The sequence below is a fragment of the Panthera pardus genome, unplaced genomic scaffold (genome assembly GCF_024362965.1).
Source record: "Panthera pardus isolate Hobbes unplaced genomic scaffold, ASM2436296v1 HiC_scaffold_6, whole genome shotgun sequence".
Classification (NCBI taxonomy): Eukaryota; Metazoa; Chordata; class Mammalia; order Carnivora; family Felidae; genus Panthera; species Panthera pardus.
This window is the reverse complement of record NW_026526991.1, coordinates 28,867,708-28,939,796: the sequence shown is the minus strand read 5'-3', so window position 1 is coordinate 28,939,796 and position 72,089 is coordinate 28,867,708. Positions and strand designations below refer to the sequence as shown.

The window sequence follows — 72,089 nt, the reverse complement described above, 5'->3', positions numbered from 1 at the left end:
TTCAGGAATATTCTTTTTGGTCAGGCATGGATCAGGCAAGTGTGGAAGCAACCTAGTCTCAGACCATTTGTTCATTTTATGTTGGTTAAAAATTAACAGACTTTATTCAGTTGTACAAAGAAAATTGGGATATTTATTTTTTCATTTGTTATTTAATCTTCCTTTAATCAACACTGGGTGACAGGAAATTTGAATTTACTAATTGACATTTTATTAATTTCTATCTTTCTATCTATTTAAATGGTCTCTCTCAATTTAGATTTTCCCTTTAGCCTTCCAGAGATGAACTCCTTCACCGTTATCTTCCACAGGATGGAATCTGGGTATGCGTGGGGGGTAGTTAATATATCTCCCTGGGGTCAGGGGATGGAGATAAAGAAGGAGTGGCTGCTGGGATGTATATTATGGTTCTTTTGCTCTTGTTGGAATCTTCGTTGATTTACCTTTGCACCTGGACATCATGGCTCCTGAGTCTGTGACCTCTTATCTCTGAGGTCAGTCATGTACCCATCAATCCTCCATGATAATTGATCTCACACCGCCTCTGACTGACATCCCTGGAGTTTGGCTCTCACTCTCTAACAAATCTGTGCTTGGATGTTTGACTCTGTAGTAACAGAATCAAGGTCAGAATGACTGGAATACAGTGAGAGAGGGGGAGAAGGGATCTAGATAAATTCCATTATTAGTTTCCTATTGCAGCTATAAAAAATTACCACAAATTTAGTAGCTTAACACAGCACAAGTTCATTATCTTTCTGCTCTCGAGTTCAGAAACCCAAAGTGAGTTTCACTGGGTTAAAGTCGTGGTGTCAGCAGTGTTGAATCCCTTTAGGAAGCTCTCAGGGAGAATTCATTTCCTTGCCTTTTCTGGCTTCTGGAGACTCCCACATCCCTTGTCTCTTAATCTATCCATCTTCAAAGCCAACAATGACCACTTGGGTCTTTCTCAAATCACATCACCATATCACTGACTCTTCTGCCTGCTTCTTCCACTCTTAGGACCCTGTGATCACATAAGGCTCATCAAGATATTCCAGGATAATCTCCCTGTTTTAAAGTCAGCTGAGTAGTGTCCTTAATTCCACCAGCTACCTTAACTCTTCATTCCCACATAATGTAACATATTCACAACTTTCGGGATTAGAATGCAGATACCTTTGAGAAGCCATTAGCCAGCCTATAGCAGTTTCCCAAACATCATGGGGAACTATAGGTTCATTTAAATAAAATCCCCAAAGATGTTTGATTGGAAGAAACTCTGCTTTTTAGATCTATGACTTCTAAAATGTTTGGTGTTAATTTTTCAAAAATCAATTAGAGCCACTCCACATAGTATCTCCTAATTTATACTCTAACATTAAAGGATTAAAATTTTTATTTTTAAGCTTTTATTATCCAGTCAGGAAGATGAGTCAAGATGTGATCTTTAGTAGAGTAATTTAGCTGTGGTGTTGCCAAATTGTGAATTTAATTTTCCTCTGGAAGCCAGGAAAACCAAAATAATAACGAATTTATTCTGGGTCTGGTTAATGTCCTTTCTGGGAATAGACTTTGGAGAACTTAAAAAGTGCACTGAGAAATTTGCTTGTGGGTCTGCGGGTTGTCTTCCCAGAAGTGATGCTGCACACTGGACTGGGCAACCAGAAGAGGGAGGGAGGGAGGCAGGGCTCGCAAGTCTGCGTTTATTTTGGTGATCGTCATGGTCATGACTCACAGTGGAAGCCCTAAATGAATCATGATCTCATTTGCCACTTTGGAGAAAAAGAAGAAGATGAGCATCTAAACAGAAAAACAGTTGTACAGTTGTGTTTGATCATGGATCCCAACCATTGAACATTTCCTCAGATTTCTAATACCATTTTTTGTCCATGAACTTTATCAGGATTCTTATTAATGCCAACTCCCCTCTTCACCTCCCTTTCCTGACTAATTTCCCAATTATATTTCCCTCTACTCTTTCTCCACTTTGCAATAAATGCAAATCATTGCCGTTGTTCTATGAATCTGTCTACACAGAGACTAAAAAGAACAAGGAAGTAAAGAGAGAACGGGAGTGTACCATTACATTTAGATTTGTGACTTTGATTTTATTAACATTTATATAAGGTTCTTACTTCAATCCACTATGGCCTATAGAACACTGTTATGGTGTATATATATATGGGTGACAATTTTTAGAAAAAGGAAAAAAAGAGACAAAGTAAGCATTCCTTAAATGCAGTTAACATGTGGTTTAATTTGAGCCCTATGACTCCCTTCCTCAATTCCAAATATTATTTTCTTCCTAAAAATATTTCAAAAGATGGAAAGGAAAAAGTAACATTAGGAAACTAGTAAGAGTTTGAACACAAATGAGCTTCCATGGTGTCCCTCTCCCACCAATACACAAATCTCCCCACTGAAGTGGTGAAAAATGTCCAAGACGTCCTAATGTGAAGTCTGGGACTCTAAACCACCAGGTCTAGTCGAGTCTCTCTACACATGTTGTACATTGTCTCCCATGTCTTATTTATTTTATAACTGGAAGCTTGTACCTCTTAATCCTATTCTGTTTCATCCTTCCCCCCAACCCTCTCCCCTCTGACAACCAGCAGATCACTCTCTGTATCTGTTTCACGTTTTTGTTTGTTTGTTCATTTGTTCTGTTTTTTAGATTTCGCCTATAAGCGAAATCATATGGTATTTGTCTTTCTCTGTCTGCCTTATCTCACTTAGCGTCATACCCTCGAGTTTCGTTCACATTGCCACAAATGGCAATGTTTCTTTCCTTCTTGTGGCTGATTAATATTTCATTGTGTGTATATACCACCTCTTGTTTATCCATTCATCTACTGATGGACACTCTGAGTGCTTCCATATCTTAACTATTGTAAATAATGCTGGAATAAATATAGGGTGCATTCATCTTTCCGAATTAGCGTGTTTGTTTTCTTTAGATAAATAGCCAGAAGTGGAATATCTGGATTGTATTTTCAATTTTTGGAGGAATCTCCATACTTTGTCCATACTGGTTGCACCATGTTGCATAACTGCTAACAGTGCACATGGGTTCCCTTTTCTCCACATCCTCGTCAACACTTGCTGTTTCTTGTCTTTTTGATAATAGCCATACTGATGAGTGAGAGGTGATAGCTCACTGTGGTTTTAATTTGCATTTCCCTAAGGATAAGAGATGTTGGGCATTTTTTCATGTGTCTGTTGACCATTCCTAGGCCTTCTTTGGTGAAATGTCTATTCAGGTCCGCTGCCCATTTTTTAATTGGATTGTTTGGGTTTTTTATATATTAAATTGACGGTTTTCGTCACGGTAGTGATAGCCAGAAAAGAATACCAGTTTACCATTCTTGACAAAGACAGTAAGGATCATTAAATTAACATTTTAGTGATTTACCATGTAGAAAATTCATTTGTGTATGTTATTTGAACTGATGCTTATTAAAACCCAGTAAAATACAAATGATTAAACCTGTATTAAAGATAAAAAAAAAATCAGGCCCCAGAAACAAAATGCCTGCCTCCAAATTTCCCTGGAATAGGTAATATTGAGTCTCATGTTTCCATATTCCTTTGGGTACTAGTTTTCTCACAAACCCTCTCCACCACACGGAACTCAGCTCAATCTTTCCCACACCTGGTACATATGAACTCTCTGGCCTTGTTCTCAGCATGCTGTCTGTCAGCCTCCTGTTGCTCTTTCACTGCTATCAAACCCCTACTACAAGTTCCTTTTGTTTATTTTTCTATTGCGTGTGTGTGTGTCTGTGTCCGCGTGTGCGCGCGCATGCGTGGACAAGCGCATTGCTCAACAAAATGAGATCATACTTGCCTTTTATGTTGTTGTTTTCACTATAGCATCTCCAGCATCTATGGCAATGTTCTGCACATAGAGTTTAAATAATTGTGTTTTTAAAAAAAAATGTCTGTTTGTTTGTTTGTTTGTTTGTTTTGAGAGATAGCATAAGAGGCGTGCCTAGAAGTCTGTGCTGTCAGCACAGAGCCGATACCGGGCTCCATCCCACTATCTGGGAGATCATGACCTGAGCTGAAATCAAGAATCTGCCTCTTAACCAACTAAGCCACCCGGGAGCCCCTCAAATAATAGTCGAATGAGTGAACACACACATGAAAATCATGGATTAATCTACTCATAGTAAAAATATTGTAATATATATCAAAGGATTCTGAACTGTATTACAAGTCTGTTGACTATGTTTTTTTTTTTAATGTTTGTTTATTTTTGAGAGAGAGAGATAGGCAGAGAGACAGAGAGAGAGAGAGAGAGAATGAGCAGGGAAGGGGCAGAGAGAGAGAGGGAGACACAGAATCCAAAGCAGGCTCCAGGCTCTGAACTGTCACCACACAGCCCGATGTGGGGCTTGAACTCACAAACTGTGAGATCATGACCTGAGCCAAAGTCAGATGCTTAACCGACTGACCCACCCAGGTGCCCCGCATCCTCTATTTTAATACATCAGTAACTATTAAGTAATCCAAAACACTTTCTGCTCCTTGTGTATATGATCTAAATTTGCTAATCACATGTAGAAAATGTTTCATCTCTCTGAAGGCAATCTTTCTACTTCTCAACCCGGATAGTGTTTCCAGTCTATATTCCCACTAACCAACAGCTTTGTCTCTATTCCCACTAAACCATACGTTTCAAGAATTAAACTATAATGTAGATAGTCCAAGGATTTTGTGAGGTCTTCCAAATGGCTGGGAGATACCAGAATTTGTCCACACTTCCCAGGTCGTGTCATGAAAGCATTTAGGGTCTGGTTCTTTTGCATTGTAGTAGTCTCTTAAAACTTCTGCTTTTCAAACAATTTGCGTTTTAAAAATATTAATACTCTGAAGCTCACAAATTTAGCAGGCTCTCATTGCCAATTTAACACATACTGTTAACACTAATGTTGCATGTAAATGATAGAAAGCATTTAGAACTTGAGGACAGTGTTGTGTTAGCTCTTTCACTAAATTGCTGATTTACCGTTCTTTTGTTTTTTTTATTTTTCCTGGGAGTCATTTAAATTTCTTTGGGCGTTCTAATCTTTATCATTCTAATGAGTTAGTGAAGTAGAATTAGGTAAGCAACAACAACAAAAGTAATAGTAACCAGAGAAAATAAGTTGTCACTTTGAGATTCTGACGTGCTACTAATTTAAGAAACATTTTTAATTGGCAAAATGTACTGAAATGTTCATAGTTTTTGATCTAGTAATCCCTACATTAAGTGATTTATAATCAGAACAATATGTTTTCAGCACTACATAATAATAGAAAGTTGGAAGAAATTCCAAATTAGAGAGGTAAAACATGGATAAGTGACTCTATGGTAAATTCACATAATGCAATATTATGAAGTATTAGTGAAATATGCCCACACTATGTAAAGAAGTTGAAACATTTCTATTTAAATATCAGTAAAAGCAGCAAAAGTGCACTACATAACTTCGTCATTTCTATTTGCAGTGCTAGAGCAGTATCCCCATACATACCAACGATAAAGCAAATTAAAGCGACATCTTCAAAACAATTATCTCCTTGACCTAAGATTCCTTCTAGCTTTAGTATCATAATTTTGCACAAGTTAATATCAAAATAATTGTTTCACTAAGAAGCAATTTCTAATTCCTAATGCTGAATAACTCCTAAATGCAGATGCGGGATTCATTATTTTGTTGATTATTTTGTAACCGTAATCTAATTCTCCATTTTATTTTTGTATTAGTTTCCCAATAGGAAATAAAGTGGGGAACTTGCCTGTTAAACTCATGTGGATATTTTGGATAAAATCTTGAAAACATTTTTTTTTTTTAATTTGAGAGAGAGAGAGGGGAGGAGGGAGAGGGGCGGAGGAGTGGAGAGGGGCAGAATCTTATGCAGACCCCAAGCTCAGTGCAAAGCCCAGCACAGGGTTCAATTGCACAACCTGGGGATCATGACCTGAGTTGAAATCAAGAGTCAGATGCTCAACGGACTGAGCCACCCAGGTGCCCCAAACCTCGAAAACTTTTAATTTAATTTTTACATTTTGGCAATCATAGCAATTTTATAAAATGAACTTACAACCAGGACAGTGTATTTTTCTGATTTAAATTTGGGAAAAGATAAAATAAAAAAATTAAAATTACATATTTTACAAATTTCATCATGTTTTCAAACAAGGTGAAAAATATTGTGATGTATTTCATCAAATATATCTCTCTTCACTTTTATGCTTATATTTATTTTGAAAACAAAATACTCTGGGTACTCAGAAATCTTTGCCTCACCTCCAAAAAAAAAAAATGTTTGCTTTAAATAGATGTACATTCTGATGACAAAAGAACACTTTTCATACATTATGCCTAATGTAAACAGAGGCAAACCTCAAATAAATTCCGACTCAGTTTGCAAAAAGGCACATTTTTGGTGACTGTTTTAAACTTCATTAACTCTAATTTTCCATTTCACCAGTAACGATAGTTTACAGGTTCTGGGGATTACCCCCTGAGATATCTAACTCACCAACATTTACAGAAGCCACTACTACAGATGTGATTTTCTTACATTTTCCTTGCTGAAAATAAGTGGTGCTTTGCCACGACTGCAGCTTTCTGGGTTCAGGACTCAACTCAGAGAATTTCATTTGGCTTTCTTAATTTGATCCAGCTGTTGAAATGAAATCGGTTTGCCTGCCTTCCTTCCTTCCTTCCCTCCTTCCTTCCTTCCTTCCTTCCTTCCTTCCTTCCTTCCTTCCTTCTTTCTTTCCTTCCCCCCCTCCCCCCTTTCTCTCTCTCTTTCTCCACTCAGTCATTTTCTGGATACTCATGACAGAATGGAAGTAATCTTGTTGAAAAGTGAATTTTCCATCTCAAACTTGCCAGTAGCACGCACCTATTTCATAATGCACGTATCTGCATGTATTTACAGAGTGTGCTCTGTCATCTTGAACTTATTTTTTTTTCCCTTCCACTGCCCAGGTTACTCCCTCAGATTCCTCTGGCAGAACCCCTCTCACAAAACATCTCTATTAACTGGCCTTTCCCCCGAGCACTCCAAATTGAAGAAAAGGAGATAAATAAAAGCAGCTAGTTTGCAGTTTTGAACAGTAACTTCAAAACTACTCAGTAGTTAGCTGTGAGAGTGAGTATGGAGACTAACTAGTCTCCTTTGTTCGGGCATTCATTCATTCATTTATCTAATCATTCATTCATTCATTCATTCACTCAAGATATATGGAAGACCCAGCTATGTGTCTACAATTATTTTATGTTCTTGGCATATTAGAAATAAACAAGACAGACAAGGTCCCTGCTCTTAAGGAGCTTATCTATTGGGGAAAAAGACAGTAAGTAAACAAGATATTCTCAAAAAATAGTCTAAATACTATGAAAACTAAAACAAGATTAAAGGATAGAAAATTAGGATATATGTTGTTTTATAACAGGTGATCATGGAAATGGCATTTGAGTACATTTCAAAGTGTCTCAGACAGAGGGATGAACAAGTATAAATGTCCTGAGGTAGGCCAAGCTTGGCATGTTAGTATGAGAGTTAAATGCAAAGGGTTGGACAGGGAAGTGTTCATATACAGCCATATAGATTGTGTTGCTATAGAAATGGGGTTTTATAAAAGTAGAGTAGAAAAGTGGGGAGTGGAAGCAGGAAAACCACAATATGTCACATTCCATGGGAGACATTTGTTGGTAGCAATGGAGTTGATGAAAAGGGGACAGACTGAGGCTATGCCTCCAATGTTATCCTAGTAGTACCTACTGATAGATTATGAAAAAAGCTTCCCAGATTCTGGATGAGCAAGTCAATGACTCTATAGTGTATTAACAATAAACGATTTTTGTTCATTTCAATAACATGAAGGCAATGAAATTATATTATATTTTCTTGGATAACAAAAGGATAAGAATATTAATAGCGATTAGCAACAGAGTTGAAAAATAGGTACGGTAATCATAATTTAATGAGTAATACGCACACTCATTTAAAATTCAGTGAGTTTATTGCCAGTACATTATTTGGTTCCCTAGTGATTTTTAAACGCTTGCCCACGTTGGTATCTATTCTTTCTTAATTCAATGAACAAATACTTAAGTGCCTACTATAACTCAGGTCTTAGGGAAACCTGTAAAAAGGACACATAGACATAGTCACAAAATTTTGTATAAAAATTCTGACAAATTTGCTCCATTTTCTTCTGGTTTAGTATTGCCGAGAAATCCAAGGCAGGTATAACTGTTTTATCTCTGTAGATAGACTCTTATTTCTTGTTGCTTGCCTCACCTTATGCCTGCGTGACTTTTTCTGAAATCCAAGTACCTTTTGTATGGAACCACAAAAGACCCCAAATAGCCAAAGTAATTTTGTTTTTTTTTTCAATATATGAAATTTATTGTCAAATTGGTTTCCATACAACACCCAGTGCTCATCCCAAAAGGTGCCCTCCTCAATACCCATCACCCACCCTCCCCTCTCTCCTACCCCCCATTAACCCTCAATTTGTTCTCACTTTTTAAGAGTCTCTTATGCTTTGGCTCTCTCCCACTCTAACCTCTTTTTTTTTTTCCTTCCCCTCCTCTATGGGTTTCTGTTAAGTTTCTCAGGATCCACACAAGAGTGAAAACATATGGTATCTGTCTTTCTCTGTATGACCTATTTCACTTAGCATCACACTCTCCAGTTCCATCCACGTTGCTACAAAGGGCCAGATTTCGTTCTTTCTCATTGCCATGTAGTACTCCATTGTGTATATAAACCACAATTTTTTTATCCATTCATCAGTTGATGGACATTTAGGCTCTTTCCATAATTTGGCTATTGTTGGAAGTGCTGTTATAAACATTGGGGTACAAGTGCCCCTATGCATCAGTACTCCTGTATCCCTTGGGTAAATTCCTAGCAGTGCTATTGCTGGGTCATGGGATAGGTCTATTTTTAATTTTCTGAAGAACCTCCACACTGCTTTCCAGAGTGGCTGCACCAATTTGCATTCCCACCAACAGTGCAAGGGGGTTCCCATTTCTCCACATCCTCGCCAGCATCTATAGTCTCCTGATTTGTTCATTTTGGCCACTCTGGCATGAGGTGATATCTGAGTGTGGTTTTGATTTGTATTTCCCTGATGAGGAGCCACGTTGAGCATCTTTTCATGTGCCTGTTGGCCATCCGGACGTCTTCTTTAGAGAAGTGTCTATTCATGTTTTCTGCCCATTTCTTCACTGGGTTATTTGTTTTTTGGGTGTGGAGTTTGGTGAGCTCTTTATAGATTTTGGATACTAGCCCTTTGTCCGATATGTCATTTGCAAATATCTTTTCCCATTCCGTTGGTTGCCTTTTAGTTTTGTTGGTTGTTTCCTTTGCTGTGCAGAAGCTTTTTATCTTCATAAGGTCCCAGTAATTCATTTTTGCTTTTAATTCCCTTGCCTTTGGGGATGTGTCGAGTAAGAGATTGCTGCGGCTGAAGTCAGAGAGGTCTTTTCCTGCTTTCTCCTCTAGGGTTTTGATGGTTTCCTGTCTCACATTCAGGTCCTTTATCCATTTTGAGTTTATTTTTGTGAATGGTGTGAGAAAGTGGTCTAGTTTCAACCTTCTGCATGTTGCTGTCCAGTTCTCCCAGCACCATTTATTAAAGAGACTGTCTTTTTTCCATTGGATGTTCTTACCTGCTTTGTCAAAGATTAGTTTAGCCAAAGTAATTTTGAAGAAGACCAAAGTGGGGGGCATCACAATCCCAGACTTTAGCCTCTACTACAAAGCTGTAATCATCAAGACAGCATGGTATTGGCACAAAAACAGACACATAGACCAATGGAATAGAACAGAGACTCCAGAATTGGACCCACAAAAGTATGGCCAACTAATCTCTGACAAAGCAGGAAAGAATATCCAATGGAAAAAAGACAGTCTCTTTAACAAATGGTGCTGAGAGAACTGGAGAGCAACATGCAGAAGAATGAAACTAGACCACTTCCTTACACCATTCACAAAAATAAACTCAAAATGGATAAAGAACCTGAATGTGAGACAAAAAACTATCAAAACCTTAGAGGAGAAAGCAGGAAAAAAACCTCTCTGACTTCAGCCGCAGCAATCTCTTACTTGACACATTTCCAAAGGCAAGGTAATTAAAAGCAAAAATGAACTATTGGGACCTCATGAAGATAAAAAGCTTCTGCACTGCAAAGGAAACAATCAACAAAACTAAAAGGCAACCAACAGAATGGGAAAAGATATTTGCAAATGACACATCGGACAAAGGGCTAGTATCCAAAATCTATAAAGAACTCACCAAACTCCACACCCGAAAAACAAATAATCCAGTGAAGAAATGGGCAGAAAACATGAATAGACACTTCTCTAAAGAAGATATCCAGATGGCCAACAGGCACATGAGAAGATGCTCAACGTTACTCCTCATCAGGGAAATACAAATCAAAACCACACTGAAATATCACCTCATGCCAGTCAGAGTGGCTAAAATGAACAAATCAGGAGACTATAGATGCTGGCGAGGATGTGGAGAAACGAGAACCCCCTTGCACTGTTGGTGGGAATGCAAACTGGTGTAGCTGCTCTGGAAAAACAGTGTGGAGGTTCCTCAAAAAATTAAAAATAGACCTACCCTATGACCCAGCAGTAGCACTGCTAGGAATTTACCCAAGGGATACAGGAGTACTGATGCATAGGGGCACTTGTACCCCAATGTTTATAACAGCACTTCCAACAATAGCCAAATTATGGAAAGAGCCTAAATGGCCATCAACTGATGAATGGATAAAGAAATTGTGGTTTATATACACAATGAAATACTACTTGGCAATGAGAAGGAATGAAATATGGCCTTTTGTAGCAACGTGAATGGAACTGGAGAGTGTTATGCTAAGTGAAATAGGTCATACAGAGAAAGACAGATACCATATGTTTTCACTCTTATGTGGATCCTGAGAAACTTAAGACCATGGGGGAGGAGAAGGAAAAAAAAAGTTAGAGAGGGAGGGAGCCAAACAAACCATAAGAGACTCCTAAAAACTGAGAATAAACTGAGGGTTGATGGGGGGCGGAAAGGAGGGGAAGATGGGTGATGGGCATTGAGGAAGGCACTTGTTGGGAGGAGCACTGGGTGTTGTATGGAAACCAATTTGACAATAAATTTCATATTAAAAAAAAAGAGAAAAGAAATCCAAGTATCTTGCCAGGTTTCGTTATGATTGGGTTTTTTTCTTTTTCTTTTTTTTTAATTTTTCCACGGACCTCCTTTTAGGCTGAGGATTCAAATCTTCCACTCAGAGAATGTTTCTCCTAGTTTGCCTTTGATTTTCCTTCTGTGCTTTTTGAACCTGCTTGTTTTTAAAGACCAGCAATTATCCACAGGATGATTTATTCTTTCTGCTCTTATGTGTCATCAATTGGATCATTCATCCCTCTGTCTTTTTCTTTTGCCTTCTTCCTGCAGTGTTAATTTACCTCTTTGCTGTTTCTGAAACTACTATTTTTGTCATAACTTATTTTTATTTCCTCACTCTCTCTACCACCCTGCTCTTTATTTCCCTGTGTCTCGGCATCTCTTGTTTCGAGCCTACTACTTTTTAATATTTACTAGGAATAGAAGGTAGAGGGTTCCAAAATGTCTGTTTTCAACATAAATGGTCTTTAAAGCAGTGCTTTGCCCCTCACCCCAACTGAAGTCCCTCCTTTTATTTTATACTACGGGATCTTTTCATGAGGCTCTAGCTATTTTTACAGTGTTTTCTCATCCTTGAATGATTTCTATCCAGGCTGTCATTTAGCCAATCAACAAACTTTGTAGATTCTTCTTGTCATTTTTTTTTCCCTTTTGGCTTTTAAAGAATAATCCTTTCATATACGAAGCAGGAAAGTTAAGTGGCATGTAGCATTCTGGTCTTTTAAATGTTTTCTCGAATGTGAATTTGCAGACCTAAGGAGGAAATACCTGCTTCAATCACCTTTTTTAGATTCAACAAAAAGAGGTAAATTTAAAAAACACCTTAAGAGCCAACATCCTTGGCTCTTCAGGAAGCATAAAAACAAAATGCCTAGGGGCAGCTGGGTAGCTCAGTCAGTTAAGCGGCCGACTTGTGCTCAAGTCACGACTTCACAGTTCATGAGTTCAAGCCCCGTGTCAGGATCTGTGCTGACAGCTCAGAGCCTGGAGCCTTCTTCAGATTCTGTCTCTCTCTCTCTCTCTCTCTCTCTGCCCCTCCCTGGCTTGTGCTCGGTCTCTCTCTCTCTCTTAATAATAAATATTAAAGAAAAACTTTTAAATGTCTGTATACGATGGTATACAAATGAATTGCCTCTGCATTTCCAAATTTCCATGGTTGGATACAAAATCGTATTTTCTATCCAGTGTTACATGTAACTTCTTCAAACTCCAATCCAAAATTAGTGCAAAAAATGTATTAATTAATACATGCCAATATACTATTAATGCATGCCTTATGCCTAATTAGGGCATAAGGATAGAAATTTAAAAAGTTTATGGTTTCCCAGAAATTGACTCTAGATAAATAGTGCTGATTTCCTCACTGTGACCAACAAAGAACCTATACGTTGGTGGTAAGGTCTTCACACCTTATCACCAACAATTTGAGAGAGTTGTAGTTGTTCCACATCATTGTCATGGGCGGATATCAAGAGTCTTTCCAATGTTAGCCATTGCCATAGGTACATAGTAGGAGTATCTTGTGTTTTGTTTGTGTTTGTTTTTTAAGTTGTCTGTTTTTATTTTTTTTTTTAATTTTTTTTTTAACATTTATTCATTTCAGAGAGACAGAGAGAGACAGAGCATGAGCGGGGGAGGAGCAGAGAGAGAGGGAGACACAGAATCCGAAGCAGTCTCCTGGCTCTGAGCTGTCAGCAGACACCCACGCGGGGCCAGAACTCCCGGGCGGCAAGATCATGACCTGAGCAGAAGTCAGCCACTTAACCCACTGAGCCACCCAGGGGCCCCTGGTTTTCTGTTTTTAAAATAAAATTTGTATATATTAAAGATGTATAATGTGATGACTTACTATACACTTACATACTGAAATGATTACTATAGTCAAGTTAATTAGCATATCTGTTCACATAGTTACCATTTTCTTTTTTCTTTGTGATAAGAATGCCTGGAATCTACTCTCTTAGCAAATGTCTAGTATTTGGTACAATATTATTAACTGTAGTCATCAGGTGGTTTTCACTGGCATTTCCTTTATGACTGTAGGGGTAGATCTTATCACACTTTTTTGTTTGTTATATCCATTTTTTTCTCTTTTGAAGTACTTGTCAAAAGTTTTTAGTTTTTTAAGGCTGTATGGTCTTACTGCATTTCTAAGGTTTGTCTCTATATCTATCTATCTATCTATCTATCTATCGTAGAAAAGCACATTGTTAAATATATATATTGTAAACATTTTCTCTTGGTCTGTAGCTTCTATTTTCCTTAAGATGTCTTTTGAGGAGTAAATATTTTAATTTTGACAAAGCCCAGTTGATCAATTTTTTTTCTAGTATGGTTCACAGTTTTTGCATGTAAGGAATCTTTGCTTACCTCAAGCTCAAGGAAGCATACTCCTATGTTACCTTCTAGGAATTTTATAGTTTTAACTTTTATGCTATGTTTATGATCCCTTTTGATTAGTTTTCATGTAGAGCATTACCAATACCCAGTCGTGCCAGCACCATTTGTTAAAGTGATTTTCTTTCCCAATTAAGTTGCTTTTTTTTTTTTACTTTTGCTGAAAATATGTATATGTGTGGACTCATTTCTGAACTCTCTCTTGTTCAGTTGATTCTTATGTCTGTCTTTTTGTCTATCTTTTTACCACACTGTAGTTTCATGGACAATTTTAAAAACAGAAATCCTCAATTTTTATTTTCTGTGAAAAAAAAAAAAGCTTTGGATCTATTAGGTTTGCATTTCTATGTGAACTTTAGAATCAGCTCATCAATGTCTAGATAAAGCCTTTTTAAAATTACAGTTGGGATTGTGACGAATCTGTAGGCAATTATCTTCACAATATTGAATCTTCAAGTGATGAACTTACTTTTGTGCCTCCACTGTTAAGGTTTTTAATTTCTATTAAAAATATATTATTTTAATGTATATGTCTTATATGTCTCCTGATAAATTGATTCACAAGTTTTCAAACATATTATGTGATTCTAAGATAAACAAAATTTTTTAAAAATTTATTTTACACGTATTTGTTCTGCTAGTAAATAAAAACAAACCTAATTCCTGTATATTAACCTTTCATTCTGTGATCTTGCTAAATTCACTTCTTAATTCTTGTAGGTACCTTTTTATTGGTGTCTTAGGACTTCCTAAGGACATGGTCACATCATTTTCAAATGAAGATAGTTTTATGTCTTCTTTGTAATCTTCCTCCTTTTCATTTATTTTTCTTATCTACTGCACTATCTAGGATTTTCTGTATGGTGTTTCATAGGAGTGGAAAGAATAGTCATTCTTGCTTTTTTTCCTGATCTTGGGGGGAAAGTGTGCTCTCTTATTATTTACATACAGAATCTCAATTACTTGTCCTAAGTAACTTATGTGGTAGGCACCTTTATTAGTCATCCCCATTTTAAGCATAAAGCAATAATCTGATATGCTGAGTGTCAAACAGCTTGTAAACACCAAAACAAAGACTGTCCCAGTCAATTTGCCCACAAGTATTTACTCTTTTTAAATTTTATTTTAAATTCCAGTTAGCTAACATACAGTGTGATATTAGTTTCAGGTGTACAATGTAGTGATTCAACACATCTATACAACACCCAGGGCTCATCACAAGTGCCCTCCTTAAGCCTCATCATCTATTTAACCCATCCCCGGCCCACCTCCCTCCTGGTGACCATCAGTTGGTGTTCTACGGTTAAGAGTCTGTTTCTTGGTTTGCTTCTCTCTTTGTTTCCCTTTTGCTTGTTCGTTTTGTTTCTTAAATTCTGCATGTGAGTGACATAATAATGGTATTTGTCTCTGACTTATTTCACTTAGCATAATGTACTCTAGCTCCATCCACCTCATTGCAGATGGTAAGATCTCATTCTCTTCTATGGCTGAGTAATATTCCATTGTATATATATATATGTATATATATATATATATATACACATATATATATACATATATATATGTATATATATATACATATATATATATATCCAGTCTGCACAGGCTGCTTGTACCACCAACCACATCCCCTTCAGCTCTGAAACCTAAATCTCACTAGCTTCACAACTCCTTGGGCATCTCCCAAGGATGAGCTAGAATTGCCCTGTTCTGAGCCATTGGTGTAGCACAGCGGAGAACCTCCATGTATGGCGGGAATAATTGTAGTCAGCTCAGGCTGCTGTAACAAAACCGCATGGACTGGCTTATAAAAAACAGATGTTTATTTCTCACCGTTCTGGAGGCAGGAAGTACCTGATCAGGGTGCCAGTACAGTCAGGTTCTACTGCGGGCACTCTTCCGGGAGGCTGATGGCCAACTTCTAGTTGTATTCTCACAGGGCAGAGAGCAGAGGGAAGTAAAGTCTTCAGAGACTCTTCTCAGGGCACTAACACCTTTCACAAGGGCCCCACCCTCATGCACTTCACTAATGCTAATTACCTTCCCAAAGCCCCACCTCCTAAAACCATCACCCTGTCGAGGTGGGGGCAGCTTTCAACCTATGAATTCTAGGGATCACAAACTTTCAGTCCTTAACAGGGATCGAATGGAGAAACAGGAGAATGAGGAAGTAAAGGAGAAAAGTAGAGGCAATACCAGTAAGACTATGGAGCTGCAAAAGAAAACTTTCTTCCCCAACTCTGTTAGCTCAGCTTCTTATCCCCTAGCTAGTAGATCAGGCCTATGTTTATGTCATCTATCAAAGCCCTTTCAAGTTACTTATCCCTTGTCTCTTTTTCTTATAAGATAAATCAGTTGCAACCTTTGGTTGGGAAACAACGAGATTATACCAGTGAATGTCCTTGTCAACCAAAAGCTGCCAGATTGTTATAAAGTAGCATTGTTATTATTATTGTTATTATTATTATTATTACTACAAAGCAAAACCCAGAGAATGTCTCTAAACTGTTGGAGATTAACCAAACTCATGGAGGTAATCTGTTTGGGATATATATATATATATATATTTTGTCAACACCAAATCATTATGTTGTACATCTTCAATGTATATAAGGTTATATGTCAATTATATCTGATTAAAATTAGAAAAAAGTAAAAGTAACACGTGCCCACAAGAAAACCAAAACCAAAAACCCAAACCGAAAACACTCTGAATCAGTGTGCAATTTGCAAGAGTCAGAGAGAACCAATATCAAGAAGTTCTAGCGAAAATGACTGTTTACATTATTACCTGATTTCCAACTTTTGCCAGCTAGGGCCTGGAGCGTTCTTTCTGAGAAAGAAGCTTAAAAGTGGATACTGGTTATCTGGAAAAAATGTAGGCTTTGTGAATGTGACAGCAACTTTCAAACTGGGAATAAACTGGACCTCCTATTCATGAGTCTTTGGAGTTTTTTGCACTGACATGGCCTCCAGAAATCTAGGTCTATTGCCACTTGTCTTAGGTAAATAGATCTCAAATATATCTATCAATGAGAGTTGCTGAAGCTAGAAAGAAATACGCCCCCCCCCCAAAAAAAAATCCATCCATCAATCCAGATGGTATGAGAAGGATCTTAATCAAAATACAGCATCCAGAAACATCTGGTCTCATAAGCTTTGTTTATCATTGCCTAGACCTCAGTAACAGCTTTGTGATTTGTAGGTGGCCTGGTATTTCTTACAGTGTTCCAGATGTTTTTTTCTGAAGTCAACGACAGCCACAGGAAATTTGTTTAACATTATAATTTTTAATCATGAAGGAATACACAATACTCTTGGTTTTCATTTCCTCCCAGAAACTTCTCAGACCTTACCTTTGAATTCATTTTTAAAGTTTATTGAAAGAATTTCTCACTTTCACATGCCTCAGTTATTTATTACAGGGGAAAATATATATATTTTTTTGTTTTTATTATCTCCGGACCTATCATAGTTCCTGTCATATTCTAAGTCCTTGGTAAATGTGTGAATTAAAGGAATAAATGAATGATCAATTTAATTAAAATGTTTTTTTCCTTAGGATCATAATAGCATTGCAAGGGGGCTTGCCCGCATCCCCCCCACACATGCAGATAACTGGTTTTGTGAAAAGAGGGGAAAAGCTCAATTATTTCCAGAGAATTATCTTCTATTTATCATATGTCGGTTCCAGATCAAATGACCGTGTGGAATTTTGATAAACTAGTGATCAATATAAGTTATTACAGGATTGTCTATGCTAGGATTCCATAATAAAATCACTTTGGCTGTGGAATTTGCACAAGGTTCTCTAGTTAAATGTTCTGGTACAGTGTCTGAGGCCCGCTGAGACCTTCTGCAGTTTCAGGAATATGTTTGCCTTATGGTACAGAACTGTTTATTCATAACTGTCAAATCATCAGCAAGTTATCAGCCCACATTCAAGACAGGCACCAAGCTGCACTTTTGGTAATAGGAGTTCTTGAGGGAAACAGAAACTAAACCGTTTTTATACAATTCTAAACTCATAAGAGAAAATACAGGGACCTTTTCAAAAACAATAAAATCCTTTCTCCTCAAGAGGTTTTACTTTCTCAGTGTTGTTTAGGCAAGGACTGTTTTGGAAATATTGACATGATCTTAGCAAAGGCATCCAGAGGGAAACATATAATATGTTTATTTATCTTAGAAACCACGAGAACATTGCAAAAGGCCAGAATTGGCCCTGTAAAATGTGCTGCTAGCATGTATGGTGGGATTGCTTAGTTTGGATAAAGTCAAGTCATTTCTGCACTGATAAAGAAGGACAGTCTATATTCTGGCACCTCCCAAATTTGTGTCTGTAGCTCAACCCTCTCCCCGGAGCCAGACTCCTAAATCCAAAGCCTCCTCGATACCTCTATGTGGAAATTGAATCGGAATCTCAAAATGAACCAATCCAAAAGCAAACTTTGCTTTTCTGCCCCTCTTTCTCCCCCTCCGCCTCTTCAGTCTTTCCCATCTTGGGCAATGGTGATTTCATCTTCTCCGTGGCTCAGGCCAAAATTCTTGGAGTCATTCCTGTCTCTATTCTCTCTCTCTATTTGGTTTCTCAGCCATCCTTGTCCTCTGTATCTTTAAAACACTTCCACGGTGTGACCCTTCTCAGCAAATTCTCTGCTACCATCCCGGTCATATGCTGCCACTAACCAGCATCATATCGTGCTTGGTTGTTGAAGTAGCATCCTAACTATCCTTCCTGCGTCCGTCCTTGTTGCCTTACGATTTTTGCAGTCGGAGACGTCCCTTCAGAGACGGTTGAATCAAGTCATTTTTCTGCTGAGAAGTCTTCAATAGTTTCCTGTCTTGCTCAGAGGAAAGGTAGTCTTTAAAATTGCCTAAAAAGTCTTACTTGGTAGAGGTTCCCGTTCCCTCCCTGACTTGGCCTCTCCTTATTCCCTTTACTCTGTTCACATTTGACCCCTCTGAAGTCACTAGAACCTGCCATGCACCCTTGCTCTTGTTTTTTTGGGGGGGTGGGAGTGGGGGTGGGGGATGAGGTGGGGCTTGCTTCCTTCCGTCTTTCATATCCCTGCTCACATGTCACTTTATCTGAAGGTCTTTTTCTGACTATCTTATAGCAAATAGCAAATAGCAAGTCCTGCCCCCCACCACCCCACATGCCTCGTTCCCTGTTTCATTTGTCGTTCCCTGTGGTGTCCCCTCCCACTGTGACGTCTGCTGCTTGGTGGTGAGACACCCTTCTGTGCTCTACTCAGCCCCTAGGACACTGTCAGGCACCTAGCTGGGCTTTCATAAACTTCTGTTGAATAAACCTATGTGCCTGGCGACATATCAGACCTGGGCAGGAGAGTTGGATTATTTTGATTTTTTATGTAGACTTTAAAGTTGATTTGTGTTCCTGTGCTTGTTCATGACGACCTGGAAGCATTCACTTAGCCCTCACGGTCCATCAGTGGCCTGGGGAGAAAGTCTCAGGATCACCAATGGCTCACGCTCTGCTGAGCCATATACACACGAGGCACCACTCCCCAAGTCAGTCCTTTCCTGCTTCTCTCACACTGAGGGGAACACGTGGACCGTCTCTTACTTCAAAATTATTTCAATCCATGTGAAGGTTGTTTTACATTCCAGGATGTTTAAGTTCGTCTTTGACTTCATTGAGTTGGGTGTTTTCCCTCTCTTGCTTTTTCTTTTGTTTCCCACTGTTCTGCTTTGTAGTGTGAAATCGGCAGTCTGTCGCAGACCTGAGATTCCAAGTAACTCTGACAGATGGTGTGCTGGGATACAGAAGCCGAGCCCCTAAAAAAATTCCTCAGCGGTAAATGTGGGAATGAAACAAAACATGAGCAGCAGAGTGAAGAATGAAATGGCTGTGATATCAAGTCAACAACCTGTAATACCTCTGCTGTGGGAGATCAGAGTCTGACGGGCAATGGAGACTAGCAAAGAGCTGTGTGTGTGTTGGGGGCAGCCTTCCAGAAGGAACTCTGGATGAATGGGAAACTGCTGTATGTAACGTTTTAGTTTACTTGAGGGATTAGGCATTTCTTTGTTCGCGTGGACAATAAGGTAGTGAGGGCATTCATCTGCAGCTGCCATAAACCGGGGGATGGAGTGCCTTGGAATAGCATTATGGAGAAGGAGGAAGGGAAAATAAGGAAAGAAAGATAATGATGATGATTCAGTAAAATGAGTGAACCAGAAGGAAAGCAGAGACCCAGTTTACGCCTGATTTATGTGATGAGAATGACATAGTAATTTTCTTTGCCAGATCAAGGTCATTGAAGAAGAATGCATTCAAAAGAACATAAGTGCTGTGTTCTGGAAAACTTGGGTCGCTTGAATACGGAAAGATGGCTTAAAACTAGCATGAACGTGTGAAGGGTGCTTGCCCAACCACAAAGGGTCAGAGGCGAAAAGACACTTCCCAACCTCTTACGTAATCCAACACAATTGTTAGCAAAAGTAAGAACAAACACTAGGTATTTCATAAAGATAAAAAGAAAGTGGATGCTAATGGTTGAATTGTGCCCCCTTCACACCGACACAAAGATATGTTCAAAGTCTAATCTCTAGGACCCGCAAGTGTGGGTGACCTTATTTGGAAATAAGATCTTTGCAGATGGGATCAAGTTAAATGAATTCCTGCTCAATTGGGGTGGGGCCTAATCTGATATAACCAATGTCCTTATAGGAAGAGAAGAGACACAGACACACAGGAGAAGACGGTCCTGTGGAGATGGTGGCAGGGACTGAGCCTTGCGGAGAAGCAAGGAGGTGTTCTTCCCTAGAGGTTCAGAGGGAGCGGGGCCCTGCCAACGCCTTGATTTTGAACTTCTAGACTCCAGAATTGTGAGAGGGTAAATTTCTGCCATTTCAAGCTCCTAGGTTTGAGGTACTTTGTTAGAGCAGCTCTAGGAAACTAACACAATGGGGTTTTCTCACAGGAGCCAACCAGTAGGGGGGACAGGAGACAGACCCAATCCAGCATGAAATAGAGGACTCTGTTGTTTTGTTCCTCAAAGTACGGACCAAGAAGCAGCAGCTTTTCTGGGAACCTGTTCGAGATGCACAATTTCAGACCCCATCCCGGACCCAAGACCTAATTGCCCTTGAGGTGATTGCAGCCCAAACTCTGTGACCTGGCAGTCAACCTGTGTGAGCCCTTTCCATGTGCTGGGCTCCAGTCTAAAAGTTACACACTAGGTTAACCCGCTTAATCCACACACCAGCCTGCGAGGTAGGTACCATTATCATTCCCATTTTGCAGATAAGGAAATGGCTCACAGAAAGGTTGAGTAATTTTGCTAAGTTGGGCAAATAACAACTGTTGAAGTCAGGGAAATGAGCCATATTTATCTTTATTTCAAAGGAAAAATATATAAGAAAGAAGTTGTATCGTTACTTGAGAGAGGGGTCCTGAAGGGCCAGGCCTCTCCACTCTCTGTGTCCTGAACAAAATTGGAAGCTGCTGGAAAAGATGTGTTTGAAGATGCGTTTTGCAGATCAAAGTCCAAAACGGTGATCTCTGTTCCTCTGTCTTGACCCATTCTTCACCCAGTTGTAGGTTAAGCAGCAGGTAACAGCAGACTTTCTCCTCCGACAGGAAGGCTCCCACATGCAGGAGGCAGGACTAGAGAAGAGAGCGTGGCACTCAAGGTCCAGCTCTGAAGAAAATAATCTAATGAAGCCATGGACCTTGAACACCTGAATGCCTTCCAACAGAAACTCCCTTTTCACTGTCATGAGAATGAGATCTCTCGGGAGGTGTAAGAGAAAAGGAAGATAAAGCCTTTCCTCCCTCCTGTTGAACATTCTGGGAGATTGATGTTTTGCAGGCCAGCAAGACTGGAAAAAAGGAAAAGAGTGGCTTCCTCTGATACCACCTCGACCCCTGTATACACTGAAGGTAAATATAAACTACTACATCGGTTTCAGAAGAAGGTAAAGACCACTGCAGTAGAGTGAATATCCCTATAAATTGAGTCGAATGTATTTTTTAGTTTCCAGTGCATATAAAAGTTATATGTACAATATACTGTAGTCTATTAAGTGTGCAATAGCATTATGTCTAAAAACTGTACATACCTTAATTTTATAGCTAAAAAATACTAACCATCATCTGAGCTTTCAGTGAGTCATAATCACTGGTAAACGATCACCATGACAAATACAATAATAAAGAAAAAGCTTGAAATATTGCAGGAATTACTAAAATGTGACAGAGACACAAAATGAGCACATGTCTGTAAACCGGCTCCATGGAGGATTACGGAAGATTGCCACAAACCTGCCTTATTTATTTATTTATTTATTTATTTAATTTACTTTAATTTCTAAATGTTTTTAAATGCTTATTTATTTTTGAGAGAGAGAGAAAGACAGAGCATGAGCAGGGGAGGGGCAGAGAGAGAGGGAGACACAGAATCCGAAGCGGGCTCCAGGCTCTGAGCTGTCAGCACAGAGCCCAACGGGGGGTTGGAACTCACAAACCGCGAGATCATGACCTGGGCCAAAATCGGACCCTGAAGCGACTGAGCCAACCAGGTGCCCCAAACCTGCCATTTTCAAAAACCACAATATCTGCAAAGTACAAGACAGTAAAGCACAGTAAAATGAGGTATACCACTATTTCCAATGATAAAATTTATTCCTCTGTATTTCTATTATTTGGTTACATGATTGTGTCTTTGTTAAACTATGATCACCTTAAAGTCAAGGATGACATCTTCTTCACTCTTACATCTCCAGTTAGACACAGGCCTAGTAAATATTTTTGCATGACCAGAAATACACATCATACCATGAAAATCACAATTAAACTCATTAGGAGTATTTCAAACGTGACATCCAATATGATGTCACTAAGCGACATATGGCTATTAACTTTAAATTAATTACAATTACACAACATTTAAAAATCAGTTCTTTGCCACCTTTCTATTACCTATGGTAATAGGTACCATATTGGACAGTGCTGATACAGAACATTTTTAAGGTTGAACAGTGTTGTAGTTTCATTTTTTTTTTTTTTGCAAACAAATGTATCCTTTTTGAAATGTAACAAATCACATTGGTGGGATGACCCATTATCTTATAGCCCTGCATAAGAGGGCAAAGATAAAGGATGCTGTGGGTGTGCAGTGACTGTTCATTGTTGGACACAAACTCATTCTTTTCTAAAGTAGCAGGAGGCAACACACATTGAAGGAATGAAATGTTTGCCTTTTCTTACTTACAAGCTGTGTATCCATGCGGAAATTATTTGACTTCTCTGGGGCTTCATTTGCTGATTTAAAAAGGTATTAAATAACCACACGTAGTCCCCAGGGCTAATGTAAGTATTAAATGAGATACTGTATGTCCAATTAAGACATAGAGTTGAATAAAGGATAGTTTTTATCTCTATGGCACCTGAGCCTCAGGACACTCACCTGTTGCCACAATGCAGAGGGACTGCTAAGAGCCATGAATAGATTATCTTCTCAGTTTTCACGACTACCACCTTTGGCCTTGACATGCTTTGAGTTGTAGAAACTATTGCAAAAGCGGAGGCCGATCCTAACTGGCTCAGCACACATTGCGGTTATAATTCTGACTCTGCACTTACTCTTTCTAAATTTCATCATCTGTGAAATAGGTACAGTACATTCTTATGGGAGTTTTGTGATAAGCAGATGTGGACCAGAAAGAGCCTAGCACAGAAGCTTTGTATGCACGGAATAAACTCCAGAAATAAATGTATGTTGTGGTTGTTATCTTTCTACCAGGACTTATATTTACAAAAAAAAAAAAAGTTTATTGAATGGATGAATGTATGAATGAATGGAGTAAGCCAAATCAATAAATAGCCTCTCCTAGCTATTGCCTGATGCCACACTGTAAATAAATATCACTAACATGATTACTTCATGAAAGACGAGCGTGTGATTAAATAGCTCACACAAAGCACTGTGCTTTTCAGGTGGTGACTGCTGTAATGGAGAATAGGACTTTGCTAGAGCTTAGATCTGTAAGCTCTGGTTCTCAGGATTATCCAAATATTATTTTTCTTTCCTGCCAAATCTATGCATACTATATAATTGACCGTCCATTAATATTGACGGTGTAAATTTTCTGTTTACACTTTGATTTTTAACACTGACCGTATTTCTTTAAAGAAGTAAACACTGCTTTAGTCAAAGCCATTATAAAAATAGCCCGTGTTTCCTAATGGAAAACCAGATTCAGTTAATCACTTGACAAAGTTTCATCGAATATTGTTTTGTTAGCAACTCCGATCAATGCAGAAAAGTCTAAAAATAATTGGGTTTCAGAAAAGGCATCTGGGATGACACAGGAGGGGAATATAATGTTTATCTGTGGCTGGTGAATTTTGTGTAATAATCCTACAGATAAAATTATAGTGCCTGGGCTAATTAGTTGTTCTCCAAGTGCCCTGACCAGATCTATTTTTCTCCCATCTCCGTCTTGCCCCAAGAAGAGCTCTCATCTTTCTAGCTTTCTTGACGGTTGTCTTTCGTTTAGGCTTAATCAGTGGGAGGATCTGACATAAAAGGTGAGGAGAGAGACCCTGTTTCAGGACCTCACCTCTGGCAGATGTGGCAACCTTCCAGAAACATAGCTCCCTGGGCACAGAAATCCTCCAAAGCTGTTCTCTTACTTGGATCCAGAAACTCAGTTCTTCCCCTGTCCATGTAGCCATTGGGGTAACAATGGCTTTTCACCACTGCCATCTTTTGGTGCCTTGTCGTCCCTTGCTTGGTGCAGTAAACTCTGTGCACACTGTATAATAGTCCCTTCATTTGAACTCTCAGAGGTAAATTCTTTTCTATCAGGTGCTGATTTACACAAAGATCAAAAGAGAACACTCAGTTGCCACGTATTTACCAGTATTTGACTTTTCTACAAAATGGGAATAACATTAGTATTGACTCATGTATACTCTGCAAGGCTGTGAAGTTGCTATGTAATAATGAGAGGGAATCTCATGACTTCTCCTGGAAATTTTGTGTTGATAAGCTTTTGTGTTCTGAGTGGTAAATAATGAAGGAGACTCATTTTTTTGACCATAAGGAAGCCAGCCTGAAAATGTAATGAAGGAAGACAAAGTTGAAAGAAATGCAGAGAAACTTGGTTGGAACTCTGATCAAGTTGTACCTACGGGCTCCTCCAATGGCAGGACGGTTTGAGTTTTCCTTTGCGGTTTAAACCAGTTTGGATTTGGTTGTCAGGATTTGCAAACACAAAAGATCCAACATTGTAGAAAAAAACAACTCTTCTCACATATTTGCTTATTGAATGTGGAGAGCATAAATGTAGTTTATGATAAATCTCTACTTTTTGTAAATCAGCCTATTACCCCAGGCTTGCTGAGCGGTCTGCTTTGATAGGTCTTTATAAACCCTGCAGAAAATAAACAAATCTAAATTTGAAGATTTAACTAAATGCAAGAAATGTTTCTAATATTTACAATATTAGAATATTAATCGAGTAATTATAGAAATATTCAAGCCAGCGCCCTGGTTATACACATGATGTTTTAAACCTGATTAGTATCTTAGTAACTGAAAATACCAGCTTTCTAGACCAATCAGGAAAAATCAGCTTTGCACATTATCAGCTCAGCACTGAATATAGGTAATGTAAGTTGTAATACACAAAGGTCAAAAAATAGGAGGAGATGAAATATCTGAGAACTTGAAAAGATGTACTATTTTTGCCAAGAACACAATGTCTGCTGTCTTCAGAAAATTGAGTTTAGGGAAGATTACAATTACACTTTTATACAATAGTAAGTTTGAATGTATTTGTAAATTTATTTGTTTCAAAATGATGACATTAGCAAAAATTTTACATAGCCTGTATTGAATTTACATATTCAAATGAGGCTTTACCAGTAATAATGGGGTTTAATACAGAGCTAGATAGAATTTGAAGTTCAACGTTATGTCAAAGAATCTAAGACCCTATGAGTTACAAAAGATCAATGTTTTTTTATTTGATTTCTTCTGAAAATTAGACAAGAAAAGATTTACTAAATTGTTGACATGTATATACATATATATAAATATATATATATATATATATATATACACACATTTACTCCAAATTTTACGTTTAGGGAAATAAGAATATTTGCAATAACTCAGTTAACATCAACAGAAAGCTTCAAAAAAGAATTCTGAAAATGGCAGGCAAATTATTTTTTTTATTGTAGGCAATTATTTAAACTGCATATTTGGCTTTATATGCATTATAAATCATGTGGGGAAAAGATCCACATTGCAGTTAGGTTTTCAGTATCTAGCTTTCTTTTTTTTTTTTTTTTTTTTTTTTTTTTTTTTTTTTTTGAGCAACGATATTAATGGGATTTTGCCAGGTTATAAAAACGAGGGCTTTCTTGGGAGTTATTTATAATTTCCAAGCTGGATGGCGGAACGCACATAGACACATCGGAAGGTGGATGGTTGGATCTCCCAGTACTGGACTGGGTTGCTGAAAAGGCTCACACCTGAATAAGAAGCCTTTTTGGTGTTGTATCCAGGTGGGCAGAAGTCGTTAGACCCGACTGCAGAGATATTGTTGTTATGAAGGTAGACAACCTGCAAAATGAAATAATGGAGAATGATTATTTTCCTCTAAATATACTAAGCCATTCATGCAAATACCTTATTCTTTTTCTTTTATTATTTACTCTTTATCCTAGACCCATCCTTTCTCTTACACTTTCTGCCCAACCATCAACAAATGCTGCTAGCTTGATCTTCAAAATGTACCCAGAACCCAGTCCTCATCCCCACATCGACTTCTACAACATTGTCCAAAACTGCCATTATCTCCTCCTGGATGATTCAAGCTGCCTTTATTGTTGTCTTTCCTGCTTCCTCTTTTGCTCTGAAGTCAGTTTCCCTTCCTTCCTTCCTTCCTTCCTTCCTTCCTTCCTTCCTTCCTTCCTTCTCTCCTTCCTTCCTTCCTTCTTCCCCTCCCTCCCTCCTTCCTTCCTTTTTCTTTTTTCTTTTCTGTAACCCTGTAAGTTAGCTCATAGAACAATTACTTAAAAAATTGAGCCGTTATATATTCTTTGCCTCGACACTCCAATGGCTTCCCATCTCATGCAGAATAAAGTCCAAAGTTCTCACAATGACCCACAAATCCAACATGGTCTGCCATCCTTCTGCTCTGACCTCATCTCCCCTCACTATTCAATCTAACTGGCCTACCTGCTTTTCCTCTATTACAAAGATCAAGGTCCTTCCTTAGGTTGGCACACATTGTTTCCTCTACCTGGCCTTATCTTCTCCACGATATCTACAAGGCTTACTCTTTCACGTAGTTTATGTAACTTCTCCTTACCAGAGATGTCTTCCCTGACTATCCAATGCTGCCATTCATTCTCCATCCCAGTCACACTACTTTAAATCTTCACAGTAATTATCACTATAGAGCATATTATATGTTTGTTTGTTTGTTTCACCTGTTTTCCTTCTCTAGAATAAAAGCTCCATGAGGAAGGAAACTTGTTTTGTTTTGTTCATGACTGTATCTTCAGTGTCTATTAAACACAGTAGGTGTCCAATAAATATACATTAAATGAACACATGAATAAATTGATGTTATTTCATAAATTGTGTCTACATGGGCTGTTTTCAAGGCAAAGATAAAATGAGGGACCTTTGAACAAGATTATGCAGAATGAGGAAGTAATATATAATGAACAAGAGGAGTGTGCGTAGTATTTGAATCAAAATAATCACAAAGTCTAAGAAACACTTGAGTGTCATAGCATTTGGAATGAATAGACCTAGAAAGTTTTTTTTAAGTTTATTTATTTATTTTGAGAGAGGTACAGAGAGCATGCAGGGAAGGGGCGGAGAGACAGGGAGAAAGAGAATCCCAAGCAGGCTCCACACTGTCAGCACCGAGCCTGATGTGGGGCTCAAATTCATGAACTGCAAGATCATGATCTAAGCCCAAATCAAGAGTCAGACACTCAAATGACTGAGCCACCCAGACACCCCAGACCTAGAAATTTTTAATAAAAATTTATTCCATATTACAAATTCTATCTTATGAATAGAATTCTATAGTTCATTAGAATTTTTTCTGAAATGAATTTTATGATTATGTTTAAGATAATGGTAACTTGTTCATAGGTTTTTCTCAAGGATATTAAATATTACACTTATGAAAGGGCTTTAGAAATGGGTTTCCATGTAGATGTGATTTCTGAAGAGTGAGAAGTGACTTATCATACAACCTAACTTAAAATATAATAGTAACGTGACAGTTTCTAAAGTGTGTTATAAAGCCTATGAGATGCTTCCTTAAAATAATTAACTTAACCCAGAACACTCCTACTTATATGCAGGTGAAAAAGGCTTTGTTTAAAAAGGTTTTAGAAGGAAGACAATAAAAACAGAAACAAGTGATATTAAAGCCAAACAATAGCTATAAGTATTTTTTTATAATTTTCAAACTTTGAAAATTTCTTCTCATTTGCCATTCTCTATTTCCTGGCAGTGACTAGCAAGAAAGGGGGCTCATGTTTGGTTAGAATTTAGGGCTAATACTGAAGGTGAGAGAAGAAAATGTCAAGACATAAAGCAAGTATTAGTCTGTGTAAAAAAGAAAATTAGATTCTCAACTCATTTTATAAGGTCATTATTTTCTATTATTAAAACCAGGCAAAAATCATGTTCATCATCATCACACACACACACACACACACACACACACAACCTACCTGTAAATATTTCATATTAGCATAAAGAACTTTAACAAAATATTAGGAAACTGTATCTCACAAAATATAAAAAGATTATACACCATGACCAAGATGAAGCATAATTTATCTCAGGCATGTAAAATTGCTTTAACTGGAAATTAATTAATTTAATTTACTCTATTAAAAGAATAAACAACCAAAACCACATGATCATCTCAACAGACACAGAAAAAGCATCTGAAAAATTCACTACAAAAACTTTCAATAAACTAATAAAAGAATCTTCTTAACTAGACAAAGAGCATCTACAAAAGACCTGTAGCTAACATCACACTGAATGGTAAAAAATTGAATGTCCACCCCTCTCTTAAAAGGAAAACAAGTCAAAGATGTCTAATTTCATCACTTCTATTCAATATTGTACTGGATATTCTAGCCAGTGCAATGAAGCAAGAAAAATAAATGAAAATAATTCAGATAAGAAAAGAATAACTAAAACTGTATTTATTTACAAGTGACATGATCCCAAATACAGAATATCCAAAGACGTGCACAAAAACTTCTGCAACTAAAAAAATTTCAGCACAGTACCAGGATAGAAGATCAATAAACAAGAATGAATTATATTTACATATACAGTAAAACCTTGGATTGCAAGTAACTTGCTCTGTGAGTGTTCTGCAAGATTAGCAAATGCTTCTAATAAATTTTAACTTGATAAATGACTGATGATGTCTTGCAATAGGAGTAGTATGTGATGACAAATGTCACATGGTCACAACTGAGCCAATTGTTCTTGAAATTAACTTTGATTAATTTGGATTACAAGCATGTTTCTGGAATGAATTATACTCACAAACCAAGGTTTTACTGTACTAGCAAAAAAAATGCAAAAATGAAATTAAGGTAACCATTCACAACAGCATCAAAAATAATAAAGAAAATGACAATAAACTTAGTAAAACAATTGTGAGACATGTATACTAAAAATGACAAAACATTGCTGTGAGAAGTTAAATAATATGAAATAGAGAGATATTCCATGTTTATGAATTGGAGGACTCAATATTATTCAGATGACAATTCACCCCTAATTGATCTATAGATTCAACACAATCCCTATTTTGCAGGCTATTTTTGCAAAAATTAAAAGCTGATTCTAAAATTTATATGAAAACGCAAAGAAACAAGAATAGTTCTTATTTTTGAAAAATAAGAACAATGTTAAAAGACCTTCACTCCCAACTTCAAAACACAGCCAAAGGCTATAGTATCAAAAAGCTTAGTGCTAGCAAGCAAAATGTGGTATATCCATACAACGGAATGTTACTCACTGATAAAAATGGAAGAACTACTGATACATGTTGTTATGGGTGACCTAACATCATTACAATAAGTCATTCTATTTATATGAAATGTCCAGGAAAGGCAAATCCACGGAGGTATAAAATAGATTAATGATTTCCTGTGAAAGGGGATGAGATTGAAAATTGACCAGAAATGGATATGAGGAATATTTGGGGGTAACATAAGTACTAGAACTGAATTGTGGTGACGGTTGAACAACTATATAATTTTGCTAAAAACAACTGAGTTATATGCTTACGAAAAAAGCAGTGATATGGGTGAAATCTCTAAGAGCCTATAAGAAGGGATGTGAAATGGGTGCACGGATAGCCAATTAGAGATGAAAAACCAAGAATGAGACCCTTCTGAACGTGAGACCCTGTGTGAATGCCCATGAGATTTGCTGACATTCAACAAAGATTTCAAAATAGCATGTTTTATAAATTTTTCTCTGTGACTCACAATAAGAACACATTATACACTAAGGTTTGGTATATATGAAACTACGCATTTAAACAACATTTTTACGAAATCCTTACCATTACAGTGATATTTTCTTTCCATGCATCCTATCCTATCCTTTCTTATCCCATACATGTTAATTAACTCATCAAACTTATTTTATGAACTCAATAATGTGTCCAGACTGAAATTTGAAAAATGGCAATCAAGAAGATAACACGGATTATTCTGGGATATAAAAATGAAAACAAACCAATCCCCGCAGCCCCCCAAAAATGCCCACCACCAACAGAAATCTTAATAGTAACAATGGTAGCTATTACTTGGTCTTCTAAGTGTCTTGCTTTTGCTTGTGCCTTCAGATCTGCTTACTCATTATCCTACCACCATCAAAGACCCACTAAAAAAGAATCAGCGTGAAATACAATGTTTTCAAGTGTCATCTTTATACTTATAATTCAGATACTTTATTGAAATCTAGCTAACGTGAATCCTTATAGCTATTTCGCTTGGAGTTTTTGTCACAAACCAATAAAAAAAAAAAAAAGACGTCCATCACATTTTGGCAGAACTGATGGCAGAGTAAGGGATAAACCTATCTTGAACCACAAGCAAAAAAGTTGAGGTACTAGATTACTAAAATGGCAACTTGATAAAAAGGTTTTATCTATAATAGAGCATCAATGTCAAGATATAATTTCTGAATCATCATGGTTCAACTAAGTACCTAGGTAAATATCTGACAGAAGCAATTTAAATCTGAACTTTATAGAAGCTGAAAAATTAGATAAAATAAGCCAATACATAAAATCTATGAATAACCACATTAACTTTTGAATATAAAATTTGAATAATATAGGGGCGCCTGGGTGGCTCAGTCGGTTAAGCGGCCGACTTCGGCTCAGGTCATGATCTCGCGGTCTGTGAGTTCGAGCCCCACGTCTGGCTCTGTGCTGACAGCTCAGAGCCTGGAACCTGTTTCAGATTCTGTGTCTCCCTCTCTCTGACCCTCCACTGTTCATGCTCTGTCTCTCTCTGTCTCAAAAATAAATAAACGTTAAAAAAAAAAATTAAAAAAAAATAAATAAATAAAAAATAAAAAAAAATTGACTAATATATTTGTGCAATTTCCTGAGTAACAGTGGAAATATTATTTTGTTATATGTGAAAAAAATATTATCACTATTTAAACTGATGAGCATGCCTTACATTTATAGGTTTACAGACAACAAAGCTCTATTATCACCATGGGCCATTGGACCATATCTTCTTATCCTTATGCATGTACTATAGCTTGATAACTGACATGAAGTTAACTCAGTCACAGAACATTCCTTTTGACCTATATTGCATCTGCTAAAGCTAAAATTTAAAACTTCTCTTTTATTCCATATCTATTCATCACAAATGATCTCATCTCCTTCAACCAATATGTTTTTGTTACACTGATCTATGGCTTAAAACTACCTTGCCTGCTTCCTAAAACATACTCTATTCTAGAAGATAGCATTATAATAAGGTTAAGGTAATAGTCCTATTAAAAAAATAATAATTCAAGCCTGTATTTTTCAGGAAACCAGAATGAATAATGATGTGGAAACATGAAAAATATCTTTCTGCAAAAATATTGCCAGGCAGAGCTACCTGCCTCCTAGCATCCCAGTAGGGAGGGTTTGCTCCCTAGAGACCCCTTACAGGTTTAGTGGTGCTGCATTACCTGGATGTATTTGTGCTCCGCCAGCCCACCAGGTACTCTGATAAGCTTATTGTTGTCCAAGTGAAGCTCCCTCAAATGAGGAGTGTTGGCCAGAGTGCCATTGTCAATAGCAGAGATGCTGTTAAAACTCAGTCCCAACCTGCAAAAGGAAGTGGAAATGAATGCATGTCCTCTGCTCAGGGCACATGGATGCTTTCTTCACAGGTGCTGTGTGATTTATCAAGTCAACAGCAAGGACTTTCTTTGTTTTTGTATTTACTGTTCCCTTTGCTTAGAGTACTTTTTTCCAACCTTGCTGAGCCTACATAAAGCCCATTGGTTCCAAAGTTCCCACCATAGAGTCACTTTCTCTCTTTTTTTAAATGTTTCTTTATTTTGAGAGAAAGAGAGCAAAAGCACATGTGTGCAAGCAGGGGAGGGACAGAGAGAGAGAGAGAGAGAGAGAGAGAAAGAAAGAGAGAGAGAGAGAGATAATCCCAAACAGGCTCTGCACTGTCGGTGCAGAGCCCAACCTTAGGCTCCGAACCAAAGACCATGACTTGAGCTGAAATCAAGAGTCTTGGGTTTAACTGACTAAACCACCCAGGCACCCCAACTTACTCTCTTTGAAACTCGTCTGATCCTACCAAACTAGATAGGTACCCCTAGTAAATGCTCCTATAGCATCCTGTTAGCACCCTCTTAAAAAATTCAAGGAACTGTGTACTTGTGGTCTCTCCTAGAGAAAAGTGACTGTTTTGCAGCATATCCAGTCTTAACAGAAAGCTTCTTATGATCAATGAGTCGCTGCTGAATTGATTTCTATGTATAATACATATGATGAATTCACTCCGTAGAATACTCAAAGGAGTACTATTATCATTTGGGTCACTTTAGAAATCAAACAATTGTATACTTATTATATACATTTCTTCATTGGAAATAAAAGGTAGAAGGTTCCAGTGAATCAGTAAACATATCTGCCAGGAAGGTTAACAGAATTAGCATTTTGCTTTCGTTTGAGTTTATCAGTGATCATCTGCTACTATCAGAATTTGCCTGGTGCCAGCATTCCTGGCTTCTGACCCTGACCTCTGACCTACATGTCTGTTTCTTGGCCCTTTAACATTTCTTCTACAATACCACTCAAAGTTTTGGGCTGCATTTTTTAAATTAAGTGCATAACAAGTGAAAGTTCTGCAGCCGTGCGGTCCCTTCCTAGTAAATGGGATTCAAAAGTCAGAAGAGGTTAACATGGAGACAAGGTTGATGTATTTGGCATTCCGAAGATGAATGCCTCTGTCAAACTAGGGTGCTGTCAATCCTAAAGGGCAGAGAGGAGATACCTGGGATGAGGCAACAAGGTAATGAAAGAGAACCAGAAAACTCAAAGGGAGAGAAAGAGGAGGAGTCTATTGGGCTCCTTCACATGATGTGGAATAGGCTTGGAAACTTTCTGTAGGATCGTTTTAGCTTGCCTTCAGCTAGTTCTGATTTTTGAGCCCTTCTGAGATTTAGATTCCGGTTTATGTAACCCAAGTCTCTCAGTTTTAATCATGACTTGGTATTTGAAATAACTGAGATTATACTATGCTAATTTTAAGCTATTAATAAAACAGTGGATTTATCTTAGCTATTGATTATTAACCTGGCATCTTGGCAGAGAACACGTTGTTTCCCCACCACCCCACCCTCCCCAGTCTTAGACATATTTCTTGTTTCTGATCTTGTCTCTCCTATCACAGAGTCATGTCTCCTATTTCTTACAACACTCCAAATCCCATATCCAATTTTGGGCTACTACATTCTTAGAATATAATATTCTTAATAACTGATTCAAAGAAACTTCAATTTTATGGTGATTTATTTATATGTTCAATCAATAAATATTTTTGAGGACCTGCTATGTTCAAGATATTATTCTAGCCTTATGAAGGCAGAGGGCACATGGCTCAAAAACAATGATTCCTTCCATTGAAGAGTATTTCATCAAATAAGGGAGATGATGATATATGTATACATATATAACAAAAAGGAAAGTGTGCCCCAAAACCATCTTATATTTTTGGAGAGAGGCATATACTATTTCTCCCCACATGTTCCTAATAACTAATTGGAATATTTGCCCCACAACGTTCTGAGATCAGTGGCTGCTTTTTTTTCTTCTTTTCCCAGTTTTGATTTTCAATACCAAAATACTTCTCATGTCCCAACATCAGCGAAGAGTAAACAACATGAGGATTTGATGGTTTCATAGACATATTTTTCTGGACTTGATTCCAAAAAGAAATTTGTCTGATAAATTCAAGAATTGGAAAAATTTGCTTGGCCAATGGGTCAATCTGCTCCAATTTAATGAATGGAGTTAAAAAAAAAAATTCCATACCACTTTCAGTATAAAATAAACTTTTATTCTAAAAAGGCACAGATATTATTAGGGGCTTACCATATTTGGAATTAGACTATTGTACATCTCAACCACTGCTACCACTAACAGCTGTCCTAAAGACAGTTCTATACAATAGGCAATGCAACTGATCTTCCTACATTTTTCTGCAGCTAGAGGGACCAAATCAACAAAAAAAGGTCAGTGATGCACAATGCTATTTCAAAATATATTTTCTATATTAGAGGCTGTAATGAAAATGACTTTAGATTTCTTCTCGTCTGAGACTTAGGGTAATACACTGTGTTATAGTCACATCTATATGCTCACCTTCAGCTCTCACCACCCACCAGCTCACTGGGGAATACCCACAGAAATGGGAAAAGCTGTGTTATATATCATCTTGTCTTAGCTATTTCTCAAGGATAAATGATATACTTTATTTGTCTCCCATAAAATTTATAAAGAAAAAAAGAGAAGTGAGTCAATTTGGCATAACACTACGCTCCTTCATAAGAACATTCAGCAATACAGTTCAAGAGCACAGTGTTTTTTGAAGATAAAGCAAATAGTTTGCAAGCCTTCTCCTCTTTTTATTACTTAACCAGATTGCAAACATAAAAAGATTAAAGTTAGGGTAGAAGTCAGGAAAGGAACTAATGATTATCTATCAGGAAAAAAAAAGTTAACAAGGCCCAGAAACACACACACACACACACACACACACACACACACAACCCAATGACTTTTGTAAGACTACATTAAATGTCCAGAGACATTTTAAACTCTTCAGAGAATAGAGATATGAGAATCTCATCATAATCATCCGGATACAATGGTGTGGGATGCCCAGTACTTCCATGTCCTGGTAGCTTTCATTGTAAGGCATTTTCAAATTCTGAACACTGGGTTATAATGTAATCAACCTTCTGTTGAATTCAACTAAGTTAGAACCTACTGAATAAGCATGTTGATTTAATCAGGTACATTGTACATGAGATATGTCATGGTTATGCTAAGTATGCCATTTCATGGCTTTTTAAAGAAATAATTGAGCATGCTGAGGTCTGAGATTGTTGGGACCAACAGCAAAAAATATGGTATGGTCAGAAATTGCCCGTGGCATTTCTAGTTCTAGGCATGTGGGCACCTATACATCAAGCCATTTTACAGACATAAGGTTATGAAAGAATATTATTACTTAGCCAAATTATTCAGTCCTTTCAGGCTAGCTGCATCAACTTTGGAGATTTTGTTGCCTTCAAGATGTAATTCAGTAAGGGAAGGAGGAAGACCTGGAATACAGAAATACAAAATGTTACATTAGCAGATAAACGTGATGATGGGATGTAAAGACTTAATGAAGACAAAGGCCACCAATTTTCTAAAAGACAGAGTGTCAAAGGATTTGCTTTACATCATTTTCATTGGTTTTGATTTTTATCTTTTTTCTTCATCCCTTTCATAACAATATACACTTCTAGAAGTAGTACAGGGGCTTTTTCCTTTTCTCGTAGTTCGATTTTAAACAAAAACATGGACTGTGGTTTCTCACATAGTAGATTTTTGTCTCAGGAATTCTTAGGATACAATTGTAGAACTGAGGTCAAACCCTGAATCTCATTAGTTTCTTACACTTCTGCTAATAAGTTAACACTACCGTGGATAAAAGATGACAACTCTTTATTATATGCTTTATTATAGCATTTGAGCTATAATAAAGAGATCATGTATAAGTTAAACCTATAGGCAAATTTAACTAAGTATCTCATTCATGGGCATTATTAATAATTGACGCTGATATACTGTGCTGGCTTCAGTCTTAATCAGCTTTTCTGCATTAAAAATCAAACACATGGGACGCCTGGGTGGCTCAGGAGGTTTAAGCGTCTGACTTCAGCTCAGGTCATGATCTCACGGTTTCATGGGTTCGAGCCCCACGTTGGGCTCTGTGCTGACAGCTCGGGGCCTGGAGCCTGCTTCGGATTCTGTGTTTCCCTCTGACCCTCCCCCACTCATGCTCTATCTCTCTCTGTCTCTCAAAAATAAAAAAAAGAAACAAGAAAACTTTTAAATAAATCAAATGCAGAAACAAACCCAACATCAAATTCCTCTGCAACATGGATGTGTCCAAAGAGCTAAAGATTACTTGGACCTTTCAAATCAAGACTGTTCCCCTACACAAGAGGAATGTGGAGGCCTATAATCAAGCGACCTGCCATATGTAGAACACCTGGGGAAATAATTTCAGATCCAAAGTATCCACAAAACCTCTGGATAGTGCTTCTTGAAAGGCTATGACTTCTAAAAATTTAGTAATATTAATATAAAAGTTTAAATATTTTATTTTCATTTCCTCCTGCCATCTGAGGATGCATTATGCTTTTATACAGCTTTTTAAAGGGCATATTGTTCCACTTACAAGAATAGCACCAACCACGAAGAAAAGAGCAAATTGGTTACATGTAGAACTAACATCTGCTTAGCAGAGAGTGTCGGTTATTTGTCCATAAAGAACAAAATTGGAAAACTGTAGGTTATGTTCGGCATGAAATTGTCATTGCGTTGTCACTGAATTCTATCAGTACTGTCTATTTTTTTTTTTAATTTTTTTTTCAACGTTTTTAATTTCTTTTTGGGACAGAGAGAGACAGAGCATGAATGGGGGAGGGGCAGAGAGAGAGGGAGACACAGAATCGGAAACAGGCTCCAGGCTCCGAGCCATCAGCCCAGAGCCTGACGCGGGGCTCGAACTCACGGACCGCGAGATCGTGACCTGGCTGCGCGAGATCGTGACCTGGCTGAAGTCCGACGCTTAACCGACTGCGCCACTCAGGCGCCCCAGTACTGTCTATTTAATGTAAAAGTTTAGTCCATATTTGATTTGACCTTAGTATTAGTTTCTCTATGGTGCTATGTTTTGTGTGGGAGCTGCTGAGGAAGGAATTTCTACTCCCTGCAAGTCTGAAACGTGGTGAACTCTGTGGCACTTTCCCTAATTTAGCTCATTTACTTGTTTCAGTTTACAAACTATTTTTTGTTAATCCCTGTTCATAGACGAAGAAACAGAGACTCAAAGTTACAAATTTGGAGACTATCTAGCTGCTAAGTAGGGAAGGTAAAATGTTCCCAGACAGTCAAAGGGAGTTAAATTGAACTATAGTTGCTCTTAACTGAATGAAATGAAGTTGAGACAGCATGAGAGAAGCAAGAGGGACTTAACTCCCATAAAGCCACTGGTCTGAGGCAAAGGTTAAAAGTTTCCATATACTTAGAGACAAATACCTCCTTCTGGGAAAGCGAACAAATGAGATAATAGTCATTACGAGTAATGGTTGTCTGGGCAAAATTAGAAGTAACAATTTAAAGCCTGCTTGCACAAGTATTTCTATTTTCCAGGAGCCCTAAAAGAATGTCAACCATAAAGGCATTCTAGGATTGTCTCTTGTCCACTGAAAACTAACGACCGCAGATAACGACCGTGGGATTGAAGAATGCTTCCCAAATCCTAGCCCCTCTCCCCTAGGAAAAATGCCTTTACAAGTCTTGCACAATACCCTTTCAGAGAGCAACAGTTCTCTTTCTTGTCGGCTCCCTTGTACACAAGTTATCTCTAATAAACTCCACCCACACTCTTTCCCCTCACTTCAGTGTTCATTTCTATGACACTGAGACTCAAGAACCTAGTCTCCGGGGTCCGGTAACAAAATCACAATTGCACAGTTCTTATGACTAAATATCATGAAAACACAGTCACTCTTGGAAGAAGGGATTCTAACCACTCAAGTCTCTTTAGAATACACAAGTGTGGATTTTTAAAATACTCCCATATGTAATTAATGAGGGACTTTATAACAAACCATATTGAATACACATCATTTCTTCCCTATCACCATGAAAAGATAGTATTAAAATGTAGTGTCTCTAGAACAACAATTATCATCACATCCATAACTCTTACCAAGGTTCTAAGTGTCTTCCCTTTTGCAATGTCAGTTTCCCCAAAGTTAAGGTATAGCCAGGAGAAAGTTTGTGGAAGAAAACTTTGCAATAAGATAGAGAGAGGCAAATTTACAAAGAATACCATTAATCTTTGCCACTGTAGCGCTTAGCTAAGGAACCTACACTCTACTTACTTTTTTTGTTGCTTTCCCTTTTCATTTTTAAGGTAAATATGAGAGCTTACCTTGGGCCAGGTACTATGCATGCACATTCAAGTCTTATTTGTGTCTATCCTCACAAATATACTAGAAGATAGGTGTCACTAATACCTCCGTAGATAGTAAAACTGAGGTTTTAGAGATGTGCAATAATTAGCCTAAAGTCACAGAAAGACTAAGTGGCTGAGCCAGACCTCTCACTCCTGTTTTCTAAGTGGAGAAACCATAACTCATCACTTCATTCCACGGCCTTGTGTTTCCATCAGTGATGGTAGACCATTAATGTGGACATTAAGCCTCCCAGAGGCAGCTGATGTTCTGGTGTAAGAATCCAGCCTAAGAGAGGCAGACTCATGTATTTCATCAGCATAAATATGCATAAGAGAGAGGACTTAGGTAAGCAGCAGAATACAGTGGTCACGCACATGGGCTCTGACATCAGCACAGCACAGTCCCAGCTTGGCCACCTCCAAACTCCAAGACCTTGGTCACAATTTACTTCATGTCGTTAAGCTTTGGTTTTCCGTATTTATTAAGCAGGCATGATAATATTCCTAGAGAGGAATGGTTTGAGATTCATATAGAAAAATCCACAAAAAGCATTTGGCACAATACCTGCTACTAAATAAGGGCTGAACAAAATTTAGTTACTGTAATTTTTATAGTAAGTGTTTAATAAATAAAAGTAAGCTAGAAATGGTGAGAAGAGAGTACATAGAATAGGGAGAAGATGTGAGGAATATAGATCCCTAAGTGATGAAATGTGTCACTGAAAGATATTTTGGAGGATGCATTAAAAAGGACAGCAAAATCCACCTGTCTTTCTCTGTATGGCTTAGGTGGATCCTGAGAAACATAACAGAAACCCATGGGGGAGGGGAAGGAAAAAAAAAAAAAAAAAAAAAGAGGTTAGAGTGGGAGAGAGCCAAAGCATTAGAGACTGTTAAAAACTGAGAACAAACTGAGGGTTGATGGGGGGTGGGAGGGAGGGCAGGGTGGGAGGGAGGGCAGGGTGGGTGATGGGTATTGAGGAGGGCACCTTTTGGGATGAGCACTGGGTGTTGTATGGAAACCAATTTGACAGTAAATTTCATATATTAAAAAATAAAAAAAAATAAAAATAAATAAAAATAAAAAAAATGAATAAACATTAAAAAAAATTTAAAAAAAAAAAAAAAAAAAAGGACAGCAAAATCAAAGACTGGTTCCAGTTTTTTTATTTGGCCTTCTATAGCTCTATGGCCGTAGGCAAAATGTATGCGTATATATTCTATACAAAAATATAATTAAATAATTAAAATATTACTAAAACTGATGTGCCTGGGTGGTTCAGTCGGTTGAGCATCTGACTTCCACTCAGGTCATGATCTCACAGTCGTGGGAATGAACCCTGCATCGAGCCCCACATTGAGCGTGAAGCCTGCTTGGGATCCTCTCTGCCCCTCTCCCTCTCTGTCTTACACTCTCACACTCTCTTTCTCAAAACAAATAAATATTTTTTTAAAGAATGACACTCGTTACATGCAACAAGTTGGAGGCTCAATATGAAAGTGCTTTATAAACTATAAATGAGTATCTATCATCTATCTATCTATCTATCTATTATCTATCTATATCAGTAGTTGCTGTTATGGGCATAAAAACATCTTCTGTAGCAAAAAGACTATGGAGAGAGCAAGGGGTAGTAAGAAACCATTCTATGGAATATGTACTCACAGGAGCTGACGTTTCTGTGGAAGCACAATAAAAGGTAATTGTTTTCTGTGGGCAAGAACCTACATTTTGTGCCCAGTCCAAGAACAAGATATCTAAGCTGAGAAAGGGCCAGATGGAGGGGAAACTTGGAGAATACAGCTGGGCTTTTGAAAGATTAAAACCCTGGGCCAGGTAAAATGTGAAAATTAGAGGAATTTCTTTATGGTGATTAGATTTCTTTTCTTTATGGCTTATGTGTCTCTCTCAGGTAGCCCTTAGCACAATGACCTTAACCCCATGGCTGTGTAGTGATTGCTATTTATTTTCTGGCTTTGCTCTAGGTAATAAGGTCCATGAAGGCAGGCAGTATACCCTATTCACTGTCCTGTCTCCAGTGTTTGGTACTTTGCCTAAGCAAAATGAGTGTTAAAACATTTTTACAAATAATGAAAGGTAATATTAATCCACTATTTATTTACTTACATGCCTGATATTTTTCTAATTAGTTATTTAATCATTAGACAATCTAATGAGTTGTATGTTGGTGTTATTACCACTTTACCAATAAAGAAGTTAAGGCATAAATATTGAATAACTTGTCCAAGGTCTTAGAGCCAGTTAGGGACACACTGAACTCAAGCAAATAGACCAAAATACATATTCTCTACAACACTATTATATAAGACTTATTATATAAGTGGCCACTATGGATCCTCTTATTCAGAGAGTAAGATGGAAAGGAATTCACTAAAAGATTGGAGACTCAAAGTAAAAATTGGCTCAATTTCTGAGGTGTTCCCGTGTATCTTTTTTCCTTTAACACCAGCAAGGGATTCTATTCTTTAAATAACTGTACTTTTTCCCCTGTGCTCTCACAATTCTTTAACATGAAATCATTATGTGTAAGTTATATCTTAGAAGAGACTTTATAGGTCTCGCCATCTCTACAATGAGTCTAAATGGCCCAGGGGTCATCCAGGCTCAATAGAAACAAGGGTAGACAATTTACTGGAAATAACTGGAAATGTCCAGTAAAGACAATTTACTGGAAGTTGGCTGCTTCAGTCACCGTTTAAATTTCCAAAACAATTTTTTTGAATGTTAAAGTTGTTATATTTGGATGTTCAAACTGCTTTGGAGAATTTTCTATCACCTTGCGGGATGGTGGTTATATTGGTGTCGGCAATGCGGATGTAGGACAGCTTCTTCATTCCCTGGAAGGCTCCATTTTCAATTCCCGAGCTCTTCAGTGGGTTGGTGCCCAGTTCTACAAATGCAAAAAGTGCAAAGTTCTTAGAGAACAATATTAGGATATTGCAAATCAGAGTCGTGTCTGTTTCAACAAGGAGTTTAAGAGAAATTTGGGTCAATAACAGCTTGACTGAAAAACAAAACAGAAATTAATGAACACGCTCTTCATAGGGATGGCAAACTAAGGTAAAATTTTCTCTCATTAAAACAAACAAAAACCAAACAATAACAATAAAACACAAAGATTTGTGGTAAAAGCAATAGGTTTGCCTGGAAATCAACAAACACAAGTGTTTATAAGTCACACTTATGGTGGGGCTATTACTTTCCTGAGATGAGTTGCAATGCTAAATAATCTGAAACTAGCATTTTGTAATCCAATTATAAAATCACCATTTGTTATCACGATTAGAACACATTTGTTAAAACAAATGATTTATGAATGTTCACAATAGAAACAATCCCCACAGTGGAAAGGTATCCCCCACACATCTCTAATTAATTACTTAATTCCATCCATTCCATTGCATCTTGGCCATACACGAGGGTGACTTTGGGCCTACAGTTTTCTCCACACTCCCAGATCCTTAAGATTGAGGAACAAAAACATTGTAAAGCACAGATTCAAAATCTCATGTCTGCTGGTCTTGCTACTGTTCCTGGTATAGGCTAAAGACATGCCAGTTCTAGCTAATTTCCCTTCCTGCAGCTAAAGCTTACTTGGAATCTTTTAAGGTGAACCTTCAATCCTGGCCTTAGAGTTATAAGAATATCTGTACCTACGACGATCATCTGGTTCAGGCCATTGAACACAGCTTTTCGCACTTTGGTGATCTCATTCTCGTGAGCACGCAGCTCCTGAAGAGTTTTGGGCATTTTTTCTGGCAATTCCTTCAGATGATTCTTGGACAGATAAAGTCGTTCCAATTTCAACAAAGGTGTAAATGCTCCAGGGCTGATTTTGCTAATTTTGTTGTTGACAAGGATCAACGTCTGTAGATAGTGAACAAAAACAACATATATATAATAGGTGTGTAGTTTATTTATTTCATTCATGAGACTAACAGAGAAATCTACAAAACTGCAAGAGATCAGAAAAGAATTAACCAAATGTGATTCTTTCATTTCAGAAGTGTAATGAGGATCTGAACATCAGAAATTAAGGTGATGAAATATAGATTATAATATAGATACAGAGACACTTAATTTTTCAACAGTAAATACTCCTAAAGATTGAAATTATGAGAGTAACCCAAAATGCCTGAAAACAAGCCAATGCCACAGGCATCCATCCCCCAGTCAACTTTTTAACCTAAAAATCCATATTCATTGACTGCTGTCACAGATTCCACTGCAATAGGATGGCATTGATTTGTCCTGTCATCAGCAATGCAAGACATAAAATTTTCTTGCAGCCTTACAAATTTAGATAAAACTTTTCCCCAAAAGTTTGCCAAATTGGTATATTATGTTGTAGCTCACTGTAATTTCTTTGGATTTCTTGGTCACTTGAAAGGTAAAATCAACTTCCTTTTGTTCGGTATTTTATGGAAAGAAAGATTTGCATGATCACAATACTTCTCATTTTTATTACATTTTAATATATTTAATAACTGGTTTATAGAAAATAAAGATATAGTTAACATGAAATGCAGAGCCTTAATATTTTTTATTCTGTTTTTGTCCTTTTTACATATAAGGTTTTATATAGTCAAGTATGTTAATATTTTTGGTAATTCTTAAATTTTTGTTCCTGCCTTCTCCTAATATAGAAAATTACTTCTGGGGCGCCTGGGTGGCTCAGTCGGTTGAGCGTCCGACTTAGGCTCAGGTCACGATCTCACAGTCCATGAGTTCGAGCCCCGCGTCGGGCTCTGGGCTGATGGCTCAGAGCCTGGAGCCTGCTTCCGATTCTGTGTCTCCCTCTCTCTCTGCCCCTCCCCCGTTCATGCTCTGTCTCTCTCTGTCCCAAAAATAAATAAACGTTAAAAAAAAATTTTTAAAAAAATTAAAAAAAAAAAAAGAAAAGAAAATTACTTCTCATTCCTTATTGTTACACATATAGCTATTGCTAAACTTAGTTTGGGGCTACTTCTTTCTTTTCCAATGATATGTATGTCTATAGAACCATACTTCTTATTATTCCAAGTCTTCTTGTCAACTAATCCTATGGGATTCAGGATAATTTTATCCAGGTCTGAGAAACTTGCTTTTCAGTTGTAGTTCACTTTGTGCATATATGAAAATGCACGGGGACAAAAAATAAAACAATGAGAACTTACACTATCAGAAATGCAGAAATACTTTCTGAAGGTAACAGCTGGTAGGTTAACCCATGTACATCCTCATGTTGTTCCCATTATTTGACTAATTAAACCTTATCACAAGTAACAATCTTTTAACTGATCCTAAAAGATGCATGGGTTGGTTAAAACAAAATCCCAGGAAATCCCAAAGCATATTACAAAAAATTCAAACACCCGCCATGGTTCAAGTCATAGGATATTAATATTTACAAGCAAAATGTCCAGGAAATTAGTAACAGCAGAACTAGAAGAGCGGTCTAAGAGGAGCTGCATCGTTGAAAGACACCCAACATGGCAGATGCTTAATTAATTATGAAGAAAGAGGAGAGCATCTATTGCCATCTATGGAAGAAAACTCTGAAAGCTTGGCATCAGTAAATGTATTAAACGTGGTCTGAAAATCTGCTTCTTTTACGTTAAATGTCAAAACCTATTATGCAGAATCACCCTGATGATGCATTACCTGTTATTTCAGCCAATAAAATATTACTTTGTTCACTAGGTAATAATTAAATAACACCTCTACCTGTGAGCACGCCATAGTACTATCCGCCGTTAAGTTTTAGTGGCAGTAGGACACTTGCCCCAATTATTTCTTCAGTACACTGGGAATAATAATAGCACCTACAGGGGGTTATTGTGAGAGTCAAAGCACAGTGATGCATATGGACTTCTTTGCAAAGCACTTTTCAAATGGCATTGCTGGTTGAATGTCTTAATCCAGTGGAAATCACACCTGCTTTCAAATTAAAATACATTTGAAAAATAAATATAAGCTATGAAAATTTCGGTCATAATGAGGTAAACTTTTAAGAGCTATATGAGCTAGAACTTCACCGAAAACAAATCCACAAGCGAAAACAAAGTTATTTGTGTATATACAGTATTGGTAAAGATGGCTGATGTTAGTTCCATGCACACTGATACCTATTTAAGAAAGCACACTCATAAAATAACAGGCAATGACAAGATTGTAAGATAGGAATAAACTAACTACATTGGCTAACGCCAAAGGCCAGCAAAAGCAGAACCTCAGGTAGTCATCAGGAGATCAGCTAATGAAAAGAAGGAACCTCTTCCCATAAACAGCCTGAGATGATCTCTGAAAATGGTTCACCTCTCACTTGATCCAGAAAATCCTACAAAATCATGCAAGCCGAGACAATCAAATCTTTGTGTTCACTTTAAAAATGCACGTGAGATTTCCCAGGACATCAAGGAAAAGCCACCGATTATCTGAAGGATGTCACTTTGCAGAAGCCACATGTGCCACCCTGTCACTACGATCGTGGAGTTGGTAGCTGTGCCCAGGCCAGAGAGTGAAGCTGGACACAGGTGGCTCAGAAAGAGTGCCGAGTTTTTACTGAATATGCTTAAAAAGTGCAGAGAGTAGAGCTGAACTTAAGGGTTTAGATGTAGATTCTCTGGTCATTGAGCACATCCAAGTGAACAAAGCCAAGATGCAGGAGTTAAACTTATAGGGCTTATGGTTGGATTAACCCCTACCTGAGATAATCCTTACTGTAAAAGAGCAGATTCCTCTTAAATCAGAAGAGGAGGATGCACAGAACAAAAAGATATCACAGAAGAAACTGAAGAAACAAAAACTTATGGCCCAGAGTCAATTCTGCAAAAGATAAATGCAAACAAGAGTGAAAACAGAAAGAAAAGAAAAAGGAAAGAAAGAAAGAAAGAAAGAAAGAAAGAAAGAAAGAAAGAAAGAAAGAAGAGAAAAGAGAAAGACAAGTAGAATCGACTCATCAAGACTTTGCTAAGAGGTGAGAGAAGTCAGAGGAGAAGAGAACTTACTGCTTGCGGGCAGGAAATGACTTGAGCATCACATAGACTAAAATTGAAGCATAGCCTCAAAAATCAGCACAACCTACTTCCTTTCCTTGGTAACTAAATAAAAAGGGATCTAGCCTGGGAGGTATGGTAGAGGAGATGAAAAGAAAACAGGCAATGGAAATGGAGTGGAAGAAAGAATAAAAGCATTTTCACCACCTTCATCCAAGAAGGTGATCGAAAGTTACAAACTTCCAGTTAAATGAGGGCTGGGATGTAAGGTACAACATTACGACTGCAGCCAACATTGGGGTATGGTATATTTGAAGGGTGCTAAGAGAGTAAGTCTTAAAAGGTCTCCTCGCAAGGTCACAAGGAAAAATACATTTTTTTTTCTTTTCACACACAAACACACACACACACACACACACATTGTTCAAGATGAAGGATATTAACTAAACTTATTGTGGTGATCACTTTGCAATATATGAAGTCATTATGCTGTATACCTTAAACTTATACAGTGCTGTGTGTCAATTATATTTCAACACAATTGAAACAAAAAAATGTTAAAGCCTGACTTAGTATTATTTCTCCAAAACCACTAATGCAGGTTTATACTGTACCAGGTATCGTTTTAAGGGACTGTATGGTTACTATCATTTTTATAGGCAATAAACGTACAGAGTCAATTCAGAATGCTCTCAAGTTTGCATCCCAAGATTTGGCTCTTATTTGCTGTGTGACTAGGAACAAGTAACTGAATAAGTAACCTCTCTGTGCCTGAGTGTCCTCATCTGTATAAGGGAGTTATCAAGAGTGTCTACCTCATAAGAAGAGTTGTAAGAATTACATAAGTGACTGTATATAGGTATTAAGCCTAGTATGTAGTAATTGCTACACAAATGTTTGTTATTATGAAACTTTTGACAATTTTTTATTTTTAATTAAAAAGAACTTCCTTACTAGATTTATTAAGCATTTATTCAAAGGAAATATATGAAAAGTTGGCATTGTAATACTTAATTTTCCATTATTTCACAGAATAATTATGTTTTTTCTATTACATAGAAAAGTATTATATTACATTTCTATAAGTATAAAACTACTCTTGCACAGCATATACTACTCATTATGAGACACAGAGTTTAAATTGATCAAATTATTGAGAAAAAAGGAAGCTTTCTGTTAAATCCTTTCTATTTTAATCTTTGCTAAATTTTCATTTCTCTTCTTCCTTCTCATTCAAGCGTGCCTTTCCTGGCTGAAATTATAACGTTTATTTGCAAAATAACAAGTTTAGAAATGATCATGAATGAAAGAGTAAGAGAAAAATAGCTGGTTAACATTCCCTGAACAGTTGGAAGCTCTAATAAACTCTTCCTCTCTTCAATGTATACTTTGAAGTAGAAGGAAAGAGATTCCAAGATAGTAGTTGCCTAAAACATACTGAGAGGGAGACGTGGAAAAGAAAGAACATCTTATTACAAATGCCAGATTTAATGAGAGTGTCACAGAAACTAGATATCTCTTATTTAAGGCTATAAGGAGGTCAAACAAATTATTCAGATTATACTTAAACATACAGTAATTTGAGATTAGAGTAAGAGAATTCTCCTTCCTTAAAAAAGTACCTTTAGGGTGAAGTTATAAAAATAAAATGAAGCCTTTAAATTTTAGCTCATTGGAAATAACATTAAATTTTTCTTAATCTTCTAACATATTCAATGACAGTTTGAAGAGTCATTAACAGACTGTGTTGGTTTCACCATCAGCTCACTCCAAGTGAAAACATACCATGAAGGCAGAGAAAACGTGAGTTGGGGCTCAGGTCTGTATCTTATCAGTAGAAATGGATCCCATCGCTTCAAGATTTGAGATCTCTAGCTCACGCCTTATCTTCACTCTTTGCAGCCTGTATCTTTCCCTCCAGCCAACTCCTGTATCTGCTTATTTTCTTTGCCTTGCCTGTCCTTTCACACAGAAAACCTCTTTTCTTCTCTTCCTTTCAAAATTCTGCTAACCCTCTAGATCCTTTGTCCAATATTCTCTCAAATACTAACTGGTAACCTGATGTAGGACATGTCTGATTTGACTCTTTCTTAGTACCCATAACATTATCTCTACATCTCATAACTATGCAATTCTCTCCCTTTTTTTTCTGAAAATTCTAATGCTTTACATTGTATTTTTAATGTTAAGCAAAACTCTGCTCCCCTGAAATTTCCACTCAGTTGCCAATAGGACAATTCTGTCACTTTGTAGTTGAAGTAAGTAAATTCAATTTCTCTTCTCCAATATGGCCCTTCATATATGTCACTCGTGACCTTTTTTCATTCAATTTAGATGTCCGCATCTCTGTCAACTGTGCCTATAAGAGATGATTTCCAGATTCTTTATCCCCATGATGATAATTCTGAAGATACTTAAAGGTTAATGCCCTTCTAAAAATGTCTTGCCCAGGACCAGACTCAATACTTCAAGAGGGGCCTACAGTGAGGTGTTTGGCATTTATTATGGACATTGAAACCCAGCTTCTTTATAATAAGCGTGCAATGATATTCTGAGGGGAGACTACATTCTACTCATCCCACAGGTAGAGAGCTGGACTAAAAATACAGTTCATAGGGATTCTGATGACCTACCTGAAAAGGCAATGCCCTTTCTCTTACAGAAGGCTGCCTTAGCAATACTTAACCCTATTTGATTGGGTTGGTCTTTCTCCATTTATAACGTACTTTCTCCCAACTACAGTTATACTCATTCTTTGTTCTATGTGACCTTCCTCTATGTCCTGGGAAGTGAACTTGGAAACTGCCTAACCCAGATGACCCTAACCTCTGACCTCTCATTAGGTTCATCCATAGGAGACACTGACAGGAAATCAGGAGGTGGGAATACAGTTCCCCACTTCTCTCAAAGTGGGCTTGCATACTTCATAACGCTTTGTTGGCTCCTATATCCCTTTGTAAATAGTCCCTTCAGTAAAGCCTTCTCTGTGAACCCTTTTGAGAGTGCCATTAATTTTCTGCTGGAATCCTATCCGGTACACTGGATGTGTGACACTATAATAATGACAATAAAAGCACAGATACAGACAAGAATGAAGCATGCATACTCCTGCATACAAAGCAAGATCTAGATATATAGATATAGATGTTTGGAGATAGAATTATATTTACTAAGTAAAACATGGATGTTTATCCCTTTTTCTATTGGTGCCAATCTTTGAGCCTTTAAAACACTTGCACCTCTTAGAAAATGAATGAAAGAAAACAAAAAGAAATAAATGAATGCTAAGATCAGTAGTCCATTTTGTTCGCCTAATGAAGTACTATCTAACTGGGGAGATAAAGACTTTTATTCATGAAACATAAGAGAAGATTAAGATATATGTATTTTTAGGAAGCAAATACTAAAGATATATGGGGTATATGCAAGAAAACTGGCTGACTTTTAGGGGTTAATGAATACGATGCTTTGCGCCCCTCTCGCTCCCTAAACAGAGAATTTAATCAACACTTATGTGTTGATTTATTACCATATAGTACCCCAGGCCTTACCTAAGTTTTGTTTTGAAAAATCCTCTGAGTCAGATCTTGTTACAACTCACAAACCAACCAACAAACAAATACACAAAGAATCCTTACATGAAGGTTCTTCAGGTTCTTGAAGTCTCCATCTTTGATTTCGGTTATCTTGTTGTTTTGCAAGTCCAGCAGCGTAGTGTCAGGAGGGAGCTCTTTTGGCACTTTTTCCAAACCTTGCATGAGAGTAAAAGTGACGTATAGTCAGTAAAAGGGGCACATGACTACACAATCACAAGGGATGTGTTTGCAAAGAAATCAGTGTTACAATGAAAATTTTACCAGTACCATAATTTTCTTCTTCTAGGAATTATACCGATTGTAGTTTAAAATATCTGCTTTATTTTTCCCAAAGAAGTCAAAGGATGTATACAAAGGATACATATATATATAAAGGTTACATATATGTATATTCAAGTATAAATAAACACATCATCTTCCCCATGTAATTACTTTTCTGAATAAAAGTAAAATTTATATTTTGTAAGAGAGTGGCTCAACTTTCTCAGTGCACATTGTTTTACCTCACTGTTCTTGTTTTAACAATCAATTCCTTTGATAAATGTTAAGTGCAAGCGACCTCTAAATCTATACTTTCTGCATAAATATACCATGAGTAGAGAAGAGCTTCAGCCAAATCATCAAAGACCCTTTAGACCTAACATGACATTGCCACAGATCTACATTTAAAATGCCTCTCTTGGGGCGTCTGGTGGCTCAGTTGGTTAAGCGTCAATCTCGTGCGGTTCGGGAGTTTGAGCCCCGCATCAGGCTCTGTGCTGACAGCTCAGAGCCTAGAGCCTGTTTTGAATTCTGTGTCTCCCTCTCTCTCTGCTCCTCCCCCGCTCAAACTCTGTCTCTCTCTGTGTGTCTCAAAAATAATTAAGATTAAAAAAATTAAAATACCTCTCTCTCTTCCATTGGCTTTGTTTCATATTGGTGTAGGTCATTAAGCAAAAATGTGATATTCTATTGACTCAAATTCATGTGATCATTTCTGTATTTTAGGTTGTATCACATAAACCAGAAAAGTTGTTTAACCTCTCCATCATATCTGAAACTTGAATTCTTTCATTCATTCAACAAAGCTTTACGGAATACTTCCTAGACACCATCAATTTATTAGGCCCGGGGGACACAGCAGGAACAAGACAGAAATTGTCCACATCCCCACAGAACATATGATTCAATGTTTTCCATTACAAAGAAAATTTCTACAGGGACTACAACTGCTATGTTGCAAAGGTATCTTTCCAATTTTGAATTTTACGGGAGTACAGACTGTGGAATTACCATTGCAGTCATAGTGCTATATTCGTGTCTTCCATGAAAATTGCAGAGAATATTCCTGAAATCACCTACCTTCTATGTTCTCTGCAAATAATTTTTTACTCACATTGTCACATTATCAGAGATCAACTATCGTTATAAATTTAAATAGCGAAATGCAGGCGATGCTAAACATGTACAAATATATTCCAAGAACTCACTACAGAAACAGTTCACAGAGAAGAAACAAGAGTGAAGTGTTTTCAGCGATGAACAGCTATCTTGTAGGAGGATATTTAACTGCTCTATGCAGTCATGATTGCTGCCATTTTCAGAAATGTCAGATTGATAATTTCATGCAATTAGGAGTGGCAGGCTTCTGCCAAATCATTGATAATTAGTGTTCTCCAACCAAGAAAAGACACATTTCCTTTCCTTTGGAAAAAAGTTCCCATCTACATTTCATTATTAGTCTGTGGGCTTCTCTGTCAAAGTTTTAATCTCCACTTATGCTTACTTTTACATATTATTGAACTTAAATCCTAGTGACTCTCTTAACATTTGTTTAATGCCAAAGTGCAGATAAATGTCAGATGTGGAGAGGGAAAAAATGATATATCATTTTTGATATATCATTTGGCTAACAATTTTGATTATTTTGTCCTGGAATTTTAGGAACTGCTTGAGGTGAATTATATACGTCATTTTTCTGAAGATTTAATGTCAAAAAATCTTCAGGCTTGTGATTTTTGCATTTTAGTGCTTAGAAAGTCATTTTCTCGATTAAAATCATAACCCTACCATCTACTCTGAGCTACTAGTAAATTTATATCTATTTGGAGGATTTATAGAGCAGTATTTTTATTAAAGCTTTCTACTGATGTCGCTTTATAGTTTATAAAAACTGAAAATATGTTATCTTATTTAACTTACATCAATCTGGCAAGATAGGTAAGGCTGTAGGGTGATTTTACTTTTCCAGATGATTTTTAGAAAAGGCTTCATGCCGTGAGCAACTCACATAAGAGGGTCAAAGTGCAGACTAGAACACAATTTTCCTGTATCCCCAACAAGAGCTATTTTTTTTAGAAAAAATTTTTAATGTTTATTTAGTTTTGAAAGGAAGAGAGAGAGACAGAGCATGAGCAGGGGAGGGGCAGAGAGAGAGGGAGCTGTCAGCCCAGAGCCTGACATGGGGCTCAAACCCATGAACCGGGGATCATGACCTGAGCTGAAGTCTGATGCTCAACAGACTGAGCCACGCAGGCACCCCAGAACCATTCTGATGTCAGATGCAATCACATGTTGTACATTTAAGGTCTAGACAGGGCATTGAACTTGCTCAACAACTAAAGGCAGAGTACAATGGGGACATTATCCCAGTTATGATTTCTTAAAATGTCACAAAGGAAAGGACCATTAAGTAACAGCTTGTCTATGATTCCCAAATGCTGATCAGGGAGACACTACAATGAGATTCCTACCAGTCTACATCAAACAAAATTCGACAAAAATAAGTGCAACTGAGTGTGTTTTTAATGTAAATTACACACCCACACCCACATATACACAAACACACACACACATTTCTGAGACGAGCATCTGCCTCCATTTCAAATATACCTTCTTAAAAAAATAATTCTGATAGCAGACGGCAGGTTGTTGTTACTTTGTTGCATTTGGTTTTGATCTTATAAGAAATCAACTTGTTCAACATTCAAAACTTCACTTGTCCCAGAAATTAGGAGACTTCTAATATAGACCGAGGCTCTCTTTTATAGGTAATTTAAATTTAATGGAGTTATATGGCTTCTCTAAGGCATCTCATGTTTAACCTAAACCAAGAACAAGGTGACATGAGTCCTCACTCTAGATCTACCCGATGTGCCATAGATGTATGTAAACACGGCACATATTTTTTTTAAAAGATGCTGATCTACACTGTTCCTTAAACATACTGTGCTGATTCTTAAATACTTGTTTTTATTTACAATTTATGTTTTATGGAATATTCCACCCACTCAAGTCCTTCTAGCTTCATTCTAATAACCCCTTAAAGTGTGCCCTTCACCCCCTCCTCTATAATATTCATCCTAACCACACCAGATAACAGTGACCCCTCTGCCACCAACTCCTTATATATAATCTCATGAGGTATTGTCCTGCACTTCAGTTTTCTTTCTTTTCTGTAAATTCTGGGCAAGCAGGAACAAATGACTATATTTCATGAGAGCTGTGGTCTTACTGCTTTACACATAAAGGTGACTTGTCGATTGATTAGTTGGAAAATCATTATCTGTCCTGCTATCCTTGGTGAAATGTTCATGGTCATGACTTCAAGATCTTTTCTGCTATGTTTTGTTACAATCATCTCTTCGCATCTTGCTTTCATAACGGTTCTTACTTTTCCTCAGAAGTACTAGAATACAACTGGCTATAATAATCAGAATTTTCTTTCTGATTCTTGGTTTAGCTAGAAACATTTTAGTAATGAACACTACCATCAAATATGCTGTCCCCATTATCTGCACCTGAAAACTGCTCTCAATTTCTTCTGTGTCTATGACATATTTGTGAGGAACCTTTGTTCACATATGTTTGAAGTATATCACCTTTTCTGTCCCACGTGGTAACTGATACAATGGTAACAGTTTCTTTGTATGACATATATTTCTCATGGGAAGAGATCAATTGTAAACCCTTGGATGGAGGAACAGACCCTCACTTATAGATAAGTATTATCAAAAACAATCAAGCAAATAATGAACACTGAATCTGATTAAGCCTGTAGATGTAACTCCCAATTTACAAGAGATATAGAAGTCAAAGGTATATGCTTAAGTCTATTAAAGAAATGGATTCAACAATGTCAATTAAAAAATGGGCAGAAGACATGAACAGACATTTCTCCAAAGGAAGCATACAGATGGCCAGCAGATACATGAAAAGAAGCTCAACATCCCCCATTATCAAAGAAATACAGATCAAAACTCCAATGAGGTATCACCTCACACCTGTTACAATGGCTAACATCCATAACACAAGAAACAACCAGCATTGGTGAGAATGTGAAGAAAAAGGAACCCTCAAGGACTGTTCGTGGGAATGCAAACTGGTACAGCCAGTGTGGAAGACAGTATGGAGGTTCCTTAAAACGTTAAAAATGGAACTACCTTAGGATCCAGCAGTCACACTACTGGGTAATTACCCAAAGAATACAAGAACACTAATTCAAGGGAAGCATGCACTCCTGGGTTTATAGCAACATTATTTACAATGGCCAAGATATGGAAGGAGACCAAGTGCCCAGTGATTAATGAATAAAAAAGATGTGGTGTATACACACACACACACACACACACACACACACATGCACACACACACACAAAGGAATATTATCCAGCCATAAGAAGGAATTAAATCTTGTCATTTGACATGGCATGGATGGATCTAGAGAGTATATTGCTAAATAAAATAATTCAGTCGGAGAAAAACAAATACTATATGATTTCACTCATATGTGGAATTTAAGAAACAAATAAGCAAAAGGGAACAAAAATGAGAGAGAGAGCAAGTGAGAGAGAAATAAACAAATTCTTAATTACAGAAAACATACTGATGGTTACCAGAGGGGAGGGGAGTGGGGGGATGGGTTAAATGAGATGGAGATTAAGAAGTGCAGTTGTCTTGATGAGCACAGGGTGATGTGTGGAACTGTTGAATTCCTATATTGTATGCCTGAAATTAATATAACATTGTATGTTAACTCACTAGAATCAAAATAAAAACGTAAACAAAAATAAACAGATTCAACAAAATCCCTATTTCCTCAACAGATAAACCGCAGGGGAAAGTAAAGAAAGGCTTGTTTTTCAATCATTTATAGTTTACAAGACTTTAAAGCTATTTAAATAATTGCAGTGTATGTACTTCATTTGGATCCTAATTCACACAAACTGTAAAATTAAACATTCGTAGTATTTACGAGATGGTTGAAAATGTGCACCCTGAATGAATCTCAGATGATATTAAGAAATGATCTTAAATTTTAGATGTGATCTGGTTGTCGTGATTGTATGAATTAAGAGCTTTAATCTTTCAGAGAAACATACCAACACATTGTTGGATAAAATGACAGGACAACTGAAATTTGCTTTAAAATAACATGGAAGGCAGAGGCGCCTGGGTGGCTCAGTCAGTTAAGCATCCAACTTCAGCTCAGGTCATGATCTCCCAGTCAGTGGGTTCGAGCCCCGCATCGGGCTCCATGCTGACCGCTCAGAGCCTGCAGCCTGCTTCAGATTCTGTGTCTCCCTCTCTCTCTCTGTTCCTCCCCAGCTCGCACTCTGTCTCTCTCTGTCTCAAAAATGAATAAATTTTTAAAAATTAAAAATTAAAAAATTAAAAAAAATAATATGGAAGGGGGAAGGTGGGTGGAGATACGTAGAAAAATACAGGCATTAGTTGACAGTTGTTGAAGCTTGGTGACGAATGTACAAGTGTCTCTTATTTTGCAGATTTTGTATATTTAAAAATCTTCCTATAACCTTTTATTTATTTTTTTTAAACATTTTTAATTTTATTTATTTTTTTAACGTTTATTTATTTTTTGAGACAGAGAGAGACAGAGCATGAACGGGGAAGGGTCAGACAGAGGGAGACACAGAATCGGAAGCAGGCTCCAGGCTCTGAGCCATCAGCCCAGAGCCCGACGCGGGGCTCGAACTCACGGGCCGCAAGATCGTGACCTGAGCTGAAGTCGGACGCTTAACTGACTGAGCCATCCAGGCACCCCTCCTATAACCTTTTAAATAAGACTATTATTTGAATTTTAATCCTGGTTCCTCTTTTTTGATCCTTAACATCCTTGGGTAAGTTGCTTAAGCTGTCTATGCCTCAGTTTTCTTGCAGCTTTCAAAGAAGTTTTGTGAGGATTCACTAAATTGTCCTACAACATAATTTCTTACCATCTGGCAGAGTAGGGCCTCAATTACTGGTACCTACAAGTATTTTCAATAAGGAGACAAAAGGGTGCCGCTCCGATTATCTTGCTGATTATTAGTCTGTAAATCTGTGGCAAAGTGACTGTTTTTCAGGGGTTTTTCCCTGTAATCAATACAATGATAACACGTATTATCCTGGAAGCTGACATCCGCTCTGCCTATGTGTCACACACACATTTTTCATTTATAGTTCTGACTCCTGGGTTGGCTCTTCTCACCAAACCCTGTGTGGTCTTGTTGCATTCATCCTTGCTCCCATGACGTTCAAAGTCTCTAAAGATGTTCACGGTCTTTGATGCTCAAGGTCTCTAGAGAGCTTGTCTACAAAGCCCTGCCTTTTGCTGGTATCTCCTCATTTCAGGAAGCACATGTTCCCCAACAACTAACTCGGCCTCCCCAAAGCTGTTGCTGGTCCATTTAACTAGATTTTAATAGTGGCAAATGCTATACTCCTTTGGCAAATTCGGAAAATTTCAGTCATTTTTGCATTGGGCTATTTGTTTTGGTCAACATTATCATCTTTAGAGTCAGAGTGACTTCGTCTTAACATCAACTCGGATGCCAACCAGAGATAACTGGGACCTTTAACTCATTATATTCACGTATATAACGCTTCTTGATCTTAAAACGCTGAGCATGAAGTAGACTAGGGTGGAAATCCTAAAGCTAAAGATTATTTTGAGGTGATTAAAAAACTTTATTTTAGTTAAAAATTGTTTACTTGAACTAAAACTAATCTTCAGATAGCATACAAGCAGACAGTTGTTCAATCTTAAGTATATTTTTATCTCAAGCTTTTAAATTAAAAAAAACCCTCAAATTCTGTCTTTATATATGATTTTATTAACCATCTATGATTTTAACTAAACCATTCCTACTGATACTGATGAATTTTATATTAATTCCTAAAACTATATGGAAAGTAAGATGTTAAGCATTTTATTTTATTTTATTTTATTTTATTTTATTTTATTTTATTCTCATATAAAATTTATTGTCAAATTGGTTTCCATACAACACCCAGGGCTCATCCCAACAGGTGCCCTCCTCAATGCCCATCACCCACTCCCCCCCACCCACTGTCAACTCTCAGTTTGTTCTCAGTTTTTAAGAGTCTCTTACGTTTTGGCTCCCTCCCTCTCTAACTTTTTAGGCATTTTAAATGAAATACCAATTTTCAAGGTAAAACTTGCTTCAAAAAAGATATTCTACAGGGGTGCTGAGGGGTTCAGTCAGTTAAGCGCCCGACTCCTGTTTTGGCTCAGGTCATGATCTCATAGTTCAAGGGATCAAGCCCCATGTTGGGCACTGTTTTGACAGCATGGAGTCTGCTTGGGATTCTCTTTCTCTCTCTCTGTCTCTCTCTCTGCCCCCCCCCCACTTTCTCTGTCTCTCTAAAAAATGAATAAATTTTATTTTTTATTTTATTAAATTTTATTAAATTTTATTAAAAAAGATACTTCTACAAGGAAAAAAAGCTATGAAGATATGATTCAATGCCTTTCTTAAACTCAAGTAGAAAGTTTCAGTAACTATGAAGTAAACTTGTCAATTAATTTTCATTATCATTGACTTGACCTCTTACGTAGTTAAATAATGACCTTCACAGGGACATGTAATATCTGTGGAGTTTCCACATAGAATACATAACTTATGCCTATGTTTCTCATTAGAAACATATATAAATCCAAGTGAGCGTGTAGAAGGTCACAGTTTCCAAAGATGACATTAATTATATCTCCCATCTCATATGCTCTTATTCAATAACAATAAAAAGATGAAGTCAAATCCCCCTCCTTTCAAACCTGGGCTGGCCTTACAATGTCTCTATGACCTAATGGAATGGGCCGGAGGAGACACGGTGTGACTTTTGAGGCCAGGTCAAAAAAGGTTGTACAGCTGCTACCCAGTTCTTCTGGGAAGCTTGTTCTGGGAGCAGCCAGGGGCCATGTAAAAAGCCTGTCTAAGCTGAGACCACCCTGCTGCAGGGGCCATCTGAAGCCCTCCAGATGACAGAACAGCTGGGCTCATAGGCAACAGCAGCAACAATTGCCAGTTATGAGTGAGCTGTTTTGGGTGTGCTAGACTCCCCATGGCCCCGGCCCCAGCCAACACCTGTCTGAAATGCAAGAGAGACCCCAAGTCAAATCTCCTGTCCTTAAATAATGAGCGAAGCAAAATTACTTTTTACGTGGTCAAGTTTTGAGATAGTATTTATTCAATAATAGTAACATGAACAGAGTGGTTCTCTCCATTCAATTATTTTTCAATGAGCTTCCTTTAATGTGATTCTAAATTTTCCATTGAAATGCAATTGTTTCTAAGGCTAGTCTGAATTATTTATTTGTTCTCCCAAATTCTGTAAAAGGAACTTTATCTTCGTTAAAATAGGGCTATTTGTTAAAGTAAATAAGATTCTACTTAAGATATTACCAGAAAATCATTTCTGAAATGAAGGCTAATGACAAATTGTACTTTTTTTTTTCTAGTTGCCCCAGTGATGAATAGCATGGTTCTTTAGCAAATGTCAGCAATCTGGTAAACTGCATGTTGGACAAAGGCCAGGTTGCCCTAAGACATCATGCTTTCCACCCCCCCCCCCCCCCCCCGTTCTGTGGCAGGGGTCCAAACTCCACAATTTATTCTTGTTGACTGCCAACAATATTTTTTAATAATGCTGTCTTCAATTTAATAATGAAGACAATAGTGATACACTTCAGTTTTGGCACATGACAGATACAACAGGTTGGAGTCTCAGTTCCACCAAAAACCTTTCTGTTCAAGGCATACATGTTCCCTGATTCCCCTCTTAAAAACAGCAATTTGATTGTGATGGCAGTTGCATTGGGTTTCAGAAATAGGAGATTCCCCCTTTAATTTGATTCTCTTTTCAGATAAACTCAAGGAAGGTTTAAGCTTCCTGATTCTATGGCCATCCTCAAACAAACAAACAAACAAAACAACAACCAAAAAACAAAAATGCTGTGCACCACAGCTCCAGGACTCCTAGTCAGCCATGTTTTCTCCTTTTTCCAGCTTGATAGAATCAAGAATATTGTAGAATTATGCACTCATCCAAGCACTAGGTCATGCATATATTCACTTATTCATTCGTCAGGCAATTATTGATGTTTGAGAGCCTAACAAGTATAAGGCATTTTGTTGAGTACAGGGTATACAAAGTAAGTTATCACTATACTTTCCTTAGGGTATTGGAAGGAAATGTTTCAGTAAATAAATAAAATATACTGAATAACTACTATATATATGTTATATATAATTTATACATATATAAATATATAAGAATAATCAAGGAAAATATAGATTACAGTGAAAGCACAGAAGTAGACAAGCTACAGGAAAGCAATCCGCCAACTAAGTCAAGGATTAATTGAACCTTGACTGTTATAGTGTAGTTGCTTCAGGGCTTTCTCCTTTTATTGAGACTGGAATGAAAAGTGGATTAATTCTCCTTTATCCTTATTTTCAAGGAAATATATAATCTCTTTGCTATTCTCTGAAGGAGAAAAGTTAAGATTAGAGGGTCCCCTGCATTTCTTTTGCTCAGAGAGTTGATATTCCGGTAACCTATTCTCAGCCTGTCCTCTGGAGCCAAGATGATCTTGCAGGGGAGAACACATCGCAGCTGTAGTCTGACCAAATGCCTTGATCTCACACAGCTGCCTCTCTCTCCCTCCCGGGACTGAGAATGAAACCAGGGATGTGTCAGTTCTCAGTCAGCTCAAGAAGACAGATGCTTCCTGTGGCTTTCTCTGACTCCTTTCTTCCTCCTCCCCATCTTTGACCCCTGATGTCAGGAACCTCGGCCATCCGAGTCGCATGAGAATTCCTCTTGCTGCGTCTAAAGATCTGCCATACTCCACCCTACCCAATAATAATTTAGGCAACCCATTGGGCATGCTCGGTGCACAGCCTCCTTCCCGCACCATGTCTTAGACATACGCTTTGGCTGCATCTGAAACTCCCAGTGAGGGTCACCCATGTCCCTGCTGCTGCAACAGAAACTATAAAAGCAACTGAACTTCCAGCATTCTCTCTGCCCCTCTACAAAACAGCCCTAATTTATTCTTCTGAGTTGATTTCACAGAGTAAGTGTAATGGTTCATTTGCCTCATGGATAAAATTTGCTTCTGGAAAACCAGTTTCCCCAGATAAGAAACAAGCTATGGCATATATGTCTCAAGTGGTGACCACTGACAAAATTTTCACCAGTTGAAGCAAATTGATTAAAAAGAAGAAAAGTAACTCTATGCAACTTGAAGGCTTGTATTTTTTTTTTTTGCTAAGATTTGTTTTAAACTAAAATATCCTTTGCCATATGAAGTATATTTTAGGAACCAGTAGCTATTTGTACTGCTTTTACAGGGCAAAATAAAATGTTACATCTTCTGACATCATCTCTAGAGAGCTAACTATGTGGGTTGTGAATCATTTATGATTATAAAATAGCCAAATGTTTCATTGTTCTCCACTTAACCAAACCCCTTTTATTCAAAGGAATAGTGTTTGGAGAAAAGTGAACTGCTTGATAATTGCAGCATTTTCTAATTCATGTCTGCTTATAGCTGGAGGTGATACAGTCCCTTTGGGAGGCAGGGGAGAGAAGGTGTTATTTTATATCAATCTTGACAAGCCATGTACTTCTTAGAGATTCTCAATTTCAAAGAAAAACACAAGAACATTATGAGGAAGAGCCTCATGTGACTAGCCAACTTTGTCTGAAATGGTAAGCTAAATACAACAGAAAGGTAGACACTATTACAAACATTTCTATTCTTACCTAACGAAATGGGATCTATTCCCACTTACCCAATGAAAGTTGCAAAGTTACAGGTAGTAAATGGTAAAGCAGAACTTCAGTTCAGAGGTATTGAACGGCATAACCCAAGTTCTTTCAACTATTAAATAATTTTAAAAGGTATTTAAATTCCTTTCAAGTTTGCTTATAGGAAATGTATCGACAAGTATTATTTAAGTTTGGAAGAATAGTCAAAAAACAATGCTGATCCTTATTTTACCTGCCAGGATCGATCTGCCTTTTAGCAGCCAGATGAAAGTACCAAATAATGCTACCTGGTAACGTGTGAGCCAAAGACGAATGGTTACCTGATAACACTTGGGCCAAAGAGGATACGTATAAGTAAGGGGACTGTTTTCCTGCAAGATATTAGGTACATAAAACAGAACTTCCAATCACAGGATCAATATTGAACATTTTGAAAAGATTGCACTAAAATGAGTTACATTGGTGCCTTTTTGATTTTAAGGGAACTCACAGATTTCAAATTTGCTAAGCTTATGTTTATTTTATTTTTGTAATAAATGTTACATTTAAGAGTAAATTGCTTTATGTCTTAAGAGAAAAAAGAAAGAAGGAAGATTTCATAAAATTCTGATCCAAACTGCAATTACAAGAAAGTACAAGAAATTCAGCCAAACAACTTGGCCAATATCTATGGAGCATTCATTATTTCTTGGACGGGTTGAAATATGCTTACTTTCTCAATCCTGGATGCTATAGAAATAATAAACATGCTATAGAAAATATACCATAATGCTATTCAGATACATTAGAATGAAGGATGAAAGCAGTCAATGTGTCTTCTTGAACCACCTCGAATTTTCCCATGGACTAATTACTCAATTGTAACTTCACAGTTTTAACATCTCAGCTTTGAAAGAACTGTTTACAAATTTGATGCCATTTAACTTTGTTAAAAATACTTCTTAGTGGCAAAAATGGTCAAACGTTTTAATAAGAAATGTTTGCTTCTGTTAAACATTGTTTAGATGACAAAGGCCTACTGTCCTTCAACACTGTAGGTCCTCTCCCCTCATTAGAAGCTTTGGCAAGGATAATCCTTAAGAAAACATTAGCCTTTGATGCAGATAAGCATTCACATTTCTCGTTCCAAAGTGCATTACATTTTTTTTCTCTGTTATAATAATTCAAGCTTCATGTTCAGATCACTAGAAAATTTAAACCAAAAAATAAACTGCATTGCCTTTACTATGAACAAGGTTGCCTATTTCTCCTTCCTCTTTTTTTCTTTTTTACATATCTTTCAGCCTTTATTCCATAGAATCCTCATATAGAAAATATGTATTGGGGCACCTGGGTGGCTCAATCAGTTGAGTGCCGAAGTCTTGATTTCAGCTCAGGGCATGATCACACAGTTCGTGAGTTCGAGCCTCAGGTTGGGCTCCATGCTGACGGTGCAGAGCCTGCTTGGGATTCTCTCTCTCCCTCTCTCTGCCCCTCCCCCACCTCTCTCTCTCTCTCTCTCTCTCTCTCTCAAAATAAATAAATAAACACTTAAAAATATATTTTCTGTTTTAGAAATATCTGACCAAAATTATTTACAATATATTTAAATATGAATTTAACAGAAACTAAAAGTAACTTAGATGAGACCATTGCTCATGGGAACTCAGTTCTCTTAATTATATAGGGTTTCCTCAAACAAATCATTATTACAATGTTGGCTACTTCTTTGGTATATAATGTCAGTAAACCTTTTACAGGAAAGACGTGCACTCTGGGCTCTTAGATAAAGGTAACACGTAAAAAATTTCCTCATCAAAAAACAACTCAAAATAAACAATAAAAAATAATAACAAGGACAACAACAAAGCTGTATCATGAGACGCCCAAGTCAATGAACTTGATGTTTCCTGAGACTGATTTTTCTGTTTAGTTTTGAGAAATAGCCTTAGGGCTTTTTTATGAAAGACCAGTAGAAAACTGTCTCCAATGCTTTCATCAGAGTCAAGCTTTATAAACTATTTATCATGTGAGCAAAATAAAGCCACATCTATGGAAAAATAAAACCAGTGAAGTGACCGAACAAGTCTTTGCTCCTTAAAATTATCAACTGTTCATTGTTGGTATTATATGTAGTGGGAATAATCATGAATCTTTTTAACGTTGTTACGAGAGGCCAAGTGAGATTTAACGTGTATCACATGTCTTAGGAACTTGGCCATTTAATAAATTTTTTAAAAGTCTACCACTTGGGGCACCTGGTGGCTCAGTTGATTAAGCATCTGACCCTTAATTTTACCTCAGGTCATGATCTCATGGTTCTTGAGTTTGAGCCCCACATCAGTCTCTGTGATGGCAGCACGGAGCCTGCTTGGGATTCTCTGTCACCCTCTCTCTCTGCCTCTCTCTGCCTCTCTCTGTCTCTCAAAAATAAATAAATAAACATTCAAAAAACAAAAGTTTACCACTAGTATATCCATCATATGATGATTCCTCTGTTCAGATATTTTCATCTCCATTATTTTTCTGCCTATATGAGTAATGCAGGTAATCTCTAGATGCTTATAATAGTTTCTGTAGAATTTGATAGCAATCTAATCCCCCTTGTAGTGAATATACAATTCAAAAAAGAAATAACCACTAATATAATATCAGACCCACATGAATAAGGACCATATTTGTCTTCCTCATTCCTTTCTTCCCAGGGCTTACAACATTGTGGGGTCTCGATGTATTTGCTGAATGAATACATGAATCCAGTGGAATTATCCTGTAGCCTTTTTAAAGCCTTCTACACACTTTTGTGGGGAGGGGGTTAAATGGCTATATAATACGTCAGCACCGAAAAAGCTATCTTGAAGTGTTTGATTTTCAGTTGTTAGTATTGAACATGTTTTATGTTTTCCTGGGTTCTAGTTTGTAGTTTATTCCAACTATAGAAGTTAGTGGCAAATTTCCCTGCAAAATATTGCTAGAAAGCATGTTCTGAATAAATATAGAATGTTGAAAAGAAGTACCCTACTACACTATGGAGTTTCTCCTGTAAGGAAATACTCCATACCCCATGGTAAAGTCATTCTGTGGGGATTTTTTTTTCTTTATTTTTCCTTGTAATAAATGAACCGAGAGAGAGAGAGAGAGAGATACAAATCAACTGTCATGTCAACTACATTCATTCCCCTTTGGCCCATCTGCTGGGGCCTCAAACTTTCTGGAGATTTATCTTTTGAGTGTATTGCTCTTGGAATTCCCAGGCCAAATTTTTCCTGAAACATGATACATCAAAGTGTATACAGTGTTGGGCTAAAGTTATATGTCTTGTGATTATATTGGATATTTACACCATATCTTGGCTGTAAAGATTGCTCTTGAAACTTTCTAAAGAATATAAATAGCTAGATTACAGAATGCCAAATGTAAAGCCAAAACTAAGACCCAGAGATTAAGGGAGTAGTTTGGTACTTGAAAGATAATTTTTTGTTCTAAAACTTTACTTGTTTTACTTCTGATAACTCTACATACTTTACAATTTAGTAATGTTCAAACACCGTTATCTGGGCTAAGCCAAGAGTAGAGACATCACCCACGTCTTAATATCTAGTATTTCTTGAAAGCAAATCACTGAATTAAAATGAGCCTTCACTTTGGAATCATAGGACAGTGATTTGTTCAAAATTTTATTTCAAAGAAAGGGGACCATGAAGCTCAGAAAGATTTTTCAAAACGTGATTTGTCTAAGATTGTGCAAGTGATGGAGCCCCTACTTTAAAAAAGGGAAGAAAACAGTCTCCTAACTTCAAGGCTACTTCTTTCTACGCTATTCGGCTTCCTTTGCTTCTCCATAGGTGGCACTGTCTCTCACATTTGGAACTGCGGGGATTCAAAATGAAAATGTTTTAACTCTCAAGGAAGCCCATTCCTGTGAACACAACAGGGTAGGGGATATGTTAACTAACTATTTGAAACAAACAGTAACAAAAAAATAGAACATAAAACAAGGTAAGGAAAGAGGGCCTCCTGCACCTACTCACCCAAATCAGAACACTGCACAACTCGAAGGTGGCACTGACAGCGGAAAGGACACACTGGTCCCAGAGGCTCTAATTCAGAATCAATAGGAGGGTGCTCTTCTGGGCCTATCCCAGAAGCCTCATCTTCTAGCATAAAGTCAAATAAGCCTCTCTGTTGGAACGGCCCAGCCCAGGAAACTTGTGCAAGCAGGAGGAAGATGATAGTTGCCTTCATGATTTATCTCATGTATTTTCACTGCCAAGGAACCTGGGAAACAAACGAAAGGTTTAGAGGAGTAGCACTGCCTGGTTACGTTGTTATCTCTGATATGAGATAGAGTAGAGTGAGTGTAAAGCATAAAAAAAAACCATATTTCATTTATTGTTAGGAAGCCGAATATTGAAATGTATTTGAAAGGTACATAATAGACTACCTGGCACAGCTATTTACTTCTGTAAAGAAATGTGAATGTTCTTGAAATCTGCTTGCTTGAATTTGGAGTCTGAATTAAGGCAATATATATTCACATCATTTGCAAAATCGTTAAGATGATAGATCACGTTGGAATTTTCAATGCTCATTCAACATAAGCCATGCTACGGTCAAATAAAATTTCATCTATACACATGAGAGATCTCCAATTCCTGTGTCAGAAATATCTCTGGAAGCCAATCTCCTCTCTCCATCCCACTGTATTTATCTTGGTCCAGACCTTTCTCATCACTCCCTGAACTTTCACAAGAGCTTCCAACTGGTCTCGGCCTTGGCCTTGAAGATTCTCTCTACTCCAGGCCATCTTCAACTCTGCTGCCCAAGTCATGTTCAGAAAATCAGATTTCATTGTATTTCTATTCTACTGAAAACTCCTTGTTGACTTCTCAAGGCTTGCCCATCAGGTCCACATCCCCTTTGCTGCAAGTGAGACCATTCACAATCTGGTGCCGATGTTTCAAGCCCTGTTTCTCTCCATTTCCTCTCCACTCCGACCCCCACCACAGCCCTGACACTCAAAGCTAATTGCCCTTTAAAATACCTACCTTGGGAGAGAGTTGTAAAGATTGAATGAGATAATGGACTTCCCTTGTGTATTCCCTGGCTCATCCACACAGGATGCTGCTTCCTCCCTCTTCTGTGTCCCAAAGCACGTTGCTCTTACCTCTTTTAAAGAACTTATCACATTATACTGTAATTTGTTTGGCGTGCTTGGTCTGTCCCCCCCAGCTAGAAGATGCACTCCTTCAGGGCGTGTCTTATTATTCTTTGTTCTGTACCCAGGCCTTGCACAATATTTTGCACAAAAATGACTCAATTGACCATCAATTTATTAATAATACACGTTATTCGGTTTGTTCCAAGCAACCAGTCTGATTTTTTAAAACACAAAGTTGTATTTTTTCAATAGCAAATTTCTAGCATGAGGAAGGTAACAAATCCAAAACTTAAATTTGGTATAAGCACAGTTTACTTTTCAAAATAAATCTATTGACCAGTTTCTCAAACTGATCATTTTTTTAAAAAAACAAATAAACATCTATGGAAAATCCTACTGATTTTTATATGACTCCCATGTTATCTGGTTTTTTGTAAAGAAACAAAAGTACAGTTTTGGCAAATCCATGTACTTCTCCATTCATTCAATGAGCCCTTTAGATTTATATATCTGTTGTTGAATTTGTTGTTTTGTTAGCTGAAGTGAACTAAATAAATCTTAATTGACAAAAAGTAGCTGATCATATGGAGAAGAAGCAGTCTATTTTTGAGCTGATATATTTTAAAACACCACTGGAAATGTTCTAAGGATTCCAAAAACACATTGTAGATACTATCTTTAGTTTTGCCACATCTACGTTGAATTGTACACTTACAAGGAGCATATTAAAGCTGCAAATTCATAACTAGACTTAAAGAATGATTTTTTCATCAGCAGCCAATGGTAGCATATGCAAAAAAAAAAAAAAAAAAAGAAAGAAAGAAAGAAGGAAGAAAGAAACCCAAAAAACAAACAACAACAACAAAACAAGCAACTTTATATGCCCTGACCTTAAGGTATCTAAGTATCTTCTGGAAATTCTTGGCTAGGTCCACTAGAGAGGGAAAAAACAGTTTTTGGATTTCTTACACTTTTGTTCTTAGTTTCTACTTATTACTGAGGTGTGTATAAGGCAGCACATATACAGAACGGGTCGTGGCTTTTCATTTAAAAAATACCACAAAGTTTATTATTCACGCTGCCCCTTTAAATTTGGTATCAGGTTTTCTCTAGGAGTATATTCCCACTCATTTACTGCATAGCCTTTTTACGGAGACCCTATTGTTTTGGCAGTGTTTCCTTGGACTGGATCTCAGGGAGTGGTTTTTGGTCTGTTTCACATTAAAATGCAATGTTTACGGTTTACCACAGTTTGCTAGCCTTGCATATTTAATATCTTACAATTTTAGGAGAAAAATGAAGCAAAGTAATTGCAGATTTAATAAATAGCAATGCGAATTAACGCAGATGTTGCCTTTTGATCTTTTCTCCAGAGCAGAGAATGCCTGGTTGTTTCACTAACTCAAAAAAAGAAATGTTGAACATGAGCTCAGAGGAATATTATCATTTATATGTGTTTCCTCTTGTTAAAATGGTGCAAATTCTCTGCACAATATTTTTCTTGGTTAAAGCTGAACACAAACAGGAAGTTTATAGCTTTCATTACTTATATTATATCACTTTGATGTGTGTGCATGTGCGTGTGTGTGTGTGTGTGTGTGTGTATGTGTGTGCATTTTAACCCTGAATGTCCTGGAGAAGAATATGTCAAGTAACTTTATACAAATTCCCCCAGGAGATTATTTCTTTAAATTACTGTCATCATACTTGAAGATGCAGCATCTTAAAACAATTAGTGGAGGCTATTGATATGAATAATTTTTAATCATTTTTCCTTCCTTAGTATATAAGAAAAATAAGCACAAAATAGCAGTTGCCCTGTGGAACCCAGAAGATTATTTACTGACATATTATATTTCCCAAGTTTCTTTGAAATTGTTTTAAGCATTCTCAAAATGTATGACTCCTTCTTACCTGCTAATTGTTAGGTATAATGTCACTACTGCACTAAAGCTACTTGCCCCACTTTCTAAGTGTTTCATCAAAAATAATAATTTCTGTCTCCTTAAACTACTTCAGCCCATTAAATTCACTATGTAATTCAGATCACCATTTGTAGGATGTCATTTATGCCTTTGGTGTGACTTTCAAAATCCAAATTTAACCCTCAGGAGATTAGTAAAACTATAACTACAGACAAAAATAAAAATCCCCCAGCACTAGGTGAATGGAAAACCCCAATAATAACAGAAATGATTTAAAAATAGACAATAAAAAAGGCATTTATCCACAAATAAGGGCTGCTATAGGAGGCATTTGGTTCTTTTTCTGGTCAAAATAGCAATAGGAAAAGCAAAAGCCACAGGAATTTATGTCACTGGGAGCCCACTTAACCAGTGGTCATCGGTGGTACCCTCTTTTGAAATTAGCAAGAAAAATAACCTACACCCTAGTGATGTATCTTACAATACAATTTCATTTGCATTGAGAAAACTGACTGGGTCTTATCTTTCCCTGTAAGGAATTATGTAGCTAACTGTGAGATTTTCTTTAATAAACAGCATAATATTTGCAATATTTATTTTCACCTCTGTGATGATAATTTCTGTTCTTTTCTAGGTTGTAGAAATATACATTTAACTTCTGCAGCTCACCACCAGAGTTCACATCACTGAGGTTTTAAAAGTTCTGAACATATGCAAGAATTCAGGAGGGGACTAAATCCTTAAATACATACATATAACCCAACTACAAATTCGATGCTGATCTAGAATACTTTTTTATAAATACTTTCTAAAGAGGTAAAACATTTCATTAGTACAAATACAAAATACATCAATATAGATACTCATGGTGTTAGGTTACAGTTTTTTTAATAAACATCTTTGCAAGAACAGAAAGAACTAAAACAATGCATTCAACCATTTTACCAAATATTTAACTTCTGTCTTCAAGCAATACTTGTTTAAAATGCTGCATAAAGATTATCAAAAGTTTAGCACGATTTTTTTTCTTTCCTTTTTCTCACCAAACAATTCCTTTTTGCTCTCAACTTGATCGAAGTTTTATTAGTCTGTAGCAGAGTTCAGGACAATTATTGAAAACCATACCTTTTAATCCGGGGATTTGCCACAGGAGCCCTCAAAGCTGAGATGTAATTACACTAAATATTCAGCCCCAGCAAAAGAGTTTGCAGGTGTGGAAAGGAGGAGGGGGTAGGTGCTGCTCTGTGACTGTCACTAGGTTGAAAACCTCCTGCTTCTACTCCATAGCACGGTTAAAAAATAAGGTTTCCCTCAATGAACACAATCCGGCTGACACCCACATTAGATCATATGGTAATGATATGTCTCTTGTATTGCAGCCAGAAAGTTTATCGACCTTTTTTCTCCCCATTTGCTTTATTCCTTTTGCATCTGCTTAAGATTCTAAACTGCTTATGTGGTAGAGAGGGGCAACTTGATTTGAAATTTGTTTTATTGTGTGGATTCATTTCCCTAAAACATTGTAGCTAAAGGGTTTGCTTCCCCACCCCCAACCTCACTGCACTAGCCACCCTTTCTAGTCTTGTTTATAAGAAGCATTTATACTTCCAAAATGACAGTTTTTCTTGCTATCAGGATGTGTAAATCCAGCAAATGGAACGAAATTAATCTTGTAGTTATTTTAAATGTGGTCTGCAGAAATAAATGAGTGATTTAGGTGAAAATTTTCATTCAGATTCTTACTTGCCTTGGGCTGTTTGCACAAATTCAAGTACTCAGCTGTGGAGTTTTCCTGTGTATTTTGAACATATTTCTAGTGTCCTGGAAAAAAGTCATGATTTTTTATGTGACGAATATCACGTAGTTATTATTTCCTTACTCATAGTTTATAATCTCTCTTGTTGTTTACCAGCCTTTAGGTTTCTTTCTATTTTTCTAAATAAAACACATAGATACCAGAAATGGGTTTCATTTTAATTTAGCCTGTATATGAAAATTTTGATTTTCATGGACCACACTTTTATATAATCCAGAATTTTGAAAAGGCAACAAAGTCTATGGCTCTTTTCAAATTTCAGTAAATAGCAAAAAGGAAATGTAAACACAAGGAAAGATATTTATTTAGCCACTGGAAAGCTTTTTTGAGTTTTTCTTAATTCCCTTGCTGGATGCTCTTTAATTCTTTTCCTCTGTGTCTCTATGTTTTGACTTGTATCTTTATGCCATGGCCCCTAGGCTGTTACCAGGTGGAAACTTGAAATCCACATCTGTGAAACATGAGAAGTTAACCCTCCCCTCCTCCACCTTCCCCTCCCCTCCTCTAGCCATCCAACTACACAATTCTACAGTAAATACTTCTGCCTTAATGAAACTTGAAGGAATTAAATTCCTGAGTGGATATCTAAAGGAGGGGAGGGGTGCTGTCACATGATATTTTTCCTTGTTTCCCAAGACCAGCCTCCCTTAATTTTACAACTCCCTGCCCAACACCTCCTCTCTTTGACATCTAATAACCACATACCCAGTTATTTGGATCACTTAGAAAAAAGCCAAGAATTATTTTCCCTGGACATTGGTGCAAAGTCAATGATCCCCTTATGTGGAATCAATTACATTTTCCTCTTGAACTCCTCTTGTATCTATTTCTTTCATATACAGGTAATCCCTTCTTCTTCGTATTGTAGCTTTTTATGTATGTGTCTTACCCCAAGGGAGGGAGCACATCGTTTTCTTTTGTAGAGTGCTCGCACCCAAGCACAGTCACGGTATACAGTAAATTCTCAAGAAACACTTGGTGAATGACCACATAAAGTCAGTCAGATCTTTGGCTATGGATTCCACCATGATTATTGTTTTGCCCAGTCCTGGTTTGATCCTTATCAAAACTCAACCCTACCACAGAGTATATAATGAATAATGGCGATAATTGTTGCTGAAGAGAGAGAAAGGGGTGGGAGGATAAGGATATTAAGGAGAAGTAGGAAAGGCAATGGAAAAGACGACACATTATCTCGATATGTAGATACTTTCATAAAGCAGAGACATTTTGGTTATGGTTCACATCTGGGTTCTTTCTTCTGATGGTAAGTGTATGAATTCGGACAATATTTAACATCTGAGTCTCAGTTCCCATATCTGTATGATAGGTAAAAATTATTACCTAACTCAAATTGGAGAGAAACATTGGAGAGAAAACTAAATAAAGCAATATACATAAAGCATACAACTCAGAACATGTCCCAGTTAATTAAACTCTCCATAAATGTTAGCTTTTTTTGTTCTGATGTACTTCACAGCAATCCTTTGTGATGAGCAAGGGAAATCGTCTTTATTCTTTCCATTTTACAGATTAAAAAACAGAAGTCCAATGATCTGCCCAAGTTCACAGAGCTAGCTGGTAAGAAGCACAACAGAAACTAATATCCAGTTCTTCTTGAACCTAATCTAGCTTTCCATTACTGGACTAGATTTTAAGAAAGATCAAACTCTTAAGATATAAAAAACTAATTAGCAAAATTCTTGGGCAACATGTCTTTGCAGACTAGTTTAAGATCTGTGACCAAGTTACAATTCTTTCTACACTTTGTATTTGTGCAAGAACAAATCTTTCCTCTTTTTTTTTTAAAATTTCAGTAAGAACCCCACTTCTAAAACCCCAAGGATTTTACCAACATCGTCTGATTTAAAATCTGTTCTAGGGTGCCTGGGTGGCTCAGTCGGTTAAGCATCTGACTCTTGGTTTTGACTCAGGTCATGATTTCACCATGGTGAGATTGAGCCCCATGTCAGGCTCTATGCTGACAGCATGGAGCCTGCTTTGGATTCTCCCTCTCCCTCTCTGTCCTTTGTACATTCACACGATCTCTCTCTCTCTCTTTCTCTCTCTATGTCAGAAATATATAAATAAACATTTTAAAATATAAAATTTGTTGTTTAATTAGATGTTAAGTTGCATACTGTCACACCCACTTTTAGGTAGGAGACCCTAAGACACAATAAAGTCATATGCAGTTAAGTCACAAAGATGCCACAGGGCTATCATCAGAATCCAGGTATCTTGCAATCTAGTGGGAAATGGAACACTTTTGAGGCTAGAAGTAGTGCTTGTGCAGGCAGCCGAAACTTACCCTGGCTTGGAATGCTTGGGGGTAGGGTTTACTGAAACCTTGGCTGCCTTATAATTATTCGAAATATTCAAATTCAGAGCACATACCACATCTGCTGTTAAAGACACTTAAACTATGATTTCTACTGACAACCCACTAGTTAACAGGGTAACTATATTCTACATGTTGTCAAAGTTCATTTCAAGGCTAGTCACTCTTCTTCACCAACATCAAATACAAGTGATTTAAATTGTACCTGTATATTAAAGATGTGAAACATGCCAGAATTTAGAAAGGTCTCCTTTGGACACCCTTTTATTTTCTAAGAGGTCTGGAAACAAGTGGTTATCTTCACAAACCTGATGTGACTGGTTTATTCTTAGACTGACTCTTCAAAGTCAGGTCAGGGGCTGGAATGGACTATCTGGTGCTTTATTTTGTCACCCAGGACAGGTATTTTTTCTTTAGCGAAGAAAGAAGCCTCAGGTGAAGTTCAGGACAGCCTTGAATGCCGGGTGGCTTGAAACACAATCTGGTAGTAGAAAACTATGACCTTGGCCATCTTTCTTTCCCGCAAGGCTCCACTCCCCAGACCCCTCACCATCATGTTCAGTGTACTTGTGCCTTGTATAAATAACCGAACCTCTCTGACATTCAGGTTTTTAATCTATAAAATGTGGATAAGCATAGTATTACCTACTTCATAGGTTTGCAGGGAGGTTTAAAGTAGGTTAGTACATATAGCTAAATAACTGTCTGCCTTGACTTAGGCATAACATCTTTTCTAGGTTCTATGTCCTGCTGAAAGGCATTCATGGACTTCATAAGGATCCAGAGACTCTAGGTGAAGA

At 37.3% G+C, this 72,089-nt stretch overlaps 1 protein-coding gene across 2 annotated transcripts; it reads right to left on the bottom strand.

Moving 5' to 3' along the window:
- Positions 1-25,380: 25,380 nt before the first annotated feature.
- Positions 25,381-68,515, bottom strand: DCN (decorin). 2 transcript variants are annotated; one of them, XM_019446416.2, is made up of 8 exons: positions 68,258-68,515; positions 64,078-64,324; positions 49,052-49,164; positions 42,090-42,303; positions 41,213-41,326; positions 35,406-35,499; positions 31,840-31,978; positions 25,381-26,190 (listed from the first exon to the last, which is right to left on the bottom strand). In XM_019446416.2, exons 2-8 carry the CDS (start codon positions 64,289-64,291, stop codon positions 25,996-25,998), a joined length of 1,083 nt encoding a protein of 360 aa, XP_019301961.1. In that variant the 5' UTR covers positions 64,292-64,324; positions 68,258-68,515; the 3' UTR covers positions 25,381-25,995. The 2 variants fall into 2 exon arrangements, with proteins under 2 accessions (XP_019301961.1, XP_019301962.1); XM_019446417.2 differs by lacking the exon at positions 68,258-68,515 and adding an exon at positions 65,095-65,226.
- Positions 68,516-72,089: the final 3,574 nt, after the last annotated feature.

Excerpts from the sequence above, each read along its gene's own strand:
- DCN (XM_019446416.2), bottom strand. The coding sequence starts at position 64,291 with ATGAAGGCAACTATCATCTTCCTCCTGCTTGCACAAGTTTCCTGGGCT. Across the intron at positions 42,304-49,051 it reads AGAACCTGAAGAACCTTCAT|ACGTTGATCCTTGTCAACAA; the intron begins GTAAGGATTCTT and ends CACTATCTACAG. Across the intron at positions 26,191-31,839 it reads CGGAGCACAAATACATCCAG|GTTGTCTACCTTCATAACAA; the intron begins GTAATGCAGCAC and ends TTCATTTTGCAG.